A 72089-nucleotide genomic window follows, 5' to 3' on the forward strand; every position below is an offset into this window, starting at 1 on the left:
TTTCTACCTCATAATTATTGTTGTTATTACTGTGGGACTTGGTGATGGTGCAAATGGATGTCTCGACTCTCGAGTGTGAAACAGAGGGGGCTGAGAGTGGGGGCGTCCATGGCTCTTAATTTCAATCTAATTATTATTATTCAGTTTGCTCTCCACTCTCCCTCTGTTCCACTGTTCCACTCTCCCTTTGTTCTTCATTTCTCCATCAAGATCTTTAAAAAAGAACGGAGATTCGGAAGAAATAAAATCGTTGCAAGTATAGAGGCATAACGATGGAGAGAGTCCCCCAGAAATTTAACTAACCAAAAAAACAGAATTTCCCAACAATTTTGGTGTAATTGTCCCGCACGTGTGCCAGAGTACACAGTGGCACTTGCCGTTTCGATTAAAAAGAAACAAAAAAAAAAAGGATAATTCCATTTGATTTCCGCACCTTCTTCCTCCTCCACTGGACTGTCAGCGCTTCAACATCAAGAACAATCCTCTCTCTCCCATGAGAAGCTGAACTCCTTCCTTGAATCCCTGCACAACCAAACCCTTCCATGGCGAAAACCCTAATTTCATCTTCACCCTTCGTTGGTTCGTCTCTCCCATCTCTGTCCCGCCATGGTCGTCTCCACGCTCTTCCTCACCGGAGACACGTCGCCACCAGAGTCAACTTCAGCTTCCATCAACTTCCCCCCATCCATACCTTTGATTCTGCCTTCGATTATGAAGCAATCGTAAGCAGAGCCGAAGGCCTGCTCTATACAATTGCTGACGCAGCGGTAGCAGTGGATTCGGCTGTTTCAGGTGGCGCGGCATCGACCTCCGCAGATACCGCCGTGCAGAAGAATGGTGGCTGGTTTGGATTCATCTCCGAGGCCATGGAAGTTGTTCTTAAAGTAAGCTTTCACATAAAATAAACTCGCCTGGTTTAACTGAAAATTTAGTTCATCATAGCGCTTGTTAATTACTCAGACGAGGAAAAAAAAGGATGTATTTCATATTTATTGATTCAGGGTCAACGCATATTTTCCTGAGTCGGATGATTAAAATCATTTCTTCTAAGCAATCATGAGAATGTCCGTATTTTAAAGATTCTTGGGGTGTGGATGATATCAAGAACCACAGAATTGAAATTCTCACATATGCTTATAGGAAACATGAATATGGTGTTATCTTTTTTGACGTGCCAATTAAACCGTGTCAGGTGTTGAAGGATGGACTTACAGCTGTGCACGTGCCATATTCATATGGATTTGCAATTATATTACTAACTGTTATCGTTAAAATTGCTACTTTTCCTCTCACCAAGCAACAGGTTAGTTAATTCTGCCATGACAGTTGAAAAATGAATCCCCTATGTAGCTGCAAATTCCTCATAATCTGATGATGTATAATTTGCTTATGATGAGTGCATTTACGCATTGGTATAAGGTTGCTACAGAGTTATGAATGCTCTTTGTGATGTGTAGGTCGAGTCAACATTGGCTATGCAAAATCTTCAACCAAAGATTAAAGCCATCCAACAAAGATATGCAGGCAATCAGGTGGGGCATTTCTGTCCTTTATGGAAGCTAAACAAACTTTGAGCTTTGATTGAGGGGATTTTCCTCTCTTGTTTCGATTATAAAGTATTTCCTTCCTTCTATCGTATTATTTTTCCTCTTTTTAAGGAAAGAATACAACTTGAGACATCACGGCTTTATAGTCAAGCTGGAGTTAATCCTTTGGCAGGTGAAAAGCACTCATTCCTTGTTTTCTCATAAATTGGTTTTCAATTTATGATCTTGCTTGATGTTTATGCATACTTCAAAGTCATTGTTGTTAAATCCCATTTCTGTAGGTTGTTTACCAACTTTGGCCACCATACCGGTCTGGATTGGACTATATCAAGCCCTTTCTAATGTGGCAAATGAGGTAATTAAACTATTGTTTTTTTGTGGTCATTGATTCTTATTTAAGACTTTTTAAGTCACCCGACTTATAACTAATTTGTTCCTTCTGATGTCCCTAATTCTTGAAGGGATTACTGACTGAAGGTTTCTTTTGGATTCCCTCACTTGGTGGACCAACTACTATTGCTGCTCGACAAAGTGGAGCTGGAATCTCTTGGTTGATCCCTTTTGTGGTAAATTAAATTTCACAATTTTATGATTTATGTTGTATGAATTTGCTCCCCTTTTTTAGATTTTATTCATAGCTTTATAAGTAAAGCTGATTTCCTTGATACCAGAACTGGATTTAGACGCTGATTGTTGAACATATAATATAACCTCCCATTCTGCTTTTGAAGATGTTTGCATGGGATTTGCTTTCATGCTGTTTTTAAATTGTGGATATAAAATTTTGGAAGCTTCATTTTTTTCCCACTCCTTTGCATATAGATCCCCATAAGTGACTGCATTGTCTAACGTCTTCTCAATAAGGTACAAAAATGCACTCTCTTCTTGATCGGTAACAATTGTTTTTCATTAGCCATTACGTAACAGTAGAAAAAGTGTTCAAGAGCCTACCAATCTCTCGAACAATCCAATCTAAGTTGGATTTGCTGTTACTCAATCGTTAGCTACCTCTGTGCCCCTGCAATACAATTTAATTCCCCCTGCAGTTTCTTATCCCTGCACACCTCACATTCTGCTGACAGAATATACCCTTTGCTCTAACCATAGTTGTACCTAGCTCTAACAACCTTGGCCCTTTCACCATGATGTCTCTAACCTGTAATATTTTGTAAGTGTGTATTATTGAGGGCTTATCACTCCTTCTTCATCATCATTATGATAATGCAATACAATGACGTTTCTCTTTGGAGAAGAATGTTGCTTTTTGCGTACAATTATTGCAAGCAAGAATGGCCTTCACCTTTTTGTGTGGCTCTCAGTTTGTGGGGCTAAAGGCACATTCAGGAACCCCATACAGCTATCACTTCATGTTTTCCTTTCTTTTCAAGTTTTTTGAAGTTTTTTGTTAGAGATGTCTGGAATACTTACTTTTGGTAGGAAGGGGATTGTTGGTTGGGTGATAATCACTTGTGTATTTCATTTCCTTATCTTCATCATCTTTCCTCTTTAAGATTGTGCTCTAGATGCTATTCTTTCTTCTTTGGACAATTCTACCTCGTTTAACTTTGGGATTTTCTATCCTCTTGGATAGGGAAACATTCTGATGTGTAAGCTTTACTTTCTTTTCGGGCTGATTTTCACTTTCGGCAAGGGACCAGGGACATTCGTTTTTGGATCCCAATCCTTCTCAGGTTCTTTTCATAGCTTAGGTATTTCCTCTGTCTTTTTTTTTTATGACCCCTTCCTTTTAGTCTCTCTTTAGGCTAGAATTTCCAAGAAGGTTAAAATTTTTACACATATTGCTGGAGCTATAGTAGTGCATTCTGGGTAAGAATGTGTTTTAGGATTTGGAGCATACCTTTTGAAGATGCCAATTTGTGCTTTCAATTTGGGAATGCTCTTTTGGAGTCATTTGGGATTGCTTTAGTCTTTAGAGGTGTTTGGTCGTTAGTCATATTAATGTCTCACAGTGGGCTTCTTGTCTGTATTATTGTGTCACTAATATAATACAATGTTTTATTTTTTTGAAATATCTATCATTATCAGAGTATTCATTAATATATCCATAATTGAATTATTGACACAGACATATACATCAATGATTTTCATGCTGGGTCCTTATTTCATTCTTTCTTCTCCCTTTAAGGCTCTCGAATGTTTGTAGAGTTTACCTTCAGCCGTATGACTTCTAAAGTTATGTATATTTTACTTTATCTTAAAAGCTTCAGCCACGAGAGAGAAAAATGTTAACAAGATGAATTATTTCATTTAAACTTTATCTATACTTAAAGCACTTCTGTTCAATAATATTGATCTCTTCCACTAAACAACAATAATAACAATAATGACAAATAAAGTTCAACCTAAGTTCTCATATATTTTTTTTTTTTCTTTTTTTCCTCTTCCTACAGTTTACCTTATGTGATCCAGCACAAAAGAATACACTCCTTTTGTAGTGGGGAGGGGGGGAGGACAATGATAGTGAAGATCAATGAATTCATATAGACTTTTCACCACTCTTTAGTAGCTTTAAAATCTATACTGAAAGTACTTTGCTTCAGTTGGTCATTTCCAGAAAAAGAAAATTGAAATTAAAGATAAAAATAAAAAAATACTAATAAAAATAAAGAAAATCCAACCTCAGTTTTGTAATTATTTATTTTCAGGATGGGCATCCACCATTGGGTTGGTCTGACACTGCAGCATACCTTGTATTACCTGTTCTCCTTGTCATTTCTCAGTATGTATCGATGGAACTCATGAAGCCTCCCCAGGTGAAAGTATATATGAAGTTTATCTTATGTTTAATTGATCAATTTCAACTTTCTCTTTAAGCATTCTGAATATGGTTTCCTTTATTCAGACTGATGATCCAGCACAAAAGAACACGCTCCTTATTTTCAAGTTTCTTCCCCTCATGATTGGTTACTTCTCTTTATCTGTTCCATCGGGATTATCAATTTACTGGTTGGTTTCTTATGACCCTTGTCTTTTAATTGTTTCCATACATCTCCGTCTGTTGTGTTCTTATTGACATGTATTAGCTGAGACATCACAAGTGCCTATGTTTTCTTTTTTACTTATATTACATATATTATTCTTAGACAAAATGGTTCACATTAACTAATAAATCATGTCATATGTTCATAGGTTCATAAACAATGTCCTCAGCACAGCTCAGCAAGTATGGTTACGCAAATTAGGAGGTGCGAAGCCTGTTGTAAGTGAAGATGGTGCTGGAATTATAACAGCAGGACGTGCAAAACGAATGTCTGAATCAGGACCTACGGGTGATAGGTAATTTTTACCCGAAAGAGGCTTATAGACATGCTTTTTAACTTCCTTTAATGACCAAAAATGTTAAAAACAGGTTTAGACAGTTAAGGGAAGAAGAGAAAAAGAATAAGTTAAGCAAGGCTGCTCAATCAGAAGAGATTCGAACTCTGACTTCTGAGTCCGATAATGAGGATGGGTATGACGGGGAGACAACAGAGAAGGTAGAACTCGATGTTGAATGTTTTTTTAGTTGAAACTATAATTCCAAATGGAATTACTTTACTATCACTGCAGAACAATTAGCTCTCTTTTGTTTGGTATAATGTCACTTCTGAAATGTTCTGGGTAGAGATAGTTGATTTTCTGAAAATTAAATACTGTTGCAGTACAGGAACTAGTGTTTTTTAGAGCAGCAGGTGCATTACAGCATGATAGCTATCTGAGGCACTAGGCTTGTTTGATAACGACTTTTTTTTGAAGATTATGCCTACTTCCTCTCAATTTCTTTGGTTTTTTTTTTGGTTTATTTTTCACCTTTCTTACCAACGAACTTGAATTCTTAGCCAAATTTTGAAAATTAAAGCAAGTTTTTAAAAACTACTTTTTTTTTTTTTTAGCTTTTACAATTTGGATTTTAGACATTGAACCCATTTTCGAAAAGTAGATAAGAAAGAGAAGGAACTGGTGGAAATAGTGTATAAAGCTATAATTTCAAAAATAGAAAACCAAAACCAAAATGGTTATCAAACGAGATCTAAACAAACTTTTTATAAATATAGTATTATTCATAATACTATCTAAAAGAATATAGTATTATTATAATGAAAAAAATAAGAAATCTTTTTAAGAAATTTTTTAGAGATGAAAGTTTGGAACAGATTCTTCTAATGTCTTTATAACCGCACAGCTCAGTGAGAGCGAGGGTGAGAAGCAAGGGGTCTTACATGGGCTATTTTGGTGTGTTTTTCAAAACACTGACAGGAACAACTTCTATTTTGTCAGGGTATGGACTAAGTGATTATGTGAAATTTTTGACTAACGTTGTTTTAGAGTCTATCAAATGATGTTCATAGTGGGGTTCCAGTGCACCAAGTTAACTGATTTGGTTCAGTTATGGTGATAATCCCTATGGTAGGACCCAAATCACTATAGTGTATGAGCGTAAGCTTAGGAGTTTGTGAGAGGTGGTATTACGTAATAGGAGTGGGGCCCACAGGTAATTTTGTTACTGGGCCCACGGGGGAAGGTTTAATTGTTTGAGGACAGTTTGTTTCGGCTTTCTCTGCTGAGAACTGGGAGAGAAGGGGAACTCTCTAATCTCCCTGGGCAAGTATATCACCCGATCACTAATTTATTTTGCTATAAATTGTCAAATACTTAAAGCTGAGTATGTGTTAGCTGTTAATAAAGATTACCTACTCAACTGCATTGTTGAATTCCTAGGCGCCTGCTGATACTCCTAAAGGAGAGTATCTTTTTTGGTAGGAAACTGTGATACACTTTCATTTAAAAGGAAGAAAGCTTACAAAAGAAAGGTGACAAGTGTCAGCCCACCCAAAACCAATTGGGCTTACAAAAAAATATTCCAATGGGTGTCAATTAAAAAAGAATATATTAAAGAAGGTTCTAAACTATTCTATGATGGTTATGAAAAATTCTGTTGTTTCTTTCCATTTAAATTTTTCCAAGAAGGTCTCCTCGATAAGGAATTCCATTCCAAGTATAATTTCAAAATCATCCATGTGGACCACTACTAAATCAAAAGTCCCCATCCACATCCCTAATTTCAAAGCCCATCGCTTGGAAACTTGTACAATGTGTAAAGCTTTGGAGTTGACGGTCTTCATCTTGCCGGTGTCTTTCTCAATAATCAATTCCAAATGGTGGGCTTCCTGCTCGGATATGAAGTTATGGGTTGCACCAGAGTCAACCATAGTGCTCTTAGCAGGTTTAGCATTGATCACCCCATCCACGAACATAAGCCCTTTCTCAGATGTTCCTTTAGGTTCAACTGGGCTCTATCCTAGCTATGATAGTACGTGGACCTTATATACTTCTATGTTTTCCCATGGCCTGCATCTTCCTCTCCATCCTTGTGCGCAACAATTTTTGAGTGACGTTGGTCTAGCTCCCGCCCAACTGGTCCCTAATGGGTGGGATATGCTGTTTGCGTGTTTCATGGCCTGACAGTATAGTGGTGGTGGAGGTCTGACTGTCGAGACTTTTGCAATTCTACACACATTTGATTTAAAGGTTGTTCCTCCCAAGAGAAATCTGTATTTTTATCTGGCAAACAAGAAGGAGAAGAAGCCTCTAGAAGTATCGGAGAGTACCGAGAGTAATTGTGTGGCTTTTGGGAAACGAAAGGCTCCAAGTAAGGCTTCCTGTCGCCGCGACAGACAGAAAGTCACCATTTCTTGTTCTAATAAAAAATGGAAACATGAATGGTTTTTTATTAGCGGGGATTGGTTTTGCACTAGGGGAGACCTTAATAATATTCCGGCCGAGTTCAGGCCTCCGGATAGGTATTTAATTTTTACTGTCCCGTTTTCTTTAGCTCGGCCGACGTCTTAATATTATTGTTAACTTGTTTCTCACTTTCTTGTGGTCGTCTGGTTTCAGTTGGTATTCATGGCGAATGTTCCTACGTCGTGACATGCTTAGAGAGAGGTTTGACCGTTGTGGGAAAAAAGGAAAACTTACTTACTGAGGGTAACTTACGTCGATACGGTCTATCCTAGCTATTAGGCACACCCACAGCCCATGGACAAGTGGAGGTAGTGAATAAAATCATCAAACATTACCTAAACACCCGTATAGAGTCTTTAAAAGGAGGTTGGGCCGAAGAATTACCTAGCGGACTATGGTCCTATCGAACCACTGCCAAAACAACTACGAGAGAAACTCCTTTCTCTTTAGCCTTCGGCACAGAAGCAGTCATCCGTGTGGAGATAGGCCTTCCCTCCTTAAGGATAAGGGAGTATGACCTTGTCACCAACGATGAAAGACTCAGAGTTCATTTAGATCTTTTGGATGAACTCCGAGAGGCTCTCATCAGCGTCCAAAAACAACGCATTTCACGATACTACAACACCAATGTCCGATCGCGAATGTTCCAATAAGGTGATCTGGTGCTACGTAAAGTGGCACAAGGAACCAAAGACATTACCGACGGAGTACTCAGCCATGCATGGGAAGGCCCTTATCGCATTACTCGAGTTGCGCGACTCGGTACATACTACTTAGAAAATCTTGAAGGAAAACAGCTAAAGCATCTATGGAATGTAGAACATCTCAAGAAATATTATCCATAACACGAAATGTACGATCATAAGCAAATAAAAAAGTATGCAGTTAGACCGACAAAAGTCTCGAGAAACATGTCTCTATAAAAAAAATGCATACAAATAAAAGGAACAAGAAAAAGCCTATTGAACTACTCCTACGCTCCAGCCTTCCCTAGAACCTCATTCTGAGTCTCGCTCTGAATACCTATAGACTGATCCAAATGAGCAACAAGCTGACTAAAAACAAGCAGTTGTTAATAAAATAAAAAGAAAAAAAGAAAGGAGGAAGAAAAAGGAGAGCGAACTCATTCTGCTCATCTCGTATAGATCCTAACAGAAATCTCGTTCTGGGTCACCTGCAGTAAATACGCCAGGGAGGATCATGCTCTGCATCCCCTCCTGAGTACGTTACCCGACCTTGTCAATATCCTCTAGCAACACAGGGGCTTGGTAAGGCCCCAAAAACCAAAGACAAGGCTTTGTAGGGAAGACGAGGATCTCTCGGGATGAGGAGACTCGAGAATCAGAGGAAGAGGTGGTCCAGGCACCACAGGTGCAGAACCTGGGAGCGAAGGCTGAGCAGAAAAAGGAGGGGGATGAATGGTGGTAGTGGGAGCGACCCTAGCAGGTCGGGGCAGATCAGACGTCTCTGCCCTCGACGTCGTTGGGCTGGTGGGATCGAACTTGAAGCCCCCTCTCCAAAACAAGCCTCTTGTTAGAACGGAGGCGCTAAAAAAGATTCATCTCAGCCTGATCTTCAAAGGACTCGGAAGAATCTAACAACAGGAAAAGGGGTTGTAAGAGCTTGAGCCGTAAAACAAGAAGCAGGTAAAAGTCACAACAAGAACTTACCTGAAGTGGAATCATCGGAGTCGTTGAGAAGGGGGGGCTCACCAGTAAGTTCGCTCTGTAGCCCTGAAAGTGGACAGATTAGATCTGATAGACCGTATCTATGTAAGTTACCCTTGGAAGTAAGTTTTCCTTCTTTCTCATGTCAGTCAAACCTCTCTCTAAATGTGCCGTGACGTAGGAACGTTCACCATAAATACTAACTGAAGCCAAACAACTACAAGAAAGAGAGAAGCAAGTTAACAATAATTTTAAGATGTCGACCGAGCTAATGAAAACAGGATAGTAAAAATTAAATACCTACCTGGAGCCCTGAACTTAGCCGGAATATTAAAAAGGCCTCTCCTAGTGGAAAGCCAATCCCAGTTAATAAAAAACCATTCATGTTTCCATTTTTTATTAGAACTAGAAATGGTGACTTTCTACCTGTCGTGGCGACGAGAAGCCTTACTTGGAGCCTTCCGCTTCCCAGAAGCCACACAACTACTCTCGATATCGTTTGGTACTTCTGGAGGCTTCTTCTTCTTCTTTTTCGCTAGATAAAAGTATAGATTTCTCCTTGGAGGAACGACCTTTAAATTAAATGTGTGTAGAATTGCAGAAGTCTCAATTGTCAGACGCCACCGCCACCATACTGCCAGGCTATGAAACACGCAACCAGCATATCCCACCCATTAGGGACCAGTTGGGCGGGAGCCAGACCAATGTCACTCAAAAATTGTTGTTGTGCACAAGGATGGAGAGGAAGATGCAGGCCATGGGAAAACATAGCAGTATATAAGGTCGTTTCTTCCGGTGGCAGGTTAGTAATCCGCTCATCTCCTGGTACTCGCATAGCAATACTCTTCAGAATCTCATAAGTAAATCGATAAAAATCTAGGATCTTTTGATTGACCGTAGAACGAATGTCAGCAGGTCCAGCAGATAAGGATCATCCCGGTACCGACATCAAGGGGTTCTATGTCTCAAAAACAACAACAGTGGCATCTATTTCTGAACTATTCACGTCGATCCCATCTAGTCTCACATCAACAATGTCCACCCGCTCTAATACTGCGGTGATACGAGCACAACTCAAAAACACACTATCGGGCTCTTCAAGTGTCCTACTCGAAAATTCATTGCCCGTTAACCCAGTCGCTACTCTTTCTGCCACAGCATCAGCAAAAGAACATTCCCTAGCGTCGCCCCCCACCTCCGAGGTCCCTATGTCTAGAAAAGGTAAATGAGATGGAAACATTGTCTGGGTCAAAATATTCTAAAGACTCAAATGTGAATTCTGCATAATAGGGCTCTGAAGGGCCAACGGCTACATAGTCTCCTAAGCCAGAATCACTCATATTGTAAAAGAAAATAGTTCAGGGATCAAAGAGTTATCTTGAAGTACTTCACCAAAATTGCCTCGAAAAAGGACTAGAACAGAACCTAAAAGATGTCCAATTGAATGACCTCAGAAACGCCGAACTGGATGTACTCCATCTTGGGTGTTCTCCATCTTCCTCCTTCTCGCACTCAACTTCAGTTTCTTGCTCATTACATGATTGAATAGATGCTTGAAGGGCGGTAAGGGCAGTTTGATGAGAACACTCGGTTACCTGGTGAGAGGTTTTACATAAGAAACAGGATATCAGTCTCTAAGCATTGGGGTTATGTTGGTACGGTCCTCGAGGTAAGACCGACATTTGGGCCCTGTGGCCTCTTCTTCACTCCCCCACTCTTTGGGGCATTACGTTTGAACGTCTTATTCTCCACCATGGGAGTCGGAGCATTCTTCTGTGGTTGAAATGGCTCACCGCTATAATTTAGCAGTCATTCCGCAGTGGCTAAGGTAGGTGCAAGGGTCTTAAACCTTCTTCTTGATTAATTTGTCCTAGCCGATTGTTTCAGTCCTTCAACAAAAATGAATACCTTGTACTTATCTGACATGTCACATATATCAAGCATCACAGGAGAGAATTGTTTCATATAATCCTGAATGGTTCCAGTATGTCTAAGTTCACGCAATTTCCTTCTAGGAATGTATTCGACATTTTCAAGGAATAACTGAGCCCTCAGTTCCTTCTTAAGATTGTCCCATGTGTTGATTGTACCTAGCCCATTATGGGCATCATTGACCTTAGATTTCCACCACAGCTTTGCATTGTTGATAAGATGTATGGTGGCTAAAGGTCACTTTTGTTTCTTTTGAGGTCGTCCCAACAGTTTGGAAGTATTGCTCAACATCGAAGATGAAGTTCTCGAGATCTTTCGTATCTCGATTGCCATTCAAGGGTTTGGGCTCTGGAACCTTGAACTTGTTGAACCCCATGGCCCATGCATATTTGAATTTGCCTGGTTGGGTTTGTGGAGACTAGGACGTGTAACTTTACTTTCTAGGGCGTCAACCCTCGCATCTAGTTCTTGTTTAGGTAGCCCATCTACTCGAGTGTTCACAACATCTATTTCTCCAACCTTGTCGGAGAACTCATCAACTCGCGTCTACAGTAGACAAAGAGTATCAGAGACTTCCCTCAGATATATCAGCTATTCTTCAATCGGAACTAGTCAATCGACATGCGACTTGCTCAATTACTTTGTTGTCAACATGGTTCTGGTCTTTTATTAGGTTGAGGAGCTAACTGAGCGTTGATACTACTTGCATTTAGTGGCTTCAGTGCTAGGCTTTGGGGAGCGGGTGGTCTATTTCCTTAGGTTGAGAGTCTCGGGAAGCGGGTGAGTTGCTCCATCTCCTCTCTGATGTTCATTTCTCTCGGGATAGGAATGATATCCGTGTTTGGGCCCCTACTCTTTCTAGGGGTTTCTCTTGCAGTTCCTTCTTTAAAATCTTGTGCTCCTTTGATCCTTCCCCGGCTGCCCCTGTGTTTGCCTCGCTTGGGAGAATCAATACCCTGGATCGTATCCAGAAACATTCTTCTTCCTGTTTGGGTACACAATAGTGTGTTCTTTGCAAACAAGACTCTATAGGAGTCTTGATCACATGTTATGCCATTACAATTTTGCCCAAAAGATTTGGAGTCGGTTCTTTGAGATTTTTGAAGTTTCTTGAGACCGACATAGAGATTGGGGGCTATGGTGGAGGAAGTGCTATCGGCTTCTCCTTTTCGTGAGAAAGGGAGGTTTTTGTGGCAAGCTTGTTTCTTCACAATCTTGTGGGGAATTTGGTTGGAAAGGAACAATAGATTTTTTTGGGGGGTTGGAGAAAGATAGGCAGTCTAGGAGCTTGTGAAATTTAATGTTTCTTTATGGGGCTCTATCTCGAAATTGTTTTGTATTTATCAGTTAGGTACATTCTTTTGGATTGGAAGCCCTTCTTTAGCTAGGGCTTCCCCTTGCCGGGCTCTTGTTTTTGTGTGCCCATTTTTTTGTTTTCTTTTTCATTTTTCTTAATGAAAAGTGCAGTTTCCTATTAAAAAAAAAAAAAAAAGCTTTGATACCACTTGTCACAATCGCACTTCTTCGAACAGACCAGGCGATTATGCCACAATTGCTTTAGCGCAAACAAGCAAGTGAGTTGAGAAAAATTGTAAGTTGTGGACAATCTTAGACAATCTTAGCCAATGGTTTAGCCTCCGCTCATATTTTGAGAGAATGGGTTTATAAAACGTGAGAGAGAAAACAATTGAAAACATCTCTAAAACAAGCATTATAGACATCGAGTACAAGAAAACTTGATTGAAAGAAAGTATACAATGCTGGGTCGGGGGAGGTTTGATGACTACTTCGGTCTAGACTCCCGGTTCATTGTAGCTCACAAAGGTGGAGAGGAGCGCTCAATTTTATACTTATTCATCATCAATCATTCTAGGTTATCTCCCAGGTTTCTTGTAAAAAAAGAAAAAAGAGAGAAGAAAAATCTAGATTACAAATGCAAGAAAAGTTGGCTCGTGGTTAGCCATGAAAATCTAAAAATACTTAAGTAAAGCTACAACAATATTAACCTAATAAAGCTTACTTGAAACTACCTAAAACAACTTAAAATAAAGTTTTTAAGGGTTACGGAGAGGAGTGGGCTTAAAAGCCCTTACAAAATGAAACTCAATAAAGTCCAAGTCAACCATAATTAAAAAGTCAACCAAAAAGAGTCAACAAAAAAAAAATTCCATAAACAATTACAAGAGTAAAATAAGATGTTAGTTTGGTTCTCTTGGTAAATTGGCTCGACAGATTACAGTATATGAAACTATATGAATTTTAGCTTCTTACCCGGCTTCTCTTTTTCATCTATTTACTTATTTTTATTTAGTTCTGGATTAGAGGAAGATTATTGGTCACTCCATAGTATGACTTAATTATTAACTTTTTGGTGAACTGATGGCTGACTGGCATATACATCTTCATTCGGATTGATTTGACTTTTATCAAAAACTAATTTGAAGTGTTTAACAGGGTGAGAACAGTCTGGAAGAGGCATATGCATCAAGTGCAGATAAAGACATCCCAGCCTATAATCGACAAAAGAGAAGCAAGCGATCAAAGAGGAAGCGCGCAGTCTGAACGATTATATACTGGATATATTTGTAGGTAATTTTGAGTCGTGTATATCTTGACGAATTGCAACATAGTTAAAACACTTGGCTAATTCATTTTTCAATATAGTGCAAATAAATTCAATTAGTCTTCCTTTTAATATAATTCTGCAACATTTTGACAATATTCAGAAGCAACAATGAGAAATTACGGCATTTAACCCAGAAAAAAGGTTAAATGAAAGCAGTAGGAATGTGGCTTATCCCACTCTGTAATGCCTATTCTTGGAAGATCTAGTTTTAAGTCATTCCTATTTCCTCATGAACACATATTTTTCATGGATGTGAATTAGTGATTGATTTTCATTGCATTTAGGGAGGCTTCAACTAGTCATTTTGGATTTATTTTGGTAGCCTGCCTGCTCATGTTTCTGAATTGTTGTGTGGTTTGAGACTTCTTAATGAGCATGGTGTTTCCGAGGTTAACTACGCAACCAGTATCGTAACCCGGCACTTCTCTAAGGTGAAATATGGTGTGTGAAAGGAGAAAGGGTATGTTTTTTCAGTCATTCTTTAAGCATAAACATGTTCATATTGTACAGAGATGCAGATGGAAAAGAGTCTTCACTTGTTCATATTCTACAGAGATGCAGAGTTTCATCTTTTGAACAGCCAAAACGCAGCGTTTTGGTCATTACCTTGATGGAGGCCAATGATTTGCCTACTGGATTTGTCTCCGATGGCTTTCATGTATGAATTATGTGCATGTTGCCGAGGGTGTATTTGGAAGGGACAGTAGAATGTGTGATTTTGAAAAAAAGAGATTCTAAGTATAATTGATTTTTGGTTTATAAACTCTTTTTTCGTGTCTTTTCTTATTTTTTCAATTTTTTTCAGTATTGTGTTTGTTCTAGCAGTCAGATCTTTCATTTTTTTTCTCTCAATCCATAGATAGAATTTGAATGGATGAGCCGTGGATCGTTCAATTACTTATTATCGAATTTTTTTCTTTTTTAGCTTCATTCATATATTTCTTTCAATTCAAATACTAGAATTGGGTTTCTTTTGTGAAAGTTCTTTTATTGTTTGTTTTATAAATAAAATGTTTTTGATGACCCATTTTTTGTTTCTTTTGAGATATTTAGAAACAAGTTTGTTAGTTCTTTTAAAACTCTTAGAATTATAAAAAGATTCTTTTTAATTTTTTTATTTTTTTTTCAAATTCTTTTATTAATTTTATTAAAATGGGTTCAAAAAACGGAAGTTGTTTTCGGGGAGAACCAAAAGGTAGTTCAGCTTCCATTCTCTAAAATGTTAAAAAACAAAAATCATTTTTCAAAATCACCATCTAATGCCAATTGAAAAATCAATTTAAAATGATTTTAAATTTTTTCATGATTTCGACAATGCGAGGTGAAATTAACTCCTAAATACACTTGAAATCAATGGGGGAGGAAGAGAAATAATTTTTTTAATAATTCATATGATGAGTAATATGATTATCTAATTTTTTTTTGAATATACCATTTTTCAAACGAATATTTATAAGTATTACATTTAAAAAAACTTATTAATCATTTATAAACTTTAATAATTGTAGTCCATATGTTAAATTAATTTAGATGTTGATTAATTGTAATCATTAGACTATAACATAGTAATTATTGTTTTCCATGTGTTCTAATATTTGCTCTCATTTTAAATATTCGGGCCTAATAGATTATTTAACTTAAAAAAAAATTTAATTTTGGAATAATGGCTTAGAAAGCCGTCGTCACTCAAATCTTAACTTGAGTCAAATATTTATAAATTGACTAATTTTAAAGAATACTTTTAAATAACTTTATTAATATCAATAATTTTGAAGCTTTCCATCAACACCTTTTACACTAGGTAGAAATTTGAGCGTTAGTGACAGTTAAAAATTGTCATTAACATAATATATGACAGTTATCTAATTGTCATCTATTAAGGCATCAAGAGAGAGAACATGACAATTTTGAAAAATTGTCAGTAATATATTTACAACTACAATGGTACTTTGTCACGAATAGATCTTCCATCACAATTAATAAATGTCATAGAAACTCATTCAATTACGTTTTATAAGTGTCACTAAAACAATGAAAGATTTTATTCTCCTGTCAATAAAAACTTAATGACGGCGGTGTATAAATGTCACGAAATAATTTTTAACACAGTTTATAATTGTCGTGAAATGTTTTTTAACGACAGTTCAAAATTGACATGAAATATTTTTTAACGACTGCTGATAAACGTCAAGAAAAACGTAAATCTATACCCGATGCGACCGGACAATCCTGAAATAATTAATATTGTCCATAAAGCTGCAGTTTTTTCGACGAAAATTTAATGCGCTCAAAATCATTTATGACACTTTTTGTATGTCATATATTCTCAAGATGGTCTAGGTAACTGTCATGGAATACGTGAATTTTTTTTTATTTTTCTTGACAATTATAAAATGTCATAAAGCATGAAAATTTTCGTAAATTGCCGTTTTTTCTCTCCAAAAAATCGTGCTTCCACCATTTCATGACAGTTTTTCACTGTGATTGACAATTTGGTTTTAGTGACAGTTTTTAACTGTCATAAAACTTACAAATAGCGTTTTTTTCCCGCAAAAAACGCACCCCATCATTTATGACAGTTTTTTTTCCTCCAAACTTTTTTACAGTTCACAACTGTCATGGAAGATCACTTTTCTACTAGTGTTAGTTGAAAAATGTCAATCCCTCACATGAAACCTATGCACTTTTCGTAAGCATAGTTAAAAATTACTAAGGAAGAAAGTCTTTTTTCGTAGAAATAAAGTCTCTTCTCTTTCTGTATCGTTCTCTTTGAAAACGCATTTCTCTATCTCACCTATTTCTTTAGAGAAAATGTCGCCTTTCTCGCTTTATCACGGGCGATAAAAAGTTATCCTTTAGAGTGAATATAAAAAATCTAAGTTTGGAAGGAAAAAAATAAGATAAAATTTGTGAAAAGACACATGATTGGATTTAAAAATTTATTCTACATTTTTATTAGAACAAAAAGTTATACAATATAATATAATATCAACAAAAAAAAAAAAAAAGATACCGAATGTGTCGTTTTCCTTTGTTGTATTTCAATTTTAAGTCCAAACAACCATTTGCTTCCTTCAAATCATACGTCAAAAAGAAAGCTCAACCAAAAGATTTTGGTACCCATTTCTTTGGTCCTTCATAAATTTTGGAACTCATTTCAAATTTATTTCAACATTTTTAGTATTCAACCACAAGAATGACATACAACATTAGGTAAGAATTTCTCTCTAACAATATTTGACACAATACTTTTGTCATAGAAATTCTTCATTCAATTTGGTCTAATATGACATTTAACTCCACAATAATGACATGTAGGCACAAATTTAGCATTATGCATACAATGTGATTTGGATGTCTTATGAACATGCTTAGATACAAATTTAGCATTATACAAATAATTTATGCTAGTACGAGCATATTTAGGAACAAAGTTCAAATTTGCATGATATTTTTATCATTTCCTCGTACTTATTCACAAATTTCACATTATGGTCTAATTTTGATCTAGCATGAAATTGTCTAGGCACAAACTTTGAATTTCCATGCACATTTCTAGATTTTTCATGCTTTAGCACCTATTTAGATTCAACCAGGTTAGATATATTGGGTAAAACATCTTTAGGTATAGAAGGGGTAGCTTTAACAAAAGTAGTCTTATGGCTAGAAGAAGTAGAATTTTTATCCACATATCTTAATCCCTTTTTATCATTAAAAGGTTTATTCATGTCTATAATCTTATCTAACCTTCGTGCACCTATAGCCAATTTCTTTTTCTTTAAACACATGCAAAAGATCATTTTTCTCATGAACATTAAACTCAAGAAATTTAATTTTGTCAATGAAAGAAATATTCTATTTTTCCAAAGATGTATTGCTAATTTCTAAAATAATAATTCTACTTTTCAAACTAGTAATTTTATCTTTTAACTCCAAAGAAAGAGATTCAATTTTCTCATTTTTTATTTCTAGAATCATTTAATACAATTTTTAATTCGAATGATAAAATTTCAACATTTTCTTTATCAAGAAATTTAATTCTCTCACTATTCAAAGCATATTTTTCATCACAACAATTATCATGCAACACATTATTAGTAGCTCTATTTTTCAAATAAGCATTTTCATCTATCAAAGATCTATTCTGTATGGACATGACTTATAGTTCATTGATAGTTTAACATATTTAGAGCTAATTTTTTCAAAATCACATTGCATGCTTTCAAATGCATTATATAATTCATCATATGAAGGAGATTTGTGATTTACATCATCCTCATCGTTTTCGAGATCGAACCCATCATTCGAATGAGCCATCAAGCACAAGGAGAATCCATTAAATTTTTCTTTTTCCACCTCATGACACTTTTCTTGATTTTGAGAATTATAATTATCTTTCAAATCCAATAAATCATTAGAAGTACAAGGAGAATTTTCAACACTAAACATATTATCAAAAAATTCCAAATATCATATATTTATGTAAAATGTGAAATATTTTTCTATCTAAAGCACAACATATGATATTTATAACTTTGCCTAAAAAAAATGATATTTATAACTTGAGTATTAAAAGAAAGAATTTCATCACTCAATTTTAATTTTGATAAATCATTCTCACAAACATACGATATATCAAAATCAGTAGATAACAAGAATGTTTTCATACGATGTCTCCAAATATCATATTTTCTACCATCAAAGAATGAAGGTTTATCAATGCAATAACTTTCAAGAAAATCTAAAGTTGTCATAGCTCTAGCAATTAAGCTTTTCAAAAATAAATTTTCAAAAATTAACAAGACAAATAGTATTGAGATAAAGTTTGATCCAGGGGGTGAATAGAGTTTAATGAAACTTATAAATCTTTTAATAGAATGGGCCTAATTTAAAAAATAAGGAAACTTTATACAAACAAATAATTTTAACATAGTCGTCCACGGCTAACCCGACTTGCCTTAGCCTTTGTCTCCATTCGAACCCCCCATGTCGCAGAGAGCCAGGATTGTACTCCTCCACACCATCCATTCCCATTGGAGGAAGAGGATAGAAGGAAACGGTGTTGCTTGTGGACGGCTCCGCAACGCCCTTTGTTGGGACTTTCTCTACCTTCAAAAAGATCAGAGAGTCGTGCAAATGCACACGGTCACAAGTAATACTCGGAAGTAATTCAAGGTCGAATCTTCAAGGACTTGTTGCTTTTCAAACTCAAGTAATGTCATGAAATGGTTCGAATTTGCAATTGTGATTTAGGAAGAAAAATGTGATGAAATGTTGTTGGTGGAGGTTTTAACTATCAAGTAATTTAATAAAACTCAACCTCTTTGTTTTCTACCTTAGTTTTGATGTAAAACATGGAAAATACACAATCCTAGCTTTTCTTGGGAAACTGAGTTCTACTCTTTCACTACCGCTTTGGTTGTTGTAGAGGCTAGGGAAACCTACAATCATATGTCCATGTGTGATTACAATCCTAGAGAATAATTATCAACTCACATGCATTATAGGTCAGAGGGCCTATGTCTAGAACCATATTTTATGCGCTTATGTCTAAGTCACATCCCATATTGGTTTCCTAATATTTTACCTAACGAAAGTTGGGCTTTAGTGTATAAATCAAGTTCCCATTGGTCAAATGGAAAAAAGACGTAAAGAGAAGTTTTTAGAAACCAACCCAAAAAAGTGCCAGACGCAATTCTTGACAAATCCCGAGCGTGTTGAAAATCAAATCATTTTGACTAAGGCATTCCACAAAGAGGTTGATAACTAATTTAGAACATTTTTAAAGGAAAGAAAATACACGAAACATAAAGGGAGTGTTTTTCATTGAATTAAAACGAATAAAAGAGTCGTATAATGAGTTCTAGCTTGACCCTCTTCTTTCTCGAGGTGAGGGAAGTGTAAACTCGCTAAAGAACTTAAGAAGAACAAAATAAATGCAGAACAAAAGATAGAACTTGAATTAAAAGCAATACGGTAAGCAATAGTATGAAAATACAAGGAAATAACAACTAAAACTTGAATCTAAAGCCTAAAAACGAGTTCTACAACGAAGGAGAAATGAATTGAAGTTGAAAACGAGCTTGGAAGGGATGATTTGCTGCTGGAGGAATGACTTTCTTATATAGACCCTTAGAGTTGTTGAACTTCCCACCTTTTTAGGTGGAAATGAGTTGAGATACACGTAACCACTCCCATTTTACTTAGACTCACGGTTATACTTTGATTCAAACACATGAAAAATGTCCTTCTTGCCCCTCATTAATCAAAACACACGTTTTGGCAAAATTGTTCTTCAAAATTGCGCCAAGCGCAATTCCTGCAAAACAAAGAACAATTATTTTCTTTCAACTTTGACCGCATTTTTCTCATATTTTTCCTAAAGTACCATAGTTTGACTTTTATGCAGAAATGTTCTATGCATGTTCTACCTTATGAATATGTAATCCATTTTGGCAAATAATGATGGGAAAGGGGTCAAAATCGTGGTCAAACAGGCCTACCGATACATGTTCTACAGTAAAAAGTCAACCCTAACACCCTTCATCTGGGAGATGAGTTCCTCGCCACGAACTACTGTTGAACGACCTGTCGCGTCTGACCTGAATAAGCAGCGATGCTTGAGAGGGGGCACCACCTCCTCTGGGTTGTCTAGCAATTCGACCGATGAACTTCCCTCGTCAGCCTCAATTCTAAGGATAGGAGGATGCATTATCACAACTGCACTTGTAGAAGCCGCACTACTGCCACTACAACCCCCACTAGGAGAGGCTTGCCGCACTTTAGAGCAGGCCAAGCGACTGATTCTAGTGGAGAAACCAACAATGGCCTTATTAAGCTTGCACGAGATACCTCGTCATGAGAAAGCGATTGAACCGTCGAGTTCACGCTTCACAGCCTCAGACTGGCCTGACCAGTCGATGGACCGACCTGACTAGCAAAATCATCAAATCCTCGGACAGACCCAGCAAAGTCTCCGATGAGGTGATGAAGCTCTAACTTCTCGTCTGAAATAATCGATGCGAGGTCCTTGCTGAAAGGGGAATATCTTGAATCTTCCGAAGCACCGACAATGATTTGAGAGAAGGGAGTGCCACCCCACTTGGTAGTGCTGCAAAGGGAAAAGCCCCAACGTTAGAACTGGATCGGAATTGTGGGAACGTCGGAAATAAGTAAAAGCAAAAGAGAAAGGAAGAAACCGGATACTCACTGTTTTCCCCAAAGCGGTTGGGCACATGGTTGCAAATTGGTTCATCGCTTGACGGCCACCTTCCACCGACTAATAGGCAGCAATCTTTCCAGTCCATGTTCGAGGTAGGAGGCTTAAAGATTATCCCATGACGGGAGCTTAGGCTGTAGAACCCTGGGAAGCCAAAGATCGACTTCAACATTGTTAGAGCCGTCAACAGGCCAATGTCATCTTTTCCCTGTTGTCATGTTCCCGCCACATGATGGCCAACACCATCATCATTCCCCATGTATTGGGGGTAAGCTGCGCCAGTGCAACCCGGGCAAAGGATAGGAACGACTCGACGAATAGTGAAAGCGGAAGTCTCACCCCATTGGAAAACATATGGGGATAGAAACTCACCCACCCAGGAGGAGGGGAGTCGATCCTCTCATCCTCTTGTAGCTGATGCATGAGGACGTAGTCGTGGACGCGATAAGCTGCACAGATGTCTAGAAGGTCTTGCTCCATCGCAAGTGACGAAACATGAGTCACAACAGGGCAGTTGCCGATGAACAGAACATTACTACGGACTGCCATGGTGAGAACGAAAACTCAGGAAAACCGAGAAGGCAAGGATTGGAGCAAGCAAGGTGAGTTGTTACCACGCCCATCGAGAAATTTAAAGCCTCCTCATGTACCGTTTCGAATCCCAACGATACTCGAAATCGCAACCGCCGACTCCATCGCTCCACTCATCGTATGAGGGACATGACGACCTGCGAAATGGCGACGGATACGTGTTCCTTCATCAATGTGATCGTACGAGCAGATGCCTGGTCGTCACAACTTTGGTTAACATGGGCCCTACATCCTGATTCGAGAAGATATTTTCGACACGCACCTTGCCATGCAGATCGCATGTGACCCACTTTACTTCAACGCTTTTGAACCTGGCTCCCTTTTTCAGGGTAACCCGACCCCAAAAGAAGGCTAACAGTTGAGGGTAAAACCTAGTAAGACACGCGTTAGACTACGAAGGAAACATCAAGGTGCAGGACCACAAACGGTTATACACCGTAAGCTGCAGGGACAAGGGAGCACACCTCCACCTCTGCTGTATGAGATGCACGTCGAGCACTGCGACCTGGCACCCTTAGACAACAGGTTTCAGGCCTGCAGGCGGAGGTGCCACTCGCTGATTGTCGGGGGCATACACTCCCCTGTTAGGCGCCATACAGCTCGGCGCACCCTTACCATCTCAACCATCGTCCTTCCTGGTCGGTCATCCACACCTATAATAAGGAAGGATCCTCGCCTTTGCCAGGTATGTGAAAAATTTGCCACTGAAATCGTAAAGATGTCTTTCCTATTTCGTACTCTGATTGAAAAATCTATCACTGAAATCCTAAAGATGTCTTTTCCTATTTCCTATTCTGATTGAAAAATCTGTCACTGAAATCCTAAAGATGTCTTTTCCTATTTTCTACTCTGATTGAAAAATCTATCACTGAAATCGTAAAGATGTCTTTTCCTATTTCGTACTCTGATTGCTAACTTGAGCGTTGAAGTGTATTAGGGAGGACACCGCACCGACGTTGAGTTTTCTGGTTGTAGGCTCATTTGCTTTTTGGCGGAGCCACTCGTCTGAAGGACACGTGGAACTCTCCAAAATTCGCCATCAACAAATATTAACCGTAATTGTAACTATATTCTTAGATTCTTATATAAATAAACTAATAATTAGATTTTTTTTTCTTTTTTATTTGAAGAAAGATATTAGTTGGAAAGAGATTCAAATTATAAATATTCAGATATTTATGATATTCTATTCTAAATATATTATTAATTAAATATAATCTAATTTTAACTATTTTATACACTACGTTTAACTATTTGATTAATTAATTTCTTAATTGCATTATTGCATTTACATTTAATTGAATATTGATATATATTTATATTTTTTAGAAATATTATATACTTTCTTTAATACATTTCTATATACTAGTCTTTTGACGAGTGTAGCGCACGTGATATCTCCAATTTATTTAATTATAATATTAAATTTAATGGTGAACTTATCAATTTATATTGAATAATTAGAATTCTAACCCTACATGTATTTTTAGAACAAAAATAACAACAAAATTAATTATAAAATATATATTTTAATCACATCCATTTATAGGAGGAGAAGACACACAGTTTTGTTTGTAGAAAAAAGTTGAACGAAGAGGTATTTATACCATTGTAAAAGTTGAAGAAGGCCACATTAATAATTAAATTTCCAAAATTTTTTAAAATTATATTATTAATTATAATTAAGGACATTTATTAATTAATATGATATAATTAAAAAATAAAAATTAATTTACATATTTATAATTTGACATAAAATATCAATATTTTATCAAACTTTAAGGTTTCGATAACATAATTTAACTAAAAATAATATTTAAAAATTTTAAATAATTGAATAATTTAACTAAAAATCATATTAAGAATAATAGTCCGTAAGGAAGAACAAAATCGATGTGCATATAATTAAAAAATATATATATATCTCACCAATGTTTGAGATTGCCTAAACAAAGTTACTATGATTTTTATTTTTCCTTTTTTTACCGATCGAGACACATTTTTTTTAGTGCATATAGGAAAGAGGGGATACTTATATTTAGAAATGAAATAAGAAAAGAAGAGAAAGAGGTGAAAGATCACTTGAGAGATCAAAGTTGATTGTTTATATTTATTGATTGTTTTGTCTTATCAATTTAATTTTTATTTCAAATGAGTCTAGCAAAGTTTCGGTATTAAAGAAAAATGAGTGAATTAATGGTTAGATTCAAATGTTTCAAAAAAAAAAAAACACATGTACTCCAATCGAATTTCAGAGATTTAAGGACTAATGGATCAACATTAAAAGACATTGCTCCACTATAGTTAAATTATGTCCGTAAAGTGGAAGGTGAGAGATTTTAGAATTAATTATTTTAATATATATATATGAAAATCAAAACAGAACCTACGAAATTAAGATAGAATTTCAAAGAGCAGAACAAATATTAAAAAAAACAAAATATCAAAACAAAACTTAGGCTAACCTAATAAATTAAGGGTACAAACAGGATTGAATAAAAAATTGATATAGTTTTAAATATAAAAGAAAAAGAAAATCAGAAATCAAAACAAACCCATAAAATTGAAATAGAATTTCAAACGGCAAAAGAAAAAAATATAAAAAAAAAAGAAATCAAAACAAAATCCACACATAAATTATGGGCATATATGGTATTGAATAAAAATTGAAGGGTAATATTGCTAAAACAAATTCTTCTATATGTGCACTAATATAAATATATTATAGATATAGATATAGATTAATAAAACTTAAAAATAAAAAAAATTAAGAAAAAATAAGAAAGATTGAATTCTATATATTTACCTCTCACCAATATTCAAGGATACCAAATATGAACATTATGCTCTAAAAAATTGGAATGCGATCTTATACACTTTGTTTGTGCAAAGATTTGCACAACAGTGTGTTCCTGGTTGTAGCTCGAACCCGGCCTCCGGACCGACCTGACCACTTGGGCGGACCTGCACAAAAAGGTGAGCATTCCGACGATCAAGTCAGTATAGGTCGGATTCCAAGTCTAGTTCGAAGCCAGAAATCATCGTACCTGATCGTGGGGTGAGGTCCTCTACTTATGGGTGGTAGTCCCGCTAATCTCGCGACGGTTACACCCGGTAATCTCGGGACCGTCGGTTACACCCGGTGATCTCGGGACCGACGGTTACGCCCGATAATCACGCCGCAGACAGTTGCTCACATCGGCCCCTACCGAGCTCCCCGGTAGGTCGGACCTGGGCCAGGTTCACCTCGGCCCTCATACTTAGCTTTCTTCGGTGTTGGTGGCAGCCGTCTCGGCTATCCGAGCTGGGATGACTCATGAGCCATCTTGGAGCACCAATGGGGGTCCTCCACGTGTCCAGGGTATTCCCTTCCCCAAACATTGGCCCCCTCTCTGTTTGGTCCGATCTCGACCTGGCAGAGAAGTTCATCCGACTTGCTTTGGACACGTGGCGACTTCCTATTCGTGGGAAAATACAACCGTCGCGGAAGATTTATCGTCGGAATATTCAAATATTCCGACGCTTCGGATCTCAGAGAGGATCTTAGCCGCTCGTTGATTACACGTGTACGGTGGGGAAATTCCTCCGACGGGCTATAAATGCCCCCAATCCTTCAGATCATACCTTACGTTCCTTGAATTCTTGGAGTTCGATCTGAAGGCAGCTCGAACCCTTGGTAGGTCGGTCTCTTCCCTCTCTCTTTCGAACATAATTGCCATGTCGTCCTCTATTAGCAGCAACCTAGGATCCGATTTAGCTCGTAGGTTAGAGTCCGAGCTCGAGGAGATAGAACACTTTAGAATCTCCGATGACGGGGAGGATAGCGATGCCTCCACTTCAGGTCAGAGTTTGGAATACCCTTCTAGGATACCTGAGCACTACCTCGGATGCCTTCGTAGGGGGTTCGCTATCCCTGAGAACATCCTCCTCAGGCTTCCGGAGGAGGGGGAGAGAGCTGACCATCCTCCAGAGGGATGGGTCACTCTCTACTTCAAAATGTTTGAGTACGGCCTCAGACTTCCCCTTCACCCTTTTGTCCAAGAATTTCTCTTCCGGACTGGGTTGGCTCCGGCTCAAGTGGCCCCCAATGGGTGGGGTGTCATTTTCGCTTTGGCCATCTTCTTTTGGCTTCGAGCTCGGGATAGTGAGGAGGCCGAGCTATTGGACGTAGACCAGCTCCTCGCGTGCTTCGAGGCGAAAAGGATAGCTAAGAAGCCTGGTCGGTTCTATATGTGCGCAAGGAAAGGCACAGGCGGTATAGTTAAGGGGCCGACCTCCATCAAGGGATGGGTGAGGAAGTGGTTCTACGCTTCGGGGGAATGGCTCGCAAAGGACGAGTCAGGTCGTTCCTTCTTTGACGTCCCCACTAGGTTTGGGAACCTAGGTACGGAGTAGTTCTTACTTTTCGTAATTTTCTTCTGTCATTCAGGTCTAACTCGGATTTTGTCTTCGTGCAGTTTCAATCTGACCAGTCCCCGAGCTTACGCAGGCCTCCTTCGATACTCTGAAATACTACAAGGAGCGCTTTCCGAGGGGTAGGAAGGTCGGAACCCTGGTGACTGACGAACTGCTGCTTGAGTCCGGGCTGCTAGATTACAACTCTGCAGTTCGTCCCATTGAATCCTCTAGGCCGAACTCTGAACTTGGTATGCCGAACTTGCCTTCCCCCTTTCTCCTCTAACCTTGTGTTGACCCTTGTTTTTATCTTGTAGCCATGGTTTGCGGATTTGCAAGCGGCGTGAAGCGCAAGTCTAAGGGCCGAGCCCATGCTCTTGAGGCTGTCCAGAGTTCGAAACCGCCCACCCCTGCCGTGGTAGGGCCTGCCTCGGAAGATCCAGCCCTGGTGATCGAGCTGGAGTCTTCTGGGGGTCCCTCGAGGGAGAAGCGTCCCAGAGATCAGACCGAGGCGGTGGACGCCCAGACCGAGGCGGCGGACGCCCCGCCTTTGAGCGAGGAGGCGAGGGAGGAAGCCCCTCTAAAGTGAAGAAGGAAGAAAAAGAAGGCGATCTCTCCCTCGGAGGTCGGAGCTTGCAGGGTCTTGCCTGCAAGTTGGGCTGATCGGGTGGACGCTCCTGCGGCCAGGATGGGCGGGACGTCCGATGTGACGGCGCGGTTCAGAATTGAGCCGTCAAGTCTCGGGGTGAGGGAGCAGGTGACCCGCATCTCAGCTGCGAGTTTGGACCGCTGCCTAAGGAGGGCGTCTAAATTTGTGAGCGCCCCTGGGTCCGTTCTGCAGAGGACCATTGACTACGCCGCCGAGGTAAGACTAGTGCCCCATTTTTTGCTTGATTTCGCCCAACAGATAGTTCAATCTAACTTTTTCCTTGTACCATTTCTCAGGCGTTTGTTGCTTCCATTCAATCGGCTCTGGTTATAAAGGCCGAGCTGGATGGGAGGGAAGCTTTGGCAGCGAGGGAGAAAGAGGAGTTCTCCGCTGCCTTAGAGGCTGCTTCCTCCACCATGAAGGATGAGCTTCTGAAGGCTCACTCCGAGGTGGAGACTTTGAAGGCCGAGGTGGAGTCTCAGGCCGAGCTACTGAAGAAGGAGGAGGACAGGCGCAAGGCTCAACTCCGAGCTGCCCACGCCATCACCAGGGGCTTGGAGAAGGAGAAGTTCCAGCTCCTGAAGGAGAAAGACGACATGCTCCAGGCGCTCGAGGCGAAGGATAAGGAGTTGGAGCATGCGACTGCCGAGCTGGAGACGGCGAAGGAGCGCCTCAGCAATGGAGTCCTGCTGGAGGAATCGTTTAGGCAACATCCTGACTTCGATGGATTTGCCAAAGACTTTTCTGACGCGGGCTTCAAGTTCCTCATGAAGGGCATTGCTTCCGACATGCCCGACCTTCAGATCGATTTCAGTGGTCTGAAAAGGAGGTATGCCGAGAAGTGGGCGTCTGGGCCTAGCGGCACCCCTGGCCCCCAAGCGTTGGTGGATCAGTATGTCAGGGATCTGGACTCTGACTACTCCGATCCCGAAGAGGACCAGGTCGACTCGACTCAGGAGGGCGCTCCCCCAGCAGGCTCTTAGGCGACCACCCTTCATGAGGCTTTTCGCTGTTCTCCCTCCCTTTTTCTTTTTGTTTGTAAGTGTCAGGGCAGAGCTGCAAGGTCACCTCGCTTCTACTTTGTTGTTAGTGACCTCTTTGCTTCTACTTTGTTGTTAGTGACCTCTTTGCTTTTCCTTTGAACTGCAGCTAATGTCACCTCGCACCTCTTTACTTTTGAGGTCGCGCCTTTAATTAAAATAATTTGAAAGCTTGAGTTTGAATCTCTTAATGTTCGACACATTGCACCAACTCTGGATTTTTAACATTTCACCCTTAATTTAAAAAGGTAAAAAGGCTAAATTCCGTAGCTATTCTTCATATCGTTCCTCGTATCCTTAGGTTTCGAAGGATTGAATTTGAACCAACTGCTGGAATGCGATCGCGTGGGAGTCCGTGGCCCCCATTTAATTTCTGGTCGAACTCGGAAGCATGAAATTAAATCATCACATTTATTCCGATCATAATGCTTTTGGAACAGTCGTTACGAATTCATTGAAAACCCTTTTGGCATTTCAAGGATAATAACGCTTCAGGTGTTCCGCGTTCCACGGGTGCGCGAGGACATCTCCTTTCAGATCGGCCAATACGTACGTCCCAGGTCGGACTATGCCCTTGATCTCAAATGGGCCTTCCCAGGCCGGATCGAGGGCACCCACATGCGTTTGGACCCTCCTTAAGACCAGCTGTCCGACCTGAAAGGCCCGAGGTCGAACGCGGGCATTGTAATGTCTGGCCATCCTGCCCTGATATTCCGCCAGGCGTAGCTGGGCCATTGCTCTTCTTTCTTCCAACAAGTCGAGGTTGAGGAGCAGCTCTTCCTCATTTGCCGAAGGCTCGTAATGCTCTACTCTGTCAAATGGCATGCCGATCTCAACCGGGACTACAGCTTCGGAGCCGAAGGCCAGGGAGAACGGGGTCTCACCCGTCGACCCCCGCTGGGTGGTTCGGTACGACCATAGAACTTCGGGTAGCTCCTCGGCCCACCTGCCTTTCTTGGAGTCCAGTCTAAGTTTGATGCCTCGCTTGATGATCTTGTTGACCGCCTCCACCTGCCCATTTGCTTGCGGATGTGCGGGGGACGAGCTGAGATGACTTATGCCAAGTTTGCTGCAAAAGTCTTTGAACTTGACGTTGTCAAACTGCTTCCCATTGTCTGTCACTATGGCCTGTGGTATACCAAAGCGACATATGATGTTCGTCCATACGAAGGACGTGACCCTGGATTCCGTTATGTGGGAGAGCGCTTCGGCCTCGGCCCACTTGGTGAAGTAATCCACAGCAACCACAGCGAACTTGGTCTGGCCCTTGCCCAAAGGGAAAGGACCAATGATATCTACCCCCCACTGCGCGAATGGCCACGGGGCCGAGATGGGGGTGAGCAGCTCGGGAGGTTGGTGGATTATGGTTCCGTAGCGTTGGCAATTGTCGCAAGTTCTAACGAACTTCTTGACGTCCTGGCTGAGGGTCGGCCAATAGTATCCTTGTCGGATCACTTTGGCGGGCAGCGACCGGGCACCCGAGTGATTGCCGCACACTCCTTCGTGGACCTCTCTGAGGACGTACAGGCCCTCTTCAGGGGTTAGGCATCTCAACAGAGGCAGGGAAAAGCCACGTCGGTACAATGCCCCATCTCGGACCATGAACCGAGCTGCCCGCCTTGCCAACTTTCTGCGCTCCTTGGGGTCTTGTGGTGAGTTGCCCCTAATGAAGTCCGCGATCGGGTCCATCCATGAGGGTTCTGGAGCGCCGATCTCCATCAGATCTAGCTCTAAAACGAGGGATTATCTAGGATCTCGACGGGGACCGACCTGGCCAGGTCGGTCTCGTACGCCGATGCTAACTTGGCCAAGGCGTCAGCATTAGAATTTTCTGCCCACGGAATCCGGCTTACTTCGTAAGTTCGAAACTGGGCTAGGTATGACCTGACCTTGCCCAAATACTTCTCCATTCGGGTGTCTTTGGCTTGGTACTCGTCCTTGATCTGGCTCACAACCAGCTGGGAGTCACTGAAGACCTTAACACAAGAGGCCCCCAATGCTTGAGCGACTCGCAGGCCGGCAATAAATGCTTCATACTCAGCCTCGTTGTTAGAAGTCCGGAAGCTGAACCGCAAGGCATACTCAAATCGTTCACCCCCTGGTCCGAGCAAGAGGATCCCGGCTCCGCACCCCTTCTCATTGGAGGATCCGTCGACATAGACTGTCCAAGGCAGGTCGGACCCGCTCAGCTCGGAAGGTGGTGTGAGCTCGGCTATGAAATCTGCCGCTGCTTGTCCTTTCAACGCAGTTCTGGGTTCGAACTGGATGTCGTACTCACTTAGCTCTATTGCCCACTTCATTAGGCGTCCGGAAGCTTCCGGCTTGTGGAAGATACTTTTAAGGGGCGAGTTAGTGAGCACCACCACCGTATGGGCTTGGAAGTGTGGTCTAAGTCGTCGGGCCGAGGTGACCAAAGCGAGAGCCAACTTCTACATCTGAGGGTATCTAGTCTCGGCTTCGGTCATAGCCTTGCTTGTGTAGTAGACCGGGTTTTGCCGCGCTTCCTCTTGCCTGATTAGGGCCGAGCTGACGGCACTGTTAGACACTGCTAGGTACAATTGGAGCTTGTCCCCCGGCATAGGCTTGGCAAGTAAGGGTGCCGAACAGAGGTAGTTCTTCAATTGCTGAAACGCTTGCTCGCACTCCGCCATCCATTCAAACGGCCCTTTCTTTCGTAAGACCTTGAAGAAAGGGAGGCACTTGTCCGTTGACCTTGAAACAAACCGGTTCAGGGCCGCAATCCTGCCATTGAGGCACTGAAGCTGTTTCAGCGTTTTAGGTGCCTCCATCTCGATCACGGCTTTAATCTTTTCGGGGTTGGCCTCGATTCCCCGGTTGTTTACCACGAAGCCAAGGAATTTTCCCGAGGAGACTCCAAAGGCACACTTAGCAGGGTTGAGCTTCATTTGATATGCCCTCAAAACCTCGAAGGCTTCGGCCAGGTCGGAGAGATGCGACTTAGACTGCTTGCTCTTGACAAGCATGTCGTCCACATACACTTCCATATTCCGGCCGATCTGCTTGGCGAACATGTTGTTCACCATTCTCTGGTAGGTCGCTCCTGCGTTTTTTAACCCGAAGGGCATGACCTTGTAGCAGTACAGACCTTGGTCTGTTATAAAAACGGTATGACCTTCATCTGGGACATGCATCTTGATTTGGTTGTACCCGGAGTAGGCGTCCATGAGAGTGAGCAGTTCGTGCCCAGCTGTGGCGTCCACGAGCTGATCAATCCTCGGCAGTGGGAAGCAATCTTTCGGGCATGCCTTATTTAAGTTCGTAAAGTCTACGCACATTCTCCACTTGCCGTTAGAGTTTTTAACTAATACAACATTGGAGAGCCACTCGGGATACGAAATTTCTCTTATGTATTCAGCTTTCAAAAGTTTGTTAACTTCCTCAACAATTACATCACTCCTCTCCTTGTTTATAGGTCTTCTCTTTTGTTTCACAGGTCGAATTGATGGATCTATGCTGAGGCGATGCGTCATAATTCGCGGGTCAATGCCAGGCATGTCCTCATGGGACCACACAAAGACGTCCGAGTTGGATCTGAGGAAGTGGATTAGCTCCTCTCTGTCGGTGGCCCCCAGCTTGGTTCCTATGCTTACCTGCTTCTCGGGACTAAGCAGAGGAACAAGCTCGAGCTCCTCAGTGGGCGCGGCAAACTCCTTCCTCGGCAGGTCGGCCTCGAACTCGAGCGTCCCATCCCTGAGAGTTTCAAGGGCGCAGACCGATGGGCCTTTGAGTGCGGCGACATAACACTCCCTCGAAGCGGCTTGTTCTCCTCAGACCGTGCCCACGCCGTTGGGGGTGGGATACTTCAAAACTTGATGAAGTGTTGAAGGAATGGCCCGAAAGGAGTGGATGATGGGTCTCCCAAAGATGGCGTTATAGGCCGACCTACCGTCAACTACCACGAACTCGGCCATTTGAGTGATCCGGGTTTGGTTCTGCCCCAGCGTGACCGACAAGTCGATGCAACCCTCTGGGATGACCGACTCTCTAGAGAACCCAACCAGCGACGTCGAGCTTCTCCTCAATTGCGACCTCGTCCAGCCCAAGGCGAGGTAGGTCGGTAAGGACAGGATGTTAGCGGATGCGCCCCCGTCTACCAGTACTCTCCTAACCACCACATGATCAATCAAGGGAGCAATCACAAGGGCATCATTGTGGGGCAGGTGGACCTCCTCCAAGTCTGCACCGTCGAAGGTGATTGGGCAGGTCGGCCCCTGCTCCCTGATGATGCACACCTCGCGTCTGGCTGTACGGGCTAACTCCTTTCTTTTATGTCCGGATTGACCCCCGCTTGGCCCTCCAAAAAAGGTGTTGATGACCGCAGGTCGGTCGGTGCACCGAGGTGGCGTTCTAGAACGCTTTCGCTCCTCCTTTTTCTCTGCTGAGCTGGTCCCGGGTTTTCCCACAAACTTCTTGAAGTAGCCATCTTGAATTAGATCTTCAATTTGGCGCTTTAATTCCCAGCAGTCCGACGTGTTGTGGCCGTGCTCCCGATGGAAACGGCAATACTTGTCCTTGCTGCGCCTCTCCGGGGCTCCCCGAAGTTTCTCCGGACGCTTGAGTAGTTTTTCCATTCCAGAATCCTCGATGTTCGTTAGGATCTCGGAAATTGGAATCGTGGTTGGGGTGAAGCGCTCGTAAGGTCGGCTCCTGGTAGGTCCGTTCTCCGCCCTTCGATACTCTGCTCGGCCGCTGGAGAAGGATCCTTTGTCCTTGGACTTGGGATCTGCCCTTTCATCTTTTCCACTTCTGCCCCGGCTGATCTTTCGTTCAGGTCGGCCGGTTTTGGTTCGGAGGAGCTCCTGTCCATCGATGACTTTCTTCGCCTTCTGGAGCACCTCGGCGAAGGTGGCCGGGGCCTCCTCTCCAAGTTTCACCGTGAGGGCCTCATCGGCTAGACCGGTGAGGAAATAGCACATGGCCGAGTCATCGGAGCAGTGTGCGACCTTCAACTGCTCCTCCTGGAATCTGGTGACATACTCCCGCAGCGTCTCCCCCTCCTTCTGCCTGATGGTGGCGAGATGGGTCGCTGTCTTTTTGTCGTAGTGCCGAGAAGAGAACTGGGCGAGGAACTCCCTCCTCAGCTGAGAGTAGGTTGAGATCGACCTGGCTGGCAATCTCCGGTACCACAATCGCGCGCTGCCAGTAAGCGCGATCTGAAAGGCGCGGCATTTGATTGCGTCTGATGCCGCTTGGAAGTCCATGAGGCCTTCAAAGACTTCAACATAGTCCTTGGGGTCCTTCGTCCCGTCATAAGGCTTCACGGTAGCAGCTTTGAACTTCGGAGGGATTGGTGCTTCCAAAACGTCCGAGGTGAAAGACGATTCTCCCAAGTCGCCATCGTTCAGTGAATCGTCCTTCTGCTCACATTTGGCCTTTAAGGCTTCCACTTGAGCATCGAGCTCCCCCCTCAGCTGGTCGAACTCCTCCCTTGTGATTATCCCTGCGGGGTTGTGAGAGGATTCAGCCTGCTGGTTGGAGCTCCTTTGGGAGCGGGATGGCGACTGCCCTTTTCGGAGAGACGAGCCTCTCTTTCGGTTGAGATGCTCGGGGAGGTCTCCCCTCTGGCGAGTGTACCCCTCACTCCCGTTGTCTTCGGGACGTTCCTCCTCGGCCGGGCCGAGGTGGGAACCCCTTTGCTCGCGTACGTCCATGCATGTCGCCCGATTTTCAGATCGGGACCCTGCGCCTGCAGCTAGCACCATTTCGTTATACATTGCCTCCATGGAGCGCATTTGTGTGCGCATTGCCTCCATCTCTCTCTGGAGCGCATCAAAATTCTCGCTTGTTGGAGCCGAGGTTGGACCCCGGGCGCCCTTCTTAGAGGTCCCACCTCGGCCACGGATGGCCTTGGACGTCCTCGGGTGTGCGGGCGGTAGGGCAGGCGCGGTGATTCGTGCCGACCTGCGGAGGGGTTCCGCTGCCAGGCCGTCGTGACCTTGCCCCTCTACCGCCGCTGCTCCGACCTCCCTCTGGTGGGCATCGCTGGCAGCTAGAGTCCTTCGATCCGTCGTATTGGTCGAATTCGCTGGTTGAACCATGTTCACTCGCGTGTTGGTTGAAAGGAATCGGGATGACTTTGATTGTCAGTCGGTTCCCACAGACGGCGCCAAATGTTTATGCAAAGATTTGCACAACAGTGTGTTCCTGGTTGTAGCTCGAACCCGGCCTCCGGATCGACCTGACCACTTGGGCGGACCTGCACAAAAAGGTGAGGACTCCGACGATCAAGTCAGTATAGGTCGGATTCCAAGTCTAGTTCGAAGCCAGAAATCATCGTACCTGATCGTGGGGTGAGGTCCTCTACTTATGGGTGGTAGTCCCGCTAATCTCGCGACGGTTACACCCGGTAATCTCGGGACCGTCGGTTACACCCGGTGATCTCGGGACCGACGGTTACGCCCGATAATCACGCCGCAGACAGTTGCTCACATCGGCCCCTACCGAGCTCCCCGGTAGGTCGGACCTGGGCCAGGTTCACCTCGGCCCTCATACTTAGCTTTCTTCGGTGTTGGTGGCAGCCGTCTCGGCTATCCGAGCTGGGATGACTCATGAGCCATCTTGGAGCACCAATGGGGGTCCTCCACGTGTCCAGGGTATTCCCTTCCCCAAACACACTTAACCTTAAAAATCAAAATATTGTGGGAGAGAAAAAACGGGAAAAAGAAGAAGAATAAGGGAAAAAAAAGGGTAAAATATACTTATAGATTTTTATTTGGTCCCTAAGTTTCAAAAATGACAGTTTGGTTCTCTGACCATTAGAAAATGGTTCTAAAACATCACTAAGACTAAACTCCCGTTGGTGACTCTAACGGAATGTTGTTGTGGCGTGATGGGGTTGGTTATTTATTTAATTTTATATTACTTGTAATATATGTGTCGTTTTTTTATTATTATTTTTTTCTCTGTTTCTCTGTCTCCCCACCTCTTCCACTCTTCCGTCGCTTCTCTCCCCCTCCCAGCCTCCCATGCTCTAACCATGGTAGATCAAGAACACAAATACCTTGTTGCTTCACCAAATCTAGGATAATCCCCTCCCAATCTTCTATTCAATGGCCATTGAAGCTAACCGGCCGGAGAAGTTATGAAACCCGCCGTCAATCCCTAAATAACAAAAACGCTTCTTTCTCAATTGAATCTCTTCAATCCCTTCTCAGCCTCAGATCCCTCAAGAAGCTCCGTGAATGGTCCGAGATCGTTGCCGGCCCCAGATGGAAGACCTTCATTCGCCCCGCTTCAACCGGAACCGGACCGTCGCCGTCAAGCTTGGTAAATTCCAATACGACCCCATAAGTTACGCTTTGAATTTCGACGAGGGCCCCAGCGGCGATGTAGATTTCGAAGGCGACAAGTACAACGGCGGGTTTCATAACTTCTCCGACCGGTTTGCTTCAATGGTCATTGAACAGAAGGCTGGGAGCGGAGTATTCCAGACTTGGTGAAGCAGAACGACCAAAATGTCACTTTTTGAAATTTAGGACTAAATAAAAATCTATCTCTAAACTTATGGATTAAAAATGTATTTTATAAAAAAAAAAAACAATTACAATGTTGTTGAAAATAAGTGAAGAGAGCCTTCTTATATAGAATTTTGATAAAAGAATAGGTTGCAAAATTTTTAAAATTCTACCACTTTTTAATATTATATAATTAAATATTATTAAATTATGAAAAAACTCTACATTCTTGACACTTGTGCAAAATTAATTAGAATTTAAATAAAATTTTAAAAGGCAAAAAAAATAAAAACAAAACCTACCAAATTAGAATAGAATTTCAATAGGCAAAAAGAAAAAAAACAAAAAACAAAAAATAATAAAAAAAATCAAATCAAAACTAAATGCATAACCAACCCACTAAATTGGAAAACAATTTCAAACGGCAAAAAGAAAAAAAAATCAAAACAAAACCTTTGCATAAGCTAAGGACATGTTTAGTATTACTTAAAAAAGGAAGGGTAATATTGTCCAAAAAAAAGTTTCTCCATATCCGTAGTATATATTATAGGTATAGATTATAGATTTATGTTTAGTATATCTAAAAAAAATATATTATACCTAACAAATGAAAAGAATTAAATTATTTCGTGTTTAAGTTATAATATTTTAAAATTCTAAAATTTATTTTAATTTTTAATTAAAAATTATAATAAATAAAAAAGTAAAAAAATTTATCGGGTAAAATACATTTTTGTTCCTGAGTTTGAGAATAGGTTTCAATTTGGTCTCTAAGTTTCAAAAAGTGACAGTTTGGTTCCCGATCTTTAGAAAATAATTCTAAAATGTCCTAAAGTTAAATTTCCGTTAGCGAACTAGCAGAATGTTGACGTGGCAACGGTGAGTTGGATATTTTATGAATTTTATATTATTTTTATTTATATGGATTTTTTATTCAGTAATTTCCTCCCCTCTTTCTCTCTCTTATTTTCCTCTTTCTCTCTCTTCCCCCTCCTTCTCCCGAATTGTTTTCTCTCCCCCTATCTTTCCCACTCTCTACAAAAATATCATTCCACGACTTCTATTTATAAATTTTAAGTTGGTTTCAATTCGTATTGTTTCACTCACATATATTAACTTAGAAAATGACAAAATGATTCGCTGCTAATTTGTCGTCATCTACCCTAAAATCTTTTCCAAGATAACCTATCCCTTCACAAGCCCTAAAAAATTGATGACTAAGTTGAATGAAAGAGAAGTTTCCAAGTATAGTTTGATTATTGAACGCTCAGAGATCGTATAGAGAATGGAGAATGAAAGGAAGTTGATTTTCAAGCAGTAAACATCTATGAAGTTGGTTTTCATGGAAAAATATTTTGTAAAGAGAGAACGAGAGACTGAGGGAGGGAAAACGAATAGGGAGAAGAAGGGGGAAGAGAGATAAAGACGAAAAAAAGGAGAGAAAAATGAGAAGGAAAATGATTGAAAAATTCCATATAATTAAAAATAATATAAATTTTATAAAATATCAAACTCACCACTGCCACATCAGCATTCCGTCAGTGAAACTAATGGAAGTTTAACCCAAGGGATCTTTTAAAACTATTTTCTAAAGGCCGGGGATCAAACGGTCAATTCTGAAATTTAGGGACAAAATTGAAACCTATCCTCAAACTCAGAGACCAAAAGTGTATTTTACCCAAATTTATTTATACTAGTTTTCTTTTATACTTGGTCTTGAAGTAGAAAACGTTCCATGTATTCTTCAATACCGTCTTTCAATAGGGCTTCCGCTTCATTGGTGAGTGTCGTGGAGAAAGATATTATTTCTTGAAATTGAGGCTTATTCATTTTTACATAAGTACGTAACTCAATGAGGAATTTCCTTACTTGTCCAATTTCTATTCTGTCCTTCTACCGTGAGAGGGGCTGATTGAGATTGTTTCGAGTAAATGTTTACATAATCTTCTTCTGTCCTAAGAAATAAGTCATCGAAATAATGAGTCACCATTCATATCGACACATTTAAGATCGCCAAATGTTTGAGAGTTCCTTTATTCAATCATTTTCCTTCTTTTTGTTGTATATCTCGTTCGTACACATCTTCTCTTTGTCTCTCGAGCCTATAGTGAGTTACACACAGAGTTCAAAAATGTCAAATCTTTATGATTCCATCATACATGATCTATGATAAGTGCCAAGGTTGTTCTGATTTACAAAACTAGCTAGAGGTCCTTACAGGATTCTTGCAAACATTCACAAACGTGACTAACATACAGAATGATTCCAACCAAGAGTAGGGTTAGAAGAATGAATCACTCTTAGGTTACAACTAGAATCTATGATGGTCACTCCTAGATCCTAAGACGATTCACTCCAGAATTAGCTTGATCGAGACTAATCCAATGAATCAGTTTAACATCATACCTAAAGTAAGATTTGGAAGAGACAACACAAAAAGAGTTTAGGAAAAAAAGTTCTTGATTTCAATATAAATGAATCTTAATAATCTGCCATAACAAGAGCATTACAAGCATTTAAATAGGCCAATGAGTCGTTCAACATGAGGAGACCAAAAGTCTTTCAAAATCCTATTTAATGTAAATCAAAGAAAATAGGATACAAATTTAAAACTTGATTGCAAATCAATCTAGACGTCTAAATGTGTAACCAAAAAACATAGAAATACGTCAAATTGTCTTAATTACGTTTTGAAGGAGGCACTTCACGTTTGGATAGGGTTTGACTAACTTTGACGTCACAAACTTCAAAGAGGTGCAATCTGCCAAGGCATATGTTCACAATAGTATCCTCATTCTTCCTTATTTTCTCTTATTTGAGATGTTGATACTATTCACCAACATGGTTGGTGAATTTAGCAATGGCAAGTTTTGTCTTCTTATTCTTGCTATCTGTATAGCAATCAAACACATGTTTTATTTTCCTCTCACATTGCAAGTATGCCTCGGGGTCCACTGTTCCACTAAAGGGTGGAAGTTTTAGTTGAACTCAGCCATCTCTATTTCCGTTCACTTTTTCCAAACTTCTACGTTGCATAACATTTGCAAAGTTATTTCTTCCACTTCCTCTAACATTTCCTCTTCCTCCAAGTTGTCTTTCTTGCTCGTGTAAGTCATACATGACATCACCTTCTTGTAAGGCTCATTCTTCTCTTTATTGATGCGCCCTTCTTTCTTGCCTATCATCCCCCATCATTTCCATCATACCTTGAATTGCTTGAAGAATAGCCATATTAGGATCCTGTGATACTTGTGATACTCCATCCTGTGACATTTTGTTAGAAAACAAAAATAATAATGATAAAGACCTTTCCACTCTTTTTACAAAGATTTCACTCAAGGACACTCGTGTTTATCACTCAAGGGTAGGCATTTGGTACTAGGTCAAAGATGTAAGGGTTGACATAAATTTTGGTGCAATCTTGTTTAAAGCTTGATATTACCAATTAAAGGATTTACTCTCACAAACTAAGACTAGAGTAACTCAATCTTAAATCAACAACTCGAAAATTTAAACGAGACACTAACAATGATGAAAACTTTCATGTGCCTCAGATCTTCAAATGCTTTTCTTTTGCTACTAATTTTTCTTTCTTTTGCTTTTTTTCTTCTAATTTTTTTTAATTTTTTTCTGATGATCCGAGAGCAAAATACAAGAATTTGAAGGAAAGTTGTAGTATGCCTTGTTACACTTTATAAGAAACTACTTCCGAAAAAGAAAATGACAAAATGAAATTACACAAAGTAAACTTATTTCACCTCTAGATCCGGCTAAAGGATGTCGACCAAGTTCTCTGATACCAAATGATAAGCGCCAAAGTTACTGGGGGTTACAAGCTAGAGGTCCTTTTAGGATCCTTGCAAACATTCACAAAAGTGACTAACTTACCGAATGATTCCAACCAATAGTAGGATTAGAAGGATGAATCACTCTTAGATCACACCTAGAATCTATGATAGTCACTCATAGATCCCTAAGATGACTCACTCCAGAATTAACTTGATCGAAGACTAATCCAACGAATCGGTTTAACATCAAACCTAAAGCAAGATTTGAAAGAGACAACACTAAAAGTGTTAAGGAGCAAAAGTTCTTGATTTCAATATGAATGAATCTTAGTAATCTGCCATAATAAGAGTATTACAAGCCTTTAAATAGGCCAAAGGATCATTCAATAGAAGACCAAAACTCTTTCAAAATCCTATTTAATATAAATTGAAGAAAATAAGATACGAATTTAAAACTTGATTTCACATCAATCTAGATGTCTAAATACGTAAGCAAAAACATATAAATGCGCCAAATTGTCTTAATTATGTTTTGTAGGGGGTGCTTCACATTTGGATAGGGTTTGACCAACTTTGACTTCACAAACTCCCAAGAGGCGCAATCTGCCAAGGTACTTGTTCACAATTATGCACACCTTTTTTGTCCTCCATCCCATCTCTCAAAATAGACAACTTTTCCCATGTCATCTTTGCTCTATTCTCTACTTGACTTGTTGAAGTAACATTATAAATAAATTTAGGCTCAAAACTCTTTGTTGGTTCTTGTGCATTATCAAGCTTTTGAAGATGCAGTGTGAAAGCCTCTTTAATCTTCTTTGTCTTTCTTCAAGTAATTGCTCCTTTTGTACATGTAATTGGTCCCAAATGGATTCGCATCAATTGAGTTGCATAAACATTTGGATAGCTATCTTACATTTGAACTGAATTCTTTCTGTTTTAGGAATCTCTTTCTAGTTGCTCTGGAACAATTAGGAATTCTCTAGAAGAAATATAGGGTTATGTAGTGGAAACATGCTATTGGGTAGCAGCCCCGCTTTTGAGGTCAAATCAACAAAAAATGAGAAGAACAAAAAGGAAAAAGAACTAGAATAAGAGGAAAAATGAGAGAGAGGTAGAACAAGGGAGAAGGGAAAGAGTGAGAAAGCATGATAAAGATTATGCAAAGTTTATAAATGGATCAGGATACAATTAAGCTAGACAATGTTGGGTAGATTCTAACAATTATTGACAGAAAAATTTGAAGAATGCAATTGAAAGCATCTAGTTACAATTCATGTTCACTACTACAATTTTAGATTTACGTGACGTCTGAACTTTAAAAAAGGGGGAAAGGAAAAAAACGTCACAAGTGTAAAAGGCGCTCTTTTTTTTTTTTGCGGGGAAAAATGGAATTTTTCAAAATTTTGGCTTATTGAGATGTTTTCCAATGTCACGAAAAGTAGGAAAGGATCAGGATTACATGACGTTTAAAAATTGTCATGAAAGGATTGAGGCTCATTTTTGGCATAAAAAGACGGAGATTTATGGATTTTTGTTATTTATGACATTTTTTTAAACGGCACAAAAAGTAAAAAGAACTCAGGATTCCATGACGTTTAAAAAACGTTAAAAGGGAGAAAGTGCGTTTTGGCAGGAAAAGACAAAGATTTAAGAAATCTTGGGATTCGGTCTCACCATTTTGTGTCTTACACTTTATGATAAACTTTAATTGTGGTTAATAGAAAACAAAGATGTGATTGAATATTAAATTATAAAGTTTTTTTCGTTCTCCTCCAGGATAAACGTCTCTCGGACTGCGACTGAGTTTCTCCCAAGGTCTGGTCTCTGTTGTGTGGAAAAGAGTTTTCTGTTCTTTTCACCATGGATCATGAAACTCTCCTTTCAAATTGACAAAAATTTAAATTAACGTCAGAAGAGAATGAGATAGAAATTGATGTGGATTTTGTGGCGATTAAGTAGACGAAACAAGGTTTAACCTCTAGTTTGGTTGGTAAACTTCTTGCCAAAATGATCATCACTGCAGAGGTTTTATCAAAAGTGCTCTCCTTAGCGTGGAGTAGAGAATCAATGGGGAAGAATCTCTTTCTTTTCAATTTTAGCAGAGAAATCGATAAGGTTGAGTATGGAAAACGGGTCCATGGTTTTTTGACAAGGCCCTCCTTGTTCTTGAGAAGCCATGCCTTTCTAAAAAGCTATTGGATCTTGAGTTCCAAAAATTAGCTTTCTGGGTCCATTTTTGATCTTCCAATGTCTTGTAGAACTAAGACCATGGCTATTCGCCTTGGCAATGCGGTCGGTACTTTTGAAGAGGTCGAAAGCAATGAATGGGGCTTTTGCTGGGGTGCGAGTCTGAGGGTAAGGATATTTCTTGACATTTCAAAGCCAATTTGAAGAGGAATAAAGATCAATATAGACGGACCAATTGGAGGATGCTACATTCCTATCCAATATGAACGACTCCCGGATTGTTGCATTTTTGTGGAGTTATAGGACATTCTCTACTAGACCGTGAAATGTGGGAACCGGAGACGAAGCAACGGTGGCTCCTCAGTACGGCCCATGGATGCGGTTTACTGGTTCAAAAGCTGGCTTTCAGAAGGTGGGGAAAGGGAAATCGATGGCTCGAAAGGAGTCTTTAAGCTTCAGTTCCATGAACTCAGATGAGCTCTCACCGGAGAAGAAGACCGGAGAGGTTTCAGAGCTGGTAATGTCGGTCTCTCATCAATCATGTGCGGAGATCTCAGCACATTTTCAAGACCCCATTAATCATAAAGATCGGGTTAATTTTGAGCAACCTAACATGGAAGGCGACAAAACCTTCAATGATTATAGGGAGGTTAATGCTGAGTCAGTTTCCAAATTGATCATCCCCGATAACTTGGGTGTGGATCCCATCAATCACAAAGATCAGGTTGATCTTGAGCAATCCAATAAGGAAGGAGACAAGATTCTCACTGTTTGTAGGGAGGGTAATGCAGATACGGTTATTAAAATGAATTCTCCCACTGATTTGGGTGTGGACCCCATCAATAACAGCACTCCACTCAATGAGGAAATTAAGGAGGGCCCAGTGTTTTCAACTTATGGTACTGTAACGGGTCGTCTGAACCTCAGGAAGTGCAAAAACCTAGCCCGCTTGGCTGGAAAGTTAAAGACAGAAGTAATTGGGCCTAATATGAGAAAAAGAAGTACCAAGGATGGCCCATTTACAAAAAATGATGAAATGAAGAGGCAGAAGGTGGACATGGTTTCGTGCACGTTCCGTGGTGGTGATTTACAAACGGGAGAGGCTGCGAATCAGCCCTGAAGCCATGAAAATCTTATGTTGGAATGTCCGAGGGTTGGGGTCACCTCGAGCTTTCTGTTTAGCATGTGACTTCTTAAGTCAAATAGCCCCCACATTTTATTTTTGATGTAATGATTGTTCTATGGAAAATTTGAGAATAAGGTTGAATTACTATGGATGCTTTACTGTCAATTGTAATGGGTTGAAGGGATGAATTTGTCTTCTCTGGAAGGAAGAGATTTCTGTATCTATTCGCCTTTTTTCTAGTAACCATATTGATGCAGGTATTTGCTGGAAAAACTATATGTGGCATTTCACAAGGTTATATGAAAATCCGGTTGCTTCCCAATGGGCAGATACTTGGATTTTGTCGAACCGTCTTGACAATGCAAATAATTCAGCTTGGTTGGTCGGAGGGGATCTCAATGCTATTTTAAGGTATTCGGAAAAATCAGGGGGGCCTTTGTTAGAGAAAGTCAAGTGTCATAGTTTCAAGCAGTCATTGATCAGTATATGTTGGCTGAATTTGGGTCTGGTTCTGACCCCTTTACTTAGTGCAACAGAAGAAAAAATGAAGCTCAAATTTGGAAATGCCTTGACAGGTTCCTTTGTAATGAAGCATTGTAGAATCTTTTCCCCCACTCTAGAGTTTCCCATCTCGAGTGATCCAATTCTGATCACCCAGCCATCCAGTTGGATACAACTTATGTGGGAGACATTGCAGGAGATCTTGATATCCCTTCAGGTTTGAGGAGTTTTAGAGCCATAACCCGGATAGATCAAGGTGGCCAGTGGTGGTTTAGTGAGGGAATGAATAGAAAGTTCTCTTATCGTTTGAAAGACATTGGTTTAACATTGAAGTCTTGGGGTTATTTCTTAAGCAGAGATCTTTTTAAGGAAATCAGGAATCTTAAGGCGTCCTGAGCTGAGGAATATAACAAGTAGCCTGTTGTTGATTTTTCTTTAATTCATCAGCTTGAAGATCGTCTTAATAGCCTTCTGGAAGCCGAAGCAATCTATTGGAAACAACACTCTCGTGAGGACTGGCTTAAGTGGGGTGATAGAAATGCCAAGTGTTTTCATAAGTAGGCTTCTATCAGAAAGAAAAGGAATGAAATTGTGGGCATTACCTTAGATGACGGGTCGTGGTTAGAAAACGAAGCTGATGTGGAGGCCTATTTCATTAATTATTTTACCAAACTCTTTGAGTCTTCGAGACCCAGTGAGCAAGCTCTTAATGCTGTTTTGCGAGTTATTCGAACATGAGTAACCCTAGCCATGAATTGTATGTTGCTTACATCTTTCAGTGAAGCAGATGTCATCAACGCCCTCAATGATATGTTTCCCACAAAGGCCCCTGGACCAGATGGTTTCCTAGCACTTTTCTTTAAAAAATACTGGAGCATGGTGGGCCTTAAAACGATTGAGATGTGCTTGGCTGTCCTTAATCGAGGTGAGAGTATTGAGGACATGAACGAAACCAACATTGCGCTGATTCCAAAGACCACAAATCCGAGGTATGTTTCTGATTTTCACCCTATTAGTCTTTGTAATGTATCTTACAAGATTGTTACAAAATGCCTAGCAAATACACTAAAGCTAATCTTGAAAGACATTATATTGGAGGTTCAATTTGCTTTCAATCTCGGGAGAGCTATTACTGATAATATTATTATTACAATGAGTGCCTCTGTAACGCCCCGCATTCTCTGCCTAGTTTATTTTAAGATTTAATTTGTGCCTTTGGATTTTTCTTTTAAGTTGATAATTTAAATTCTTGGACCTTCTAAATCAAAGTTCTAATTTTCGATAAATTAGAATTTAAATCAGAGTTTAATTTTTTGTGGGATGAAGATAAATTAAGTTTTCGAATATTGGAAGAGACTTGTAATTAAATTTTATTCCAAGGATTTGGAAATTTAATCTTTCTTTTCGATTTTATTCTTGGATTTTTAAAATTAAGTTATTCTCTTAAATCCTTTCCATTTTTTTTGTTTTTTTTATTGGATTATTAATTTTGGGAAAAGGTTAGCAAAACCGCTCTTCTTATTTTTCTAAGGTCTTTAGCCATTTTTGGTTTATTTCTGGAGTTTAACTATTTTGTTAAAAGTAAAAAAAGAAAAGAAAGAAAATAAAACCAATTAAAACAAAACAACAAGTCCCTCTTTTTTTCTCTCTCTCCTTCTTCTTGTTCCCAACAATCACAGCCGCCCCAACCCTTGTTTTCCAGCCAGCCACTTCCTGCCCAACTCCAGCGTTGATCTGAAGCAGTCCCCATGCTGGTGCGATTTCATTCCCTTGTAGAATCTCCAGAACGGCTCGAGCTTAGATCTAGCGTCGAGCAGCAGTGCGACTCTCCCCAATTGAACGACGACGAGTCCACGGTAACGCTTGCAACCTGACGCAAATTCGACGTTGTGGAGCTTAGCCATCGGCAGCGATTTATGCGCCAAACACGCAGTCCGACAAATCTATAGTGTTCACGGCAATTCGACAGTGTCTGGCGAAGGCTTGGCTGTTCGACAGTGACTCCCGACAGCTTTGGGTCTGAACAACGACACCTTCGTTACCTAAACTCGCGTAACAAATTTTGGTAGCAGATTTGGTGCGTCTCCCCTACTACAACTCGTGGATAGCAGCGTTTCAGTGGCATTCGGCCCTTACCCACACTCGTTCGAAGCTTGATCTAAGTTGTGCACTCTTGTTCGAGTTAGAACTAAGTTACCCACACCTATACGAAGTTAGTTTTGTGGTAACGAAACCCTTCAAACTCCCTTATAATCCATTGTTATGGCTAAAAAGTGGTTTTTGACATGCTGTTTTTTTTATTGGATGCCTAGGTACTGAAACAAAGCAAGATCTAAGGGCGTAAGAGCGGGTAAGTAGTTTCTTACTGAAGTGATTGTTTGTTGTGTATTGCTATGAGCGGAATGTTTGTTTGGTGTCTATGAGTGTTGTTGCATGATTGCTTGCGGATGGTACTACTGTATACATATTGGTTGTATTCTTATTACTATGAAACTTTTTTAGAGTGTTGGATGCATTCCTGGACATATGTCGGCTACGTCTCTTTTGTGAATCATATACACTGTGGTTTGTAAAGCATGATGAATGTTGAGAGAAATGTGTTACTGTGATGTTAGATGGCCATGTTTGGATGATAGTTGCATATGTTTCGTGTATAACGCATGTTACATTGTTGTGAGATAATTTCTACATGGGTCATGACTTAGAAGCATGTAGGACTCTGGTGGGAGTTCCGAGATGTAATGAAGTGTGTGGATGAGTAACAGGGCTAGAGGGCTGGCACGTCACTAGTTGGGTATCGAGGCTCCAGGTGCAGAGGTCAGGGATCGATACCCCAACTTGGTAGTGATGAGTGTCGAGGCTCCGGCTACAAAGGTCGGGGGTCGGCACGGTGATTCTAATTGTTGAATTAGTATTGGGTCTTGATGTGGTGGCGGTCACGAACCAATACGTTGAGTAGCTGTCGATACCTTGGGGATAAATGACAAAGATCGATGCACAGTTCAAGGCCTTGGGGATAAATGACAAGGTTGAACGCCAAGCTTCTATAGATGAGTGTCGGGCCTTGGGGATAAATGGCAATGGCCGATACGATTCGAGGAGTTAGACTTGGAGGACTAACATAATGTGATAGGTTGGAAGTTGCTTGGAGGCCAAGGACCCATGCATTGAGTAGTAGTTGAGGCATTGGGGATAAATGTCAAGGTCCAACACCGAGCACTGTAAAGAAGTGTTGATGCCTTGGCTACACGAGGTCAGGAGTCGGTACGACTCAAAGGAGCAAGTCTTGGAGGAATCAAGAAAGAGAACTAGTGAGTTAAGATGTGAGGATGGGTTTGACTTGTATGGTACATGTTTAGTTAAGCTTATGCATGAACTGCTTCTTGTAATATGTTTCTTCCATTTAAGGCTTGAGATTAATGATAAGCATGATGTGTTGATTCTTTGATAAGCATGACACGTTGTTTCCTTGATAAGCATGCTGTTTGTGCGTGACTCTTCAGATAAGGGCTGCTTACTGAGTACCATGGTTGTACTCGTCCCTCTGTTTCCCCCCTCCAATTTTGCAGGTATCGAGCTAACTCTTGAAATGGTGATGGCGAGGAGGAGACTTGAGTAGAGAGACCATTTAATACTGCGTTGTTAAGTTTCAATTTGAATAGGATAGTTATAGTTGTTTATTTGTAGCTTGAATCTGTTACTAGATTAATAAATTGGTTTGTTAAGTTTCTTATTTAAGGGATGTTTTAGGATTGACAGTTCGTTATTCTTGAAAACATTAATTTTGTTTAGCTACTTAAACTATGGTGATTAATCTATGGAGGATTTTATCAGTATAATACATTTGTTCAAGTTGACCTTGAGTTAGTTTTTGTTTAGCTGTGATTACGCTTGTTTCATGCGTAAAAAGAAGGTTTTAGATGCTGTTTTTACTATGTTTTAACTTTGTTTCGGACTTTTTCTCGGTCGTTTGAGTTCCAATTGATGCAAAATTTATATATGATGGTTTGTGGTTGGCTTATATTATATTTATGACATTTTAGGACCATTTGGGAGTGCAAATTAATCAAAAGAAGCAAAAAGACGGAAATATTTACATGGGAGGCGCCAGGCGCCTGGGAAGGCTGTAGAAAACAGTTTTTCTTCCAACTTTGTCCTTAATGAAACGCGTCTTCCAATGCGTTTTGGTGGTTCCAACCGATGCATACGTGTAGAAGAAGTGTTCCACTATCAGTTTGAGCACGATTTAGTCAGTCAAAAGAGTTGGAAATAGGTGATTCACCATCTTTTTAGGACCTACCTAACCAATTCTGCATAGTTATAAATTCCAGCAGCTTCTCCACCAAATTCATCAAGCATTGCTTCCTTCTCTTGATCATTTTTAGTGTTCCTTTGTTGCTTTCTAAGTACTTTTGAGTTGCTTTCATTAGTTGCTTTTGGTTTTTAAATCCCGAGCACTTTACATTCCTTTATTGAGCTTTGTTTTGTTTCCGTTTGTACTTAGTTATTTTCTATCTATTCAAATATATAAAAATCCAGCACTTTGCTTATCTTCCCTTTGCCTTTACTTTATTTTTAGTTAAGAGAGTTGTGTTTTTGGAGGAAAGAGCACGTGACACTCCCCCTTACTTGAAAGAGAAGGGTGAAGCTCTCAATCCCGATAAAAACTCTCCGTTAGTTAACTTTTGTTTTTCACACATGCATTCCAATTTCAACCATTTTACTTGCTGTATTTTCTTCAATATGTCTTTCTAAATTCCCGTCTCTAGCCCGGTTATGGATAGTTAGCCTTTTATTTCTAAAAGAGCGTTGCTAAGAAGTAGTGTTTTTGCTTTCCATTCATTGCTCAACATGTTTTCCCAAAAAGTTAGGATTTAGAGAAGGCCACTGTAAGTCTTAACAAGTCAATACTGAAAAGGTTGCTTATTTGCATTGTTGAGTGGTTAAACCGAGGAGAGGAGCGCCTTAGACATAAGGGTTCCGGTTAAGTAGCCTAGACATAGGACCTTAACCCGAGGTTGCAACTATTTCCATCCTAAAACTAAGATATCTCTCATAATAGACATATTAGGAAATGTCTTAGGACTTTGAACTTGCTTAGACATAAGTCAAGTGAAAAACGTAGTCGTTGGTTCCTAAAGTAAACTGCATATCGTCTTTAGCGTATCCTTGATTGTTTGTTGGCTAACTTGAAGTAATTCGGGCTAGGTTTTACTATTATAAGACCAAATCCCAAATCCAAAACCATTATTTGTGACCACTTCCCATTTTACAAGAATCACTCATTTCAACATTCACTATTCTTTAAAACTTTAGAGTTTGGAAATTATTTAGAAGTCCTTGAGGATCGATACTTGGATACTCCATCCATTTTATATTACTCTGATAGGTGTGCGCTTGCATCTATAGAATTGTTACCACGCTTAGTGTGTGCGTTCAGCAAAACCATCAGTCAAGTTTTTGGAGCCGTTGCCGGGGACTTTAGTTTTAAAATTATTTTCAAATTCTTTTAGTTTTTATTTTTGTGAATTGTTGTTGGGTGTAATTTCCATCCACCGTTTTTGTTCTATATTTTTGGTCGTTTATCTCACAAGGGTAAGTTAAAGTGCATGAGCACAAGATCTTTTCTTCTACCCCTTGACTCTGAGATTGAGCGGACCCTTCGAAAAACTCGAAAGGAGCAAAGACTTCGAAAACAACTAGAAAAGCAAAAAGAGAGAGAAGGTGAAATCAGTCCTGAAAGTGAGGTAGAGAGTACGAGCAGATCAATGGCAGATATTCCACCTCGTGATCCGGTTGATCCACTTGCTGTTAACGGTAATATGAGGGATCATGCAAGAAATGATGAATTCAACCATATCCAAATGGCGGACAACAGAGACGTGGCAATGCGAGAATATGCCGCCACGACTTTTCAGAACTTTGATTCAGGGATAGTCAACCCTATTCCAGCCCACGCAAACTTTGAGCTTAAACCAATAATGTTCCAAATGTTGCAGACAATTGGACATTTTGGAGGGCAGGAACATGAGGATCCACATGATCATCTGAAATCATTCATTCAAATTGCAAATGCATTTCGATTACCTGGTATAACAGACGATGTTCTTAGACTAACACTTTTTCCATTTTCTTTGAAGGACCAAGCTAGAGCATGGCTCAATGCATTTCCACCGGGATCCATCACCACATGGGGGTCGTTAGTGGAGAAGTTCTTAACAAAATTCTTCCCACCTACTCGCCACGCTGATATCAGAGAGGAAATCATCTCCTTTAGACAGTATGATCGTGAACCTGTTCACGAGGCGTGGGAAAGATTTAAAGAACTAATCAGGAAATGTCCGAACCATGGCTTGCCGGCATGCATCCAGATAGAACATTTCTTTAGAGGTTTAGATCATCCTACTAAGATGATGCTAAACAATGCTGCCAATGGAGCCTTTACAAAGAAGACATTCAACGAGATAGTCGACATCCTAAATGACTTAGCTTCACACAACGAACTATGGTGTTCGCAAAGATCTAGGGCAGCACCAAAGAAGCAAGATCCAGCTGGAGTTTTGGCTCTGGACATTGCGACCTCGATGCAAAAAGAGATGGTTACAATGAACCAGAGGCTAAAAGAGATGGCATTGGGAATAAAAGATCCATTAGCCACGCCGATACAACCTGTGCAGTCGGATGATTGCACTCCTGCCCCTGTTTGCCAAGTCAACGATCTCATTTGTTCATTTTGCAGTGAAAACCATATTTATGATAATTGTCCGCATAACCCTGCTTCCGTTTTTTATGTAGGACATGAGAACAATAGGAACTTTAACCCATATTCGAACACCTACAACCCAGGTTGGAGGCACCACCCTAATTTCTCATGGGGAGGTCAAGGAGGTTCAAGCGGTTTTAATCAAGGGCAGAGCCAGCAGAACAAGCAGCCCTATGTTCCACCTACACAGCAATACATCCCGCCACCGCAACAGCAGTACAATCAGAGAACACAGACTCCACCAGTTCAAAATAACAACTAAAATCTTGAGAATATGATGAAGGAGTACATGGCCCGAACCGACGCAGTGATACAATCCCAAGCGGCATCAATGAGGAATTTCGAGACCCAATTGGGACAGCTCGCCAATGAATTGAAGAATAGACCACAAGGTTCTTTTCCAGGCCATACTGAATTACCAAGACGAGAAGGGAAAGAACAGTGCAAAGCTATCACCGTTAGGAGTGGACTGGCATATGATGGACCAACAATGCCAACAACAGATGTACAGATTCCGTCCACTGAACCAACTGTAAAGATACCAGAGAATCCAACAACACCAGAAAAAGAAAATATTAGAAAAGGTAATGAGGACACCCCGAGTGTCCCTCCACAAGTACAACCTTCTTTTACCCCTACTCCCCCGTTTCCGCAAAGATTAGTTAAGAAAAATAATGATTCCCAGTTTAGAAAATTTTTAGATATTTTAAAACAATTGCATATAAATATACCATTAGTAGATGCTCTAGAACATATGCCAAATTATGCTAAGTTTTTGAAAGATATAGTTTCTAGGAAGAAAAAGATAGGAGAGCATGAACTGGTAGCCATGACAAAATGTAGTAGTGAAGCTGTAGGCAGCCCGCTACCCATGAAATGTAACGATCCTGGCAGTTTTACCATTCCATGTTCCATGGGAGGAAAAAACTTAGGCAAGGCATTATGTGATCTAGGCACTAGCATTAATCTTATGCCACTATCAGTTTTCAAATCTTTAGGCATAGGAGAAGCTAGACCTACTACGGTTACCCTCCAACTAGCAGATAGATCTATCGTAAGACCTGAGGGAAAGATAGAAGATGTTTTAGTCCAGGTGGACAAATTCATTTTCCCTGCGAACTTTATCATTCTAGATTGCGAGGCGGACTTAGACGTTCCCATTATTTGGGAAGACCATTTCTAGCCACTGGGGATACAGTTTTTAATGTGAGGAAGGGAGAAATTACAATGAGGGTAAATAATGAAGAAGTTAAATTTAACGTTCTAGACGCCATGAAATTACCAGGAGACTTTGAAGAGTGCTCTGCTATAACTAGCTTGAATCCTGTTATGTTTGATGAGTTTTATGACTTGTTAGTTACAGAGATTGAAGAAGAGCTTGATAAGATAGCAGAAGGACCAGAAGATGTGATTAATCCTGTTGAAAAAATACAAAAAGAAGAATGCAAGTCGTTACTTCCGTCCATTGTGGATCCACCCACGTTGGAGCAGAAGCCATTGCCGTCGCATTTGAAATATGCGTATCTAAGGGATAATGACACTTTACCAGTTATTATAGCTTCCAATTTATCACCTACTAATGAATATTCTTTATTGCAGATTTTGGAGAAGCACAAAAAGGCCATTGGATGGACGATAACAGATATCCGAGGGATAAGCCCGGCCTTTTGCATGCACAAAATTCTATTGGAAGAAGATGCTAAGAACTCTATCGAGAGTCAAAGGCAGTTGAACCTGAAGATGAAAGTGGTTGTAAGGAAAGAAATTCTTAAATGGCTTGACGCCGGTGTTATATACCCAATATCCGACAGCAGCTGGGTAAGTCCAGTACAGTGTGTACCAAAGAAAGGGGGTATAACCGTGGTGGCCAACGAGGAGAATGAGCTCATCTCAACCCGAATTGTGAGTGGGTGGAGAGTTTGCATAGACTATCGCAAACTCAACAAGGTAACGAAGAAGGACCATTTTCCTCTACCGTTTATTGACCAGATGCTCGACCGTCTGGCAGGTAAGAATTTTTATTGTTTTTAGATGGATATTCGGGTTATAATCAAATTACTATTGCTCCAGAAGACCAGGAGAAGACAACATTTACGTGTCCGTATGGTACGTTCGCTTTCAGGCGAATGCCCTTTGGATTATGCAATGCACCCGCGACTTTTCAGAGGTGTATGATGGCCATCTTCTCTGACATGGTAGAAAATATTCTAGAAGTTTTTATGGATGACTTTTCTGTTTTTGGAAATTCTTTTGACGCATGTTTAGTTAATTTGGAGAGAGTATTGGAGAGATGTGAACAAACAAACCTAGTCCTAAATTGGAAGAAGTGTCATTTCATGGTACAAGAGGGTATTGTTTTGGGTCACAAAATTTCCAAGCAAGGAATAGAGGTAGACCACGCTAAGATAGACATCATTTCAAAGCTACCTCCTCCCACGAATGTTAAAGGGATTAGAAGTTTTTTAGGGCATGGGGGATTTTACCGCCGCTTTATAAAAGACTTTGCTAAAATTTCTAAACCCTTGTGTCAATTGTTAGAACATGATAGACCATTTGTTTTTGATGATGACTGTTTAAATCATTTGAAATGTTGAAAGTTGCTTTAAGTTCAGCCCCTATAATTATCGAACCTAATTGGGATCTACCTTTCGAGCTCATGTGTGATGCTAGTGATTATGCAATAGGAGCTATGTTAGGACAACGTAAAAACAAGATCTTGCATCCTGTGTATTATGCTAGTAAGACTCTGACCGGTGCACAACTCAATTACACTACTACTGAAAAGGAACTGTTAGCAGTTGTGTTCGCCTTTGATAAGTTTAGGTCTTACTTGATCGGCACAAAAGTCATTGTTTTTACTGACCATTCTGCTTTAAAATATTTATTTGCTAAAAAAGATGCTAAACCACGTTTGATACGGTGGATTTTGTTACTTCAAGAGTTTGATATTGAAGTTAGGGACAGGAAGGGTACTGAAAACCAAGTTGCTGATCACCTGTCTAGATTGGAATCCCCGCTCTGTGATGATGGAACTGTTATACGTGAACAGTTTATTGACGAGCAACTCTTGCGAGTTGATTCAGTTCCATGGTATGCCGATATAGCAAATTATTTGCTAAGTCGAATAGTTCCTTATGAGTTTAACAAGCAACAGGTAAAGAAATTTCTAAATGAAGTTCGATTTTATCGTTGGGATGAACCGTTTTTATATAAGCTAGGACCTGATAATATCTTACGCAGGTGTGTAGCAGAAGAAGAGCACGAGGCGATATTAGACGCTTGTCATATGTCTCCATATGGAGGACATTTTGCAGGACACAAAACCGCAGCCAAAGTTTTGCAAAGTGGGTTCTTTTGGCCCACTCTGTTCAAAGATGCACATAAGTTTGCCCAGGTTTGTGACAAATGCCAACGGACAGGTAATATATCTAAACGCCACGAAATGCCTCAAACTCCGATCCTGGAGATTGAAATATTTGATGTGTGGGGTATAGATTTTATGGGTCCATTTCCATCTTCTAATGGTAAGCTTTATATATTGTTAGCAGTAGATTATGTTTCGAAATGGATAAAAGCCATTGCAACTGCTACCAATGATTCTAAAGTTGTCATCCGTTTTCTACAAAAGCACATTTTTACGCGTTATGGAACCCCGCGTTGTCTGATAAGCGATGGAGGGGCTCATTTTGTGAATAGGTCTATGCAAAAGTTGCTGACTAAATACAATGTGCGTCATAGGGTTGCAACAGCATATCATCCTCAGTCGAATGGGTTAGCTGAAATATCTAATAGGGAGATAAAAAACATTTTAGAAAAAACTGTAAATCTTAACCGTAGGGATTGGTCTTTTAAGCTTGATGATTCACTTTGGGCATATAGGACAGCATTTAAGACTCCCCTCGGCATGTCCCCCTATAGGCTAGTTTTTGGAAAAACATGTCATTTGCCTCTTGAGCTAGAATATAAAGCAATTTGGGCTACTAAGAAATTAAATTTTGATTTGTCGGGTGCAGGTGAAGCGAGGAAGTTACAATTGTTGGAATTAGAAGAACACAGGCAATTTTCTTATGAGAATGCTAAGCTGTTTAAAGAAAAAACTAAACAATGGCATGATAGGCGTCTTCGACCGAACAATCTTCAAGAAGGTGATCTGGTTCTGTTATTCAATTCTAGGTTGAAACTTTTTCCTGGGAAACTTAAGTCTAGATGGTCTGGTCCCTTTAAAATTTTTAAAGTCTACCCATATGGGGCAGTTGATCTAGTTGATTCTAAGAGAAGTATTTTTAAAGTAAATGGGCAGAGACTTAAGCCATATTTTGGAGAACCAGTGGATAGAGGAAAAACCTCTATTCAACTTTCAGGTCAATAAATGTTTGCGAAAAATGTTTTTCTTTCTTATCCGTTTTTGAAAGAACAAAAGTAAAGGAAGGAAGTTTTTGTATCTTACATTCTTTTTGTTTAATTATAAAAAGTTTTTCTTATTAAGAGAATGTTTTTGAAAACGTTGAAAAACAAAAAGAAAGAAAGAAAAAAAAACGTTGAAAAAAATTACGCAGGCGTCTGGCGCTTGCTCTGTTTTTCCAGTATTTCGAATTTCTTTTTCCTTCATGATTTGGGTTTCATTTTTTGACTTTTAAGGGTTTTATTTTGGGTCAAATATTAATCCTTTGTGATTTAAGTTTCAAATCTCAACTAAAACTAAAAAATACTTCAATTCTTGTTTCCCCAATCCTATTTGGAATTCAAACTTATTTTTTCCTCTTAGGTTTAGGAAACCTAGTTGAACTTAAGTCTCAATCCCTTTCCATTTAGAATTTAGTTTGGGGAAAGCTTTAAATAGACCCATTGCCTAAGCCTTGCACCTCCACCAAAACCCACACAACTCTCTTCCTCCCTTTTGTTTTTTGAAAAAACCACTCCCTCCCCACCATTGTTCTCGATTTCGGCCACAACCACGAAGAAGCAGAAAATTCCAGCCTTTATTTCTTTCTATGGCTTCTTCTTCTCAACAAACTTCACTTCCTACTTCTCCTTCCCAAGCTCCTACACAACCTCCTATGATGGACCCACATGGTTATGTGAATTTTCAGCCACTACCCACCCTTAATATACCTCAAAACAGTGAGTTTTGGGCTGAAAATCCTCAACAACTTCCTCCAATGATCAATCCGGGTATGTACCAACCATTTATGTTTAACCCGGTTCCTTCCTATCATTTTCCCTTGTCCCAAATGCAAATTCCAGCTCGTGTTCATCCTTATGGAATGCCCAACCCATCTACTCTATTTCCTAGCTCTCCACCTTATTATGGAATGGGTCATTGGGTACCTCCACACAATTATGGGATGATTTCACCTAGGGTTCCCCCACCACCTCAACTTCCATTCCTAGAAAGAGGACCTCAAGCACCCCAATTGAACCCTAACATATTGAGTACCTTCAACATGGGACAACTAAAACCCTTAGAGCCTCCTAGGATGCCAATCCCAACCAATTTGCCAATGAATGCAGGAGTTGAGCATGGAGGAGAGCAAGAGAAGAGCCATAGCCAGAGGCTAGAGCCCGGGGTTTCGATAGGGCAAAAGAGGAAGGGCAAGGAGGTGATGACGGACCCAGAAATTGAGGAAGACGGGAGTAGTAGGCGTCTGACGCCTAAGGATTCATCTATGGAGAACAGGGATGCGGAGCAGTTTTATTCATCTCCATTGATTATTACACCTGGAGATGGTAGTGATGATTTTCTACTGGTTTCCCGAGGCAATTGTTCAAATATGCCGGAAACAGAGGATACCGAGAACGAAGTGGTGAGAACAGATACTCAGGAACCTTCCCCATTGGATACACCTACAGAAGGAGCATTTTGTAGTCACCAAGAGTTGCCTCCTGGGGCAACTGGATCTACTCCGTTGGCAACGGATGAGTATGTCACACCGATGGCCACTCTACCAGGGGTAAGGGATGCTCACACTATTCCTTCTAATGCAGTTAACCTGCTTGGGTGTGATACAGGTAGATCCCAGGTTGGGGAGAATAGTACTCAAGAACCTACCAGCGAAGAAGATCCTGAGGACACGCAGACGATAAGGGAAATGTTCCAATACAAGAGGCGGGAGAAAAAGAGTTCAAAACGTCGTGCAGTTCAGGCTAAGAAGACGACAGTGCCCATGAATGAACCTAAAACGAGAGTTGCGAAAGCTAAAGCAGCTGAAGCTAAGAAGAAGGTAGTGCCACCTGGGCCAGTTGATACAATTGAACTGGACTTGTCTGAGGGAGAGGAGGTCGAGACGAAATGGAACGCGGCAAATTTAGCCACTCGAACTTCATTAATGAAATCCCGTAAGATTATGACAGAATTGGGATTCGACCTCACTCTAGGAGATGTGCCTGATGATTGGAGGGAGACTGCTAGAGATAAAGAATGGAGACCACTCATTCAGCCCATACAATGTGAGGCTTTGGAGTTAGTCAGAGAGTTCTATGCTGCTGTCCATCCCCAGTCACATATAGCCATAGTGCGTGGGAAGGAAATAAGGTTTGATGCCACTCAGATCAACTACACCTTCAACATTAAGAATATCAGAGATGCTGTGGGCAATAAGATGTTAGTGACTCCGACTCTAGAACAGCTTGATGATGCTCTAGAATGTGTTGGGAAGCCCTCTGCCACTTGAGATTTGACTACTCATGGCAAGGTACGACTAAAACCCGAGGATGTTTCACTAGCTGCTGCAGGATGGTTATACATAGTCAAAAACAGAATTCTGCCAACGGAGCATGATGAGCATGTCACTCAGGATAGGGCACTGCTGGTTTATGCCATGCTAAAGGGCATAGATGTGAATTATGGAGAATTGATCAATACCAGTATCCATGAGGGTGCCCACCGGACACGTGGTAAGCTTTATCACCCACGCTTGGTCACTTCTTTATGCTTGCGACAAGGTGTACAACTCCCTGAGGATCAAATTAAGAGAGATGCCCCAATTGTGGAAGAGAAGAATATTCGGCGAATTATCGCCCATGCACTACAAAGAAGGGAAGGTACTGGAACGTCTCCTACATTGGAAATCCGTCACCTTCGAGAGGAAAACCAACAACTGCGAGATCAGGTTCGAGAAGTCGTGCAACATATCTACAACTTGAGGGCTTCATTGGATTTTGCGGTTTTACCTTCCTGGCCTCCAGCGCTAGCTGCTATCCTTGGTCATCCATCTTCCAGTACCGACACTAATCCTAGTCCACAACCTCCAACTTCATGAAAGGGAGGTTCTTTCTTTGCTATTTTTTTTGTGTATTACTCTTTTGGTTAATGACGTAGTTTGCATATTCTAGAATTACTACGCATGTTTTTTGTATTGATTATGTTTCGAGCTCAGTTGAAGCATGTATAAATTAGTATCGTTTATCTTCTGATCATTTAAAGTATGCCTTCACTTAACCTTAGTTTAGCTTTTCACATGCCTACTTTGAAGCATCTGTGTTGTGCATGTGATTTCATGTCAATGATGATTCTAAGAGATTGTTGAGTTTTCTGTTCTATGCCTGAATAAGCTTTGAGCTATTTCCTTCGTTTATGTGATAAACTCATTTTCTTTTATGTCTTTTTGATCTTTACAAACTTTAAGCTTTTTCTTTGCCCCTATATAGGAAGTCCTTGTCATTTTTACTGTTAAGCCTTTTTCATCCGATGCAAAAGTATTTTCCCAGTGAGGACACTGTCTCTCTTAAGTTTGGGGGGGACAGTCGTTGTGTCAGTCATTATTTCAGAAAGATAAGGTGTTATGTATATTTGAAAAATCATGCTATTTTCTTTTGACAAAGAGTCAGTTGGAAAGAAAGAAAGTGTTGAAAAGCACTTAGCTTAACAAAAAAAAAGAAAAAAAGAAAAAAAGAAAAAAAAAGACAAAGGTTGCAAAAGAGTAAAAATAGTCTTGTTGAGAGAAAATAAGAGTGGGGAAAATACTTGTGTTAGAAAGAAAAGAGTGGTAAAAACAATGAGAGTTAAAAAAATGTATTTATGATTTCCGAGTCCTACTGTAGACACCCATTTAGTTTTAGGTTGGGTGTTGACTTTGAAAATAGCAGTAAGGATGGTGATAAGTGACTTCGTGTTTCTCATTGTCGTCGTCTAATGACCTAGCTGTTAGTTTCAAAGTCTTTCTACGAGTAGCTGTGGTTGAAACCGATGTTAGTGTGTGGAAACCTCAGGGGCTAGTAGCCGGTCTTTCAGATGTAAAAGTTTCAAGGTAAAAAGGGAGTGTGCAGATTCCTTAGGGGTATTTGAAAACGTTTTCTGTTTTTGAAAGGAAAAAAGATTTTGAAAGAGAAAGTTTTTATCATTTCAAACTTGGTTTATAGTGACTAAGCTTACAAAGGCAATAGAATGGTAGGCTTTGACATCTTTTCCCTGAGACAATTTATGATTGAACATCTCGGTTGCTTTTGCTTTACCTTGTCCATGTGTTAGAAAGCTGATTAATGTTCCTAAGTTTTGCTTGAGGACAAGCAAAAAGTTAAGTTTGGGGGTGTGATTACGCTTGTTTACATGCGTAAAAAGAAGGTTTTAGATGCTGTTTTTACTATGTTTTAACTTTGTTTCGGACTTTTTCTGGGTCATTTGAGTTCCAATTCATGCAAAATTCATATATGATGGTTTGTGGTTCGCTTATATTGTATTTATGACATTTTAGGACAATTTGGGAGTGCAAATTAATCAAAACAAGTAAAAAGACGGAAATATTTACATAGGAGACGCCAGGCGCCTGGGAAGGCTGCAAAAAAAAGTTTTTCTTTCAACTTTGCCCTTAATGAAACGCGTCTTCCAATGCGTTTTGGTGGTTCCAACCGATGCATACGTGTAGAAGAAGTGTTCCACTATCAGTTTGAGCACGATTTAGTCAGTCAAAGTAGTTGGAAATAGGTGATTCACCATCGTTTTAGGACCTACCTAACCAATTCTTCACAGCTATAAATTCCAGCAGCTTCTCCACCAAATTCATCAAGCCTTGCTTCCTTCTCTTGATCATTTTTTAGTGTTTCTTTGTTGCTTTCTAAGTACTTTTGAGTTGCTTTCATTAGTTGCTTTTGGGTTTTAAATCCCGAGCACTTTACATTCCTTTATTGAGCTTTGTTTTGTTTCCGTTTGTACTTAGTTATTTCCTACGTATTCAAATATATAAAAATCCAGCACTTTGCTTATCTTCCCTTTGCCTTTACTTTATTTTTAGTTAAGAGAGTTGTGTTTTTGGAGGAAAGAGCACGTGACATTCCCCCTTGCTTGAAAGAGAAGGGCGAAGCTCTCAATCCCGATAAAAACTCTCCGTTAGTTAACTTTTGTTTTTCACACATGCATTCCAATTTCAACCATTTTACTTGCTGTATTTTCTTCAATATGTCTTTCTAAATTCCCGTCTCTAGCCCGATTATCGATAGTTAGCCTTTTATTTCTAAAAAGGGTTGCTAAGAAGTAGTGTTTTTGCTTTCCATTCATTGCTCAACATGTTTTCCCAAAAAGTTAGGATTTAGAGAAGGCCACTGTAAGTCTTAACAAGTCAATTCTGAAAAGGTTGCTTATTTGCATTGTTGACTGGTTAAACCAAGGAGAGGAGCGCCTTAGATATAAGGGTTCCGGTTAAGTAGCCTAGATAAGGACCTTAACCCGAGGTTGCAACTATTTCCATCCTAAAACTAAGATATCTCTCATAATAGACATATTAGGGAATGTCTTAGGACTTTGAACTTGCTTAGACATAAGTCAAGTGAAAAGCGTAGTCGTTGGTTCCTAAAGTAAACTGCATATCGTCCTTAGCATATCCTTGATTCTTTGTTGGCTAACTTGAAGTAATTCGGGCTAGGTTTTACTATTATAAGACCAAATCCCAAATCCAAAACCATTATTTGTGACCACTTCCCATTTTACAAGAATTACTCATTTCAACATTCACTATTCTTTAAAACTTTAGAGTTTGGAAATTATTTAGAAGTCCTTGAGGATCAATACTTGGATACTCCATCCATTTTATATTACTCTGACAGGTGTGCGCTTGCATCTATAGAATTGTTACCACGCTTAGTGCGTGCGTTCAGTAAAATCACCAGTCACGTTTTTGGCGAGACAGAAACTGCTGAGATAGATGTACCAACCGAAGAGCCCACTGATAACCCCCGCATGGGGGCACTGAAATTCCTGTCGGCTCTCCAGATGAAAGTGGGGGAAGCAAAAGAACCACTATAGATAGGGCTCATGTACGTAGACATGGTGGTTCACGATAAGGCTGCCAAGAGTACTATGGTGGATTCTGGAGCCACACACAACTTCATGACTGACATTGAGGCTCGTCGTCTAAATTTACAATGGGATAAAGATCCAGGGAAGATGAAAGCAGTTAACTCCACAGCTCTCCCCATCGTAGGGATAGCAGAAAGAGTCCAACTGAAGATCGGGACATGGAGAGGCAAAGTGGACTTTGTAATTGTTAGAATGGATGACTTCGACGTCGTGCTCGGAATGGAATTCCTTCTAGAGCACAAAGTCATCCCCATGCCCTTAGCAAAGTGTCTAGTTGTTACTGGATCCGATCCCACCGTTGTTCTGACGAGTATAAAACAACTAAGTGGGGTCAAGATGATATCAGCTCTGCAGCTGAAAATGGGCCTTGCTCATGAAGAACCAACATTTATGGCCATCATAGTGATCGAAGAAGAGAGTAGTAAAGAAGTAATTCCCAGTGAGATCCAACAAGTCCTAGCTGACTATGCAGATATTATGCCCGACAGTCTGCCAAAGTCCCTATCGTCGCGTAGGGGAATCGACCATGAAATCGAGCTGGTCCTAGGGGCGAAATCGCTTGTTAAGAACGCCTACCGCATGGCCCGTCTTGAATCCGCCTAGCAAAGGCTCCCTATGGGGCCCCTGTTCTCTTTCAAAAGAAGAAGGATGGCAGTCTCCACCTTTGTATCGACTATGACGCCTTGAACAAGCTCACGGTGCGCAATAAGTACCCATTGCCCATTATCACCGATCTATTTGATCGCCTCCACGGGGCCAAGTACTTTTCCAAGCTAGATTTGAGGTCTAGATACTACCAAGTGCGCATTGCAGCGGGAGACGAGCCCAAGACGACCTGTGTCACGAGATATGGGACCTTTGAATTCCTTGTTATGCCCTTTGGCCTTACCAACGCCCCAGCAACGCTTTGCACCTAGATGAATCACGTGTTCCATGAGTATTTCGACAAATTTGTGGTAGTTTACCTCGACGACATAGTAGTCTACAGTTCTTCCATGGTGGAACATTAGACCCACTTAGAGCTGGTCTTTGAGAAGTAAAGACAGAATGAATTATATGTGAAGAGAGAGAAATGTGCGTTCCAGTAAAAACGCATCAACTTCCTGGGCCATGTGATCGAGTGTGGCCGAATTGGCATGGAAAACGGAAAGGTCAAGGCTATCCAAGATTGGAAAGTTCTGAGTTCCATCACAGAACTGCGGTCTTTTCTCGGGCTAGCAAACTATTATCGAAGATTTGTCGAAGGATTCTCAAAGAAGGAGGGACCATTAACTAAACTCCTGAAGAAGAATAATACTTGGAGTTGGACTCTGGAGTGTCAAGCTACTTTCGATAAACTCAAGAAAGCCATGATGGAGGACCAGTGCTTGGTATCGCGAATGTCACCAAGCCGTTCGAGGTAGAAGCTGATGCCTCAGACTTCGCCCTAGGCGGTGTTCTCCTGCAAGATGGACATCCAGTAGCGTACGAAAGTCGAAAGTTGAACGACGTGGAAAAGCGGTATGCAGCCTCTGAAAAAGAGATGTTGGCAGTAGTCCACTGCCTAAGGGCTTGGAGACAATATCTCTTAGGCTCCAAGTTCGTTGTCAAAACCGACAACAGTTCGATATGCCATTTCTTCAATCAGCCGTAGTTGTCCTCGAAACAAGCCCGATGGCAAGAGTACCTCGCCGAATTCGACTTCCAATTCGAACATCAACCGGGTCGATCAAACCAAGCAGCAGTCGCCCTTAGTCGAAAAAGCAAACATGCGGCCCTGTGCATGTTAGCTCATCTGAAAGCAAACAAGTTGACGGGGTTTGTTCGTGAAGCCATCAAGGAGCACCTGAAAGACGATCCAGCAGTGCAAACAATCATTCAGCTAGTAAAAGACCGGAAGACCCGCCAGTTTTGGGTCGAAGACGACCTCCTTTTTACCAAAGGCAATCGTCTCTATGTTCCTCGAGTAGGGAACTTGAAGAAACTCCTGATGGGAGAATGCCATGACACCATGTAGGCTGGCCACGCTGGGTGCTAGAGAACATATGCCTACTGAAGAAATGGTACTATTGGCCGAACCTGCGATACGACGTTATGCAATACACCAAGACGTGTCTCATCTGCCAACAAGACAAAGTCGAGAGAACTAAAATTGCGGGCTTACTGGAGCCCTCCCAGTGCCATTAAGGCCTTGGGAGAGCGTATCCCTAGACTTCATCACCCACCTGCCCAAGGTTGGAGAATCCGAAGCTATCCTTGTTATTGTCGACAGATTCTCCAAATACGCAAGCTTTGTCCCAACTTCGAAGATGTGTTCCGCAGAGATGACAGCACAGCTATTCTTTAAGAACATAGTGAAACTATGGGGTGTCCCCGAAAGCATCGTGAGTGATAGAGATGGAAGATTCACTGGAACCTTCTGGACGGAACTTTTCCGGTTACTTGGCTCCAACTTGAACATATCGTCAAGCTACCACCTGCAGACCAACGGTCAGACAGAACGCTTCAATAGTATGTTGGAGGAATACCTCTGCCACTTCATTGATGCTCGACAAAAAAAACTGGATACAGATGCTTGATGTGGCCCAATTTTGTTTCAACTGTCAAAAGAGCACGACTACAGGGAAGGCTCCTTTTGAAATAGTATGCGGGCGCTTACCTGTGTTACCTCACATCATCGACCACCCTTATGCAGCAAAGAGCCCTCAAGCTTACAACTTCACCAAAGAATGGCGACAATCAACGGATGTTGCCCAAGCATACCTTGAGAAGGCGTCTAAGTACATGAAGAAGTGGGCCGACAGGAAGTGCAGACCGTTGGAATTTCAAGCAGGAGATCAAGTGCTCATTAAATTACGCCTGGAACAGATCCGATTCTGGGGTAACAAAGATCAACGCCTTGTGCGGAAACATGAAGGTCCAGTCAACATCATTCAGAAGGGTGGGAAGACATCATACAGGATCCAATTATCGTCATGGATTAAAATACTCCCAGTGATTCATGTGAGCAACTTGAAATTCTATCACCTGGACACCATTGATACCGCACGTAACGAAGTGATCCGACCAGCGGTCACCTTGAACAACAAGATGGAAAAAGAAGTTGAAGAATCTTGGCTGAAAGAACTCGTCGAGTTGGACAACCGAGAAAGGACGTACAAGAATTCTTAGTCAAATGGACAGGGCTTCCAGATGAAGAGATCAGTTGGGAGCGCGCAGAAGATCTGAAATCAGCATCCACCCAAATTGCAGAGTTCGAGTAACGTCGGTTGACAGGGACGTCAACCATTTAAGTGAGGGAGGATGTCATGGTCATGCTCGTCCAGTACATGTCGCCCATGGCCGCATGCTCATGATAGCCTCTTCCCTTCTACTTTTATGTCATATATTTACTTTTGCATGTTATTTACTTTTCATTGTACTTTTGGTGGCGAGTGACTCCTCGCCACTTTGCATGTTCATGCCAGCCAAAGGCAAAATGCTTTATAATCTACCTTAGCGGGGTACACCTAGTCTCCTCCCTACATCGAGTTGTATTCTTGTCTTGCCGCTAATCTATTCTCTTGCATTTAAGCATACAACAAGCTTTCCAAAAATGTCTTCAAACATTTTCCAAACCTTTTTTTTCTAACCCCATTTTCCAAAACCGTTTTCTCGAGAACGGGGGTGGAGATTGCGATATATAGTCGTGGTGCCGTCGGCTATCCGTTTTTCGTTGGCTGACTTGCTCGTGGGCAGGAGTAAGTGCCGCACAATCTCTTTGTGAGTCCTTTGAAAAGTGCGATTGTGACACACAACACGTGTTATGCACTAGTTAACAAAAAACGCGAACATAAATATACCATATATTCCTACCAAAAATATGCCACGCCATTTCATGACGTTTTTTAACTGTTATGGAATCCCAAGTGTTTTTTTTTTTTTAAATCAAGCCGAAAAATTTTTATTAAACAAAACCTACCACTTGGGCAATAGACTGACAAGAGGGGCCACATTTATCAATGACCCACTTATGAAAATCGGAATTCGAAAGAAAACTCGTAGACGTGGAGAGAGCAAATTTTGCTAAGTGATGTGCTACCTCATTGAGGTCCCTCTTAAAGTGACAAAAAACTACATTCCCAAAAGAATCTTGGAGACCACGAATATCTACTACCAGAACCTCTATTTCTCCAAAAATTTAAACCTCCGACGAAAGCAAACTCACGGCTTGAAGACAGTTCGATTCCAACATCACATAATTAAAGCCTGCACGAATCGCCAGACGAAGAGTTTCTTTGATAGCAAGTAATTCGGCATGTAGAGGCTGGAAACCCACTAGGACAACTTCTGAAAGTGCGTATAGAACCTTCAAATCTCTATTTTGAACAAGGGCCCCGAGCCCAATCTGATTTTAATCTCGGATGGCAGGGGCCATCACACTGAATTCGCACCCAGCCCACATCAACGGAACTTGGGGAAGAAGAAGAATTTGTCCGCCCCGATGGTAACAAGCAATCATTTGGGGGGTGGCGCTGAAATTGGGATTGGAAAGTCGAAAGGTAATTTATAATCCACCCACATTTAGTTGAAATTGGGGGAATTGGCTTCTGATTACACCAAGCATTTCTATCATTCCATATTGACCAACTCACCATGGCCACTGTTTCCAGGAATTCTATTGGATGAGAATCGGAAAGGAAGTGCCAAACATCCGTGAAATTCTCCTCATGGCCTTCGTCTCCCACCAATAAGGTACACACACCCTCCAAATCTCTCTTACACGGTTACAATTAAAGATCGCATGGCATATATCCTCTTCTTTTCGATGACATATTGGACATATGGGAAGAGTATCTATCCCTCGTTTGCTTAAAACACTTGGCATAAGAAGACAATTGTGAATAACTTAAATGTTTAATTTTGACAGGAGTGTTGAGTTTCCATAGATTCTTCCACATAATTGAATTAGTATTGTTGCTCTGGGATTCTGCTATAATTTTCCTACTCATATAAGCCTTGTAGCCACTTTTTACATTGTAAATATCTCTCTTATTGTAGTGCCACATCCAACAATCTCGAGTAACTCATCTGCTAACTGGAATTTTCTTTATCTAAGAGATATCATCGGGGATGAAGTGAGCATACAGAACATCTTCCTTCCATGTCCCTCCTTCCAAAAGATCACTAACCATTAGTTCATATTGGACGGAGGAGAAATAGGCTTGAAAGTAGACTCACGTGGTAACCAAGGGTCTTGATAAACTCTGATGGTCCTACCATCTCCCACTCTTTTTCGAAGCCCATATTTTAAGAGCTCACGACCCAAAATGAGACTTTTCCATAAATAGGATGAATTCTTGTCCTGCTCAATGTCTAAAAACTTTGAGTGACGGAAATATTTACCTTTCAATACTTTGGAAACTAGGAGATTTGGAAACATAACTAATTTCCATGCTTGCTTGGCAAACACGCTTGGATGAAGACCTCTAAATCCCAAGAATTTGAGCCACCCAACTCCTTTGGAAAACAAAGCCTCGCCCACTTCATCCAATGTATCTTCTTTTTCGCCTCATTCGAACCCCACCAAAATCGGGCAAAGATTTTAGTGATGTCATTGCATAAAGCTTTAGAGAGGCGGAAAACCCCCATACTATAAGTCGGAATGGCTTAGCCTATGCTGTTAATCAAGACCTCCTTTCCTTCCATCGAGAAAAGGCTCCTATTCTAGCCCTGCAAGACGTTCTAGATCCTATCTTTTAATTTGCAGAAATCCTCTCTTTTTCGTCTAGAGAAAACCGATGGGACACACAAATACTAATAGGACGTAAATCTCGCAGCGGAAACGATGATCTTTGTTCTTGAATTTTGAGGAATAAAACCACAAAAACAAAGGAAAATAGAGGGGAATTGAGTATTACCTTTGATGAACAATTCTTCAACAAACCCAATTGGCACCACAAAAAAAAATCTTCCTGACTATCCTCTGGATATCGAGTACTGTGCTTGTGGGAGCCAATAACGAATATAGGAATTTTTTAGAGAAAAAAACAAGAACAATTCTTTCTTGTTGTTTTTGTTTTTGCAGTGGGAAGAGAGAGAGCAAAATGTAGAACCACTTCTGCATTTAATCAATAATGGAGCTACAACTCCCCACTCACCTACTAAAATGTATGGGAGATAATAGTTAATTAAAATTAATATATTAATTTATTAAATAATTATTAATCAAGTTAATTAATAATTAACCATTAATTATTTAACATTTAATTAAATATCACATATTTAATTAAACCATATATTTGAATCATATTCAAATGCATCTCTCGTATGTATAACCTATAGTTTTAATATGAATACAATTCATATTATTATTTGAACCTTATTCAAATATTTCTCTCATAAGATATAATATTAATTTTGAAACCTTATCCAAAATTAATATACATCTATATATAATGTATCAATATACCTTATAATAATCTCTTATATAATTTGAACATTTCAAATTATTTCATAATTCTTGATCCTTGTTTCACCCGTTATGAGCTAGCAAGGTGACCTAATGAATCTACAGATCAGAAGCTCCAACGATACGAGATTAATCGATCAAACTCATTAACCGAGTTAATCAACATTCGTTAATTATGGGTCACTCCACTAAAGACCCGCAACTGCACTCTTCTCACTGAAGAATATTTTCGTGTCCACAGATACATGACCATTAATGGTAAGTCAATCCTTCACGAGTGCTCGTAACTCAAGTTGGGTCAAATTACCGTTTTACCTTTGAGTTACATCTTACTCCTTAAATACCATTGTTTCTCTAATGAACAACCTGGTTATGGTCCGACCAATAACCGGAAGTCCCTTTCGGGCCAGTGAGAAGGTGGGACCCTTATTTAAGTCCCGGAGTAATCATTTAAGAGAACACTCGTCTACTCCCCGAAAGTCGGGAGGAGTGAATTCCATCTCGTGAAGTTATGTTCCCAACTCCCCACTCGGTCTCATCCCCAAACTGGTAGGAATGTTGAGTCGACAACTCTGGCCACTCTCACCCATACATATCAAAGGACGAGCCTTCACGAGCAGGAGTCCATAACTCACTCAAGATTGAGAATGAGTTGTCTGGTCATCCTATGAAACTTTGGATGTTTAGTTTACTGGATTAGACAATGCAATGCTATGAAATTAAACAACAAATTGATTGAATATAACTTTATTGAATATAAATTTGTTTTTACATAAATACAAACTACGAGTTTAGGGCAACACACCCAAGAAATACAACCCCAGATTGTCCACCACCCGAACTTTGAGAATAGATTGAAGATAAGCTCCTCGATCACAACCAATATTATGGGAAAACACATAACCGATTTCTCGAAATTAATACACTGGCCTGATGCTTCTTCATATTCTCTTAGTAGATTCCTCAACATAAAGCATTGCACAGGATCGGCCCTGATAAAAACCAGACTATCATCCGTGAATAAGAGATTCGAAATTGTGGGACTATGCTCAAATATAGACAAACCTGTGATGAAGCGGCGAGCTATGCCATCCTGAATTAGGAGAGAATGGCCCTAGGCACACAGGAGGAAGAGATAAGGGGAAAGAGGGTCCCCTTGTCTCAAACCCCTGCTTGGCTTGATTCTACCTCTCGCCTTTCCATTTATTAAGATTGAGACCAATACTGAGGAGATGCATCTGAGAACCAAAGAAACCCATTCTTCCTGAAAGCCCATTTTAAGAATTACTTTTTCTAGGAAACCCTACTCAACCCGAACATATGCCTTGATCATGTCAAGTTTGAGAGCTGCATCTCCTTCACGACCCTTCTTGATCTTTTTTATAGCATGGAGGCTGTAACGCCCCAGGAGTTTTAACATTCCAACGAGGACCATTACTAAAATCCACCTAAAAAGTTTCGCTCGTACTAGAGAATTAAACCACTAGAAATGCAAACTATGACAAACTCTCGCCACGCTTCCACTGCACTACTCTGGATAAAAACACTTACAAAAACTTGCACTAAACAAACCAAACAACACTAAAGTTCTAACGAAACTCAAATCCTTCACGGTTAATAATTTAATAACAATCTAACCTGATAAAACTTCTCAATGAAATCTTCACTAATCATAAATCATCCACTACACGAATCCAACTTTCTCAAATAGCAGCTTGACTGATGGTTTTGCTGAACACACGCACTAAGCGTGGTAACAATTCTATAGATGCAAGCGCACACCTGTCAGAGTAATATAAAATGGATGGAGTATCCAAGTATCGATCCTCAAGGACTTCTAAATAATTTCCAAACTCTAAAGTTTTAAAGAATAGTGAATGTTGAAATGAGTGATTCTTATAAAATGGGAAGTGGTCACAAATAATAGTTTTGGATTTGGGATTTGGTCTCATAATAGTAAAACCTAGCCCGAATTACTTCAAGTTAGCCAACAAAAAATCAAGGATACGCTAAGGACGATATGCAGTTTACTTTAGGAACCAATGACTACGCTTTTCACTTGACTTATGTCTAAGCAAGTTCAAAGTCCTAAGACATTCCATAATATGTCTATTATGAGAGATATCTTAGTTTTAGGATGGAAATAGTCGCAACCTCGGGTTAAGGTCTTATGTCTAGGCTACTTAACCGGAACCCTTATGTCTAAGGCGCTCCTCTCCTCGGTTTAACCACTCAACAATCCAAATAAGCAACCTTTTCAGTATTGACTTGTTAAGACTTACAGTGGCCTTCTCTAAATCCTAACTTTTTGGGAAAACATGTTGAGCAATGAATGGAAAGCAAAAACACTACTTCTTAGCAACCCTCTTTTAGATATAAAAGGCTAACTATCCATAACCGGGCTAGAGACGGGAATTTAGAAAGACATATTGAAGAAAATACAGCAAGTAAAATGGTTGAAATTAGAATGCATGTGTGAAAAACAAAAGTTAACTAACGGAGAGTTTTTATCGGGATTGAGAGCTTCGCCCTTCTCTTTCAAGCAAGGGGGAGTGTCACGTGCTCTTTCCTCCAAAAACACAACTCTCTTAACTAAAAATAAAGTAAAGGCAAAGGGAAGATAAGCAAAGTGTTGGATTTTTATATATTTGAATAGGTAGGAAATAACTAAGTACAAACGGAAACAAAACAAAGCTCAATAAAGGAATGTAAAGTGCTCGGGATTTAAAAACCAAAAGCAACTAATGAAAGCAACTCAAAAGTACTTAGAAAGCAACAAAGGAACACTAAAAATGATCAAGAGAAGGAAGCAATGCTTGATGAATTTGGTGGAGAAGCTGCTGGAATTTATAACTATGCAGAATTGGTTAGGTAGGTCCTAAAACGATGGTGAATCACCTATTTCCAACTCTTTTGACTGACTAAATCGTGCTCAAACTGATAGTGGAACACTTCTTCTACACGTATGCATCGGTTGGAACCACCAAAACGCATTGGAAGACGCGTTTCATTAAGGGCAAAGTTGGAAGAAAAACTGTTTTCTGCAGCCTTCCTAGGCGCCTGGCGCCTCCTATGTAAATATTTCCGTCTTTTTGCTTCTTTTGATTAATTTGCACTCCCAAATGGTCCTAAAATGTCATAAATATAATATAAGCCAACCACAAACCATCATATATAAATTTTGCATGAATTGGAACTCAAACGACCGAGAAAAAGTCCGAAACAAAGTTAAAACATAGTAAAAACAGCATCTAAAACCTTCTTTTTACGCATGTAAACAAGCGTAATCACACCCCCAAACTTAACTTTTTGCTTGTCCTCAAGCAAAACTTAGCAACTTTAATCAGCTTTCTAACACATGGACAAGGTAAAGCAAAAGCAACCGAGATGTTCAATCATAAATTTTCTCAGGGAAAAGATGTCAAAGCCTACCATTCTATTGCCTTTGTAAGCTTAGTCACTATAAACCAAGTTTGAAATGATAAAAACTTTCTCTTTCAAAATCCTTTTTCCTTTCAAAAACAGAAAACGTTTTCAAATACCCCTAAGGAATATGCACACTCCCTTTTTACATCTGAAAGACCGGCTACTAGCCCCTGAGGTTTCCACACACTAACATCGGTTTCAACCGCAGCTACTCGTAGAAAGACTTTGAAACTAACAGCTAGGTCATAAGACGACGACAATGAGAAACACGAAGTCACTTATCACCATCCTTACTGCTATTTTCAACGTCAACACCTAAAACTAAATGGGTGTCTACAGTAGGACTCGGAAATCATAAATACATTTTCTTTAACTTTCATTGTTTTTACCACTCTTTTCTTTCTAACACAAGTCTTTTCCCCACTCTTATTTTCTCTCAACAAGACTCTTTGTACTCTTTTGCAACTTTTTTTTTTTAACTAAGTGCTTTTCAACACTTTCTTTCTTTCCAACTGACTCTTTTTCAAAAGAAAATAGCATGATTTTTCAAATATAAATAACACTTTATCTTTCTGAAACAATCACTGACACAACGACTGTCCCCCCCCCCCAAAACTTAAGAGAGACAGTGTCCTCACTGGGAAAAGACTTTTGCATCGGATGAAAAAGGCTTAACAGTAAAAAGGACAAGGACTTCCTATATAGGGGCAAAGAAAAAGCTTAAAGTTTGTAAAGATCAAAAAGACATAAAAGAAAATGAGTTTATCACAAAAACGAAGGAAATAGATCCAAGCTTAGTCAGGCATAGAATAGAAAACTCAACAATCTCTTATAATCATCATCGACATGAATTCACATGCACAACACAGATGCTTCAAAGTAGGCATGTGAAGGCATACTTTAAGTCATAAGAAGATAAACGATACTATTTTATACATGCTTCACTGAGCTCGAAACGTAATCAATACAAAAAACATGCGTAGTAATGCTAGAATATGCAAACTACGTCATTAACCAAAAGAGTAATACACAAAAAAATAGCAAAGAAAGAACCTCCCTTTCACGAAGTTGGAGGTTGTGGACTAGGATCAGTGTCGGTACTGGACGATGGATGACCAAGGATAGCAGCTAGCGCTGGAGGCCATGAAGGTAAAACCGCAAAATCCAATGAAGCCCTCAAGTTGTAGATATGTTGCACGACTTTTCGAACCTGATCTCGCAGCTGTTGGTTCTCCTCTCGAAGACGACGGATCTCCGATGTAGGAGACGTCCCAGTACCTTCCCTTCTTTGTAGCGCTTGGGCGATAATTCGCCAAATATTCTTCTCTTCCATAATTGGGGCATCTCTTTTAATTTGATCCTCAGGGAGCTGTACACCTTGTCGCAAGCATAAAGAAGTGACCAAGCGTGGGTGATAAAGCTTACCATGTGTCCGGTGGGCACACTCATGGATACTGGTATTGATCAATTCTCCATAATTCACATCTATGCCCTTTAGCATGGCATAAACCAGCAGTGCCCTATCCTGAGTGACATGCTCATCATGCTCCGTTGGCAGAATTCTGTTTTTGACTATGTATAACCATCCTGCAGCAGCTAGTGAAACATCCTCGGGTTTTAGTCGTACCTTGCCATGAGTAGTCAAATCTCAAGTGGCAGAGGGCTTCCCAACACATTCTAGAGCCTCATCAAGCTGTTCTAGAGTCGGAGTCACTAACATCTTATTGCCCACAACATCTCTGATATTCTTAATGTTGAAGGTGTAGTTGATCTGAGTGGCATCAAACCTTATTTCTTTCCCACGCACTATGGCTATATGTGACTGGGGATGGACAGCAGCATAGAACTCTCTGACTAACTCCAAAGCCTCACATTGTATGGGCTGAATGAGTGGTCTCCATTCTTTATCTCTAGCGGTCTCCCTCCAATCATCAGGCACATCTCCTAAAGTTTGGTCGAATCCCAATTTTGTCATAATCTTACGGGATTTCATTAATGAAGTTTGAGTGGCTAAATTTGCCGCGTTCCATTTCGTCTCGACCTCCTCTCCCTCAGACAAGTCCAGTTCGATTGTATCACTGGCCCAGGTGCCACTACCTTCTTCTTAGCTTCAGCTGCTTTAGCTTTCGCCGCTGTCCTTTTAGGTTCATTCATGGGCACTGTCAGCTTCTTAGCCTGAACTGCACGACGTTTTGAACTCTTTTTCTCCCGCCTCTTGTATTGGAACATATCCCTTATCGTCTGCGTGTCCTCAGGATCTTCTTCGCTGGTAGGTTCTTGAGTACTATTCTCCCCAACCTTGGATCTACTTGTATCACAACCAAGCGGGTTAACTGCATTAGAAGGAATAGTGTGAGCATCCCTTACCCCTGGTAGAGTGGCCATCGGTGTGACATACTCATCCGTTGCCAACGGAGTAGATCCAGTTGCCCCAGTAGGCAACTCTTGGTGACTACAAAATGCTCCTTCTGTAAGTGTATCCAATGGGGAAGGTTCTTGAGTATCTGTTCTCACCACTTAATTCTCGGTATCCTCTGTTTCCGGCATATTTGAACAATTGCCTCGGGAAACCAGTAGAAAATCATCACTACCATCTCCAGGTGTAATAATCAATGTAGATGAATAAAACTGCTCTGCATCCCTGTTCTCCATAGATGAATCCTTAGGCGTCAGACGCCTACTACTCTCGTCTTC

At 40.5% G+C, this 72089-nt stretch overlaps 2 protein-coding genes, 1 long non-coding RNA gene and 1 other non-coding gene across 16 annotated transcripts; 3 read left to right on the plus strand and 1 right to left on the minus strand.

Moving 5' to 3' along the window:
* Window positions 1-405: 405 nt before the first annotated feature.
* ALB3 (63 kDa inner membrane family protein) lies at window positions 406-14295 on the plus strand. Of its 4 annotated transcripts, none has more exons than XR_002603517.2 (13): window positions 406-884; window positions 1193-1303; window positions 1458-1532; window positions 1659-1719; window positions 1829-1902; window positions 2009-2113; window positions 4214-4321; window positions 4411-4514; window positions 4698-4844; window positions 4918-5044; window positions 13346-13480; window positions 13802-13977; window positions 14071-14295. XR_002603517.2 is itself a non-coding variant. In XM_022303215.2 (12 exons), exons 1-11 carry the CDS (start codon window positions 543-545, stop codon window positions 13451-13453), a joined length of 1362 nt encoding a protein of 453 aa, XP_022158907.1. In that variant the 5' UTR covers window positions 406-542; the 3' UTR covers window positions 13454-13480; window positions 14028-14295. The 4 variants fall into 4 exon arrangements, 2 of the variants coding, with proteins under 2 accessions (XP_022158907.1, XP_022158906.1); XR_002603516.2 differs by having other exon boundaries at window positions 13802-13948; window positions 14028-14295; XM_022303215.2 differs by lacking the exon at window positions 13802-13977 and having other exon boundaries at window positions 14028-14295.
* Window positions 14296-40605: 26310 nt separating this feature from the next.
* On the plus strand, window positions 40606-47032 carry LOC148212216 (uncharacterized). 10 transcript variants are annotated; one of them, XM_088122099.1, is made up of 3 exons: window positions 40606-44712; window positions 44801-45799; window positions 46532-47032. In XM_088122099.1, exon 1 carries the CDS (start codon window positions 41238-41240, stop codon window positions 41979-41981), a length of 744 nt encoding a protein of 247 aa, XP_087978225.1. In that variant the 5' UTR covers window positions 40606-41237; the 3' UTR covers window positions 41982-44712; window positions 44801-45799; window positions 46532-47032. The 10 variants fall into 10 exon arrangements, with proteins under 10 accessions (XP_087978225.1, XP_087978231.1, XP_087978232.1 ...); XM_088122105.1 differs by having other exon boundaries at window positions 44801-44838; XM_088122106.1 differs by having other exon boundaries at window positions 40606-44700; window positions 44801-44838.
* Window positions 47033-48736: 1704 nt separating this feature from the next.
* On the minus strand, window positions 48737-48843 carry LOC148212217 (small nucleolar RNA R71). Its single transcript, XR_015789990.1, has one exon. It is a non-coding gene; the product is annotated as a small nucleolar RNA R71 (small nucleolar RNA).
* Window positions 48844-63636: 14793 nt separating this feature from the next.
* LOC148212218 (uncharacterized) lies at window positions 63637-65588 on the plus strand. Its single transcript, XR_015789895.1, has 3 exons — window positions 63637-63853; window positions 63929-64059; window positions 64171-65588. It is a non-coding gene; the product is annotated as an uncharacterized LOC148212218 (long non-coding RNA).
* The last annotated feature ends 6501 nt before the right edge of the window (window positions 65589-72089 follow it).

This window comes from Momordica charantia, assembly GCF_013281855.1.
Source record: "Momordica charantia cultivar OHB3-1 chromosome 3 unlocalized genomic scaffold, Mcharantia_2.0 BLBB01000003.1, whole genome shotgun sequence".
NCBI classification, from domain to species: domain Eukaryota; kingdom Viridiplantae; phylum Streptophyta; class Magnoliopsida; order Cucurbitales; family Cucurbitaceae; genus Momordica; species Momordica charantia.

What these genes read in the sequence shown, in the direction of transcription:
- ALB3 (XM_022303215.2), top strand. Translation starts at nt 543, where the DNA reads ATGGCGAAAACCCTAATTTCATCTTCACCCTTCGTTGGTTCGTCTCTC. An exon ending in TTCCTCTCACCAAGCAACAG is followed by an intron (nt 1,304 to 1,457) that starts GTTAGTTAATTC and finishes TGTGATGTGTAG; the next exon opens with GTCGAGTCAACATTGGCTAT. An exon ending in AAAGATATGCAGGCAATCAG is followed by an intron (nt 1,533 to 1,658) that starts GTGGGGCATTTC and finishes CCTCTTTTTAAG; the next exon opens with GAAAGAATACAACTTGAGAC.
- LOC148212216 (XM_088122099.1), top strand. Translation starts at nt 41,238, where the DNA reads ATGCGGTTTACTGGTTCAAAAGCTGGCTTTCAGAAGGTGGGGAAAGGG.